The sequence below is a fragment of the Leucoraja erinacea genome, unplaced genomic scaffold (assembly GCF_028641065.1).
Source record: "Leucoraja erinacea ecotype New England unplaced genomic scaffold, Leri_hhj_1 Leri_1091S, whole genome shotgun sequence".
NCBI classification, from domain to species: Eukaryota; Metazoa; Chordata; class Chondrichthyes; order Rajiformes; family Rajidae; genus Leucoraja; species Leucoraja erinaceus.
The window spans coordinates 1-53793 of NW_026575332.1; the positions used below are offsets into that span (position 1 = coordinate 1).

General features: G+C 51.8%; 1 protein-coding gene across 1 annotated transcript; it reads left to right on the top strand.

The window, feature by feature from the left end:
- Positions 1 to 870: 870 nt before the first annotated feature.
- Positions 871 to 48517, top strand: LOC129715279 (autophagy-related protein 2 homolog A-like; the record flags this gene model as incomplete). The annotated part of the gene is made up of 15 exons (XM_055665141.1): positions 871 to 1120; positions 19111 to 19273; positions 21734 to 21880; positions 23009 to 23111; positions 26076 to 26262; positions 28695 to 28874; positions 31897 to 31993; positions 35206 to 35367; positions 36163 to 36314; positions 38780 to 38864; positions 39559 to 39907; positions 42312 to 42459; positions 44727 to 44825; positions 46995 to 47336; positions 48243 to 48517. Coding segments are annotated over exons 1-15 (2657 nt in total), but the record flags the coding sequence as incomplete, so codon positions are not given.
- Positions 48518 to 53793: the final 5276 nt, after the last annotated feature.

Consider the following 53793-nt stretch of genomic DNA (forward strand, 5'->3'; position numbering starts at 1 on the left):
CTCTTCTCTGTCCATCCACTCCCATTGCCCAATGATCATGAACCCTCCCACCCTGCAGGGGGCGCTCCCCGCCTCTGTCCATCCACTCCCATTGCCCAGCTGCCATGAACCCTCCCGCCCTGCAGGGGGCGCTCCACGCCTCTGTCCATCCACTCCCATTGCCCAATGATCATGAACCCTCCCACCCTGCAGGGGGCGCTCCCCGCCTCTGTCCATCCACTCCCATTGCCCAATGGCCATGGACCCTCCCGCCCTGCAGGGGGCGCTCCCCGCCTCTGTCCATCCACTCCCATTGCCCAATGATCATTGATCCTCCCACCCTGCAGGGGGCGCTCCCCGCCTCTGTCCATCCACTCCCATTGCCCGGCTGCCATGAGCCCTCCCGCCCTGCAGGGGGCGCTCCACGCCTCTGTCCATCCACTCCCATTGCCCAATGGCCATGGACCCTCCCACCCTGCAGGGGGCGCTCCCCGCCTCTGTCCATCCACTCCCATTGCCCAATGATCATGGACCCTCCCGCCCTGCAGGGGGCGCTCTCACCCTCTGTCCATCCACTCCCATTAACCTGCTGCCATTGATCCTCCCACCCTGCAGGGGGCGCTCCACGCCTCTGTCCATTGACCTGTGGCCATTGATCCTCCCGCCCTGCAGGGGGCGCTCTAACACTCTGTCCATCCACTCCCATTGCCCTGCTGCCATGAACCCTCCCCCCCGCCAGGGGGGGGCGGGGCTGTCCTCCGGTCCGCGCATGCGCTGTGGGCTGACCCGCCGTCCCGACCCTGATGGGGGGCGCGCTCCGCTTGTTTACTCTCTGACCGCCCCCCTCATCATTGATCCTCCCACCCTGCAGGGGGCCTCTCCCCTCTCCTCTCTCCCCCCCCCTGGCCCGGGGGCAGGGCGCTTGGTGGCCCCTCTCCCCCCACCGGCCGCGCTGGGCGATGCTGGGGATAAGATGTCATGGCTGTTCCCCTGGTCGAGCTCCATCAAGAAGCGGGCCTGCCGCTACCTGCTGCAGCACTACCTGGGGCACTTCCTGGAGGAGAGACTCACCCTCCAGCAGCTCAGCCTCGACCTGTACAACGGCAGCGGCCGCCTCCGCGACGTGCAGCTCGACGTGTGGGTAAGAGGCCAGTCACTGTGCAATGGGTAACACCACTCTGTTGGGACAGGGAGCTGATGTAACATGGGGACAGGGAGCTGATGGAACATGGGGACAGGGTGCAGAGAAGAACCCTCAAAGCATTGTGCAATGATTAACCCTACTCTGCTGGGACAGGGAGCTGATGTAACATGGGGACAGGGTGCAAAGAAGAACCCTCAAAGCAATGTGGCATTGTGCAATGATTAACCCTACTCTGCTGGGGCAGGGTGCAGATCTAACATGGACAGGGTGTAGATGTAACATGAGCAGGGTTTATATCTAACATGGACAGGGAGCTGATGTAACATGGGGACAGGGTGCAGAGAAGAACCCTCAAAGCATTGTGCAATGATTAACCCTACTCTGCTGGGGCAGGGTGCAGATCTAACATGGGGACAGGGTGTTGATGTAACATGGACAGGGTGCAGATCTAACATGGGCAGGGTGTATATCTAACATGGGGACAGGGTGCAGGTCTAACATGGACAGGGTGCAGACCTAACATGGGGACAGGGTGTTGATGTAACATGGGCAGGGTGTATATCTAACATGGACAGGGTGTATATCTAACATGGGGACAGGGTGCAGGTCTAACATGGACAGGGTGCAGATCTAACATGGGCAGGGTGTATATCTAACATGGACAGAGTGCAGATCCAACATGGGCAGGGTATATATCTAACATGGGGATAGGGTGTAGATGTAACATGAGCAGGGTGTATATCTAACATGGGGACAGGGTGCAGGTCTAACATGGACAGGGTGCAGATCTAACATGGGCAGGGTGTATATCTAACATGGGCAGGGTGTATATCTAACATGGGTACAGGGTGCAGATCTAACATGGGCAGGGTGTATATCTAACATGGACAGGGTGCAGATCTAACATGGGCAGGGTGTATATCTAACATGGGCAGGGTGTATATCTAACATGGGCAGGGTGCAGATCTAACATGGACAGGGTGTATATCTAACATGGGCAGGGTGCAGATCTAACATGGACAGGGTGCAGATCTAACATGGGGGCAGGGTGTATATCTAACAATGGGACAGGGTGTACCCTCAAAGCAATGTGGCATCGTGCAATGATCAACCCTACTCTGCTGGGACAGGGTGCAGTTCTAACATGGGAACAGGGTGCACAGAAGGCGCCTCAAAGCAATGTGGCATTGTGCAATGTGTAACACCACGCTGCTGAGACAGGGTGCAGATTTAACATGGATAGGGTGTAGATCTAACATGGACAGTGTGTAGAGAAGAACCCTCAAAGCAATGTGGCAGTGTGCAATGATCAACCCTACTTAAGGATAAAGGGGAAATCCTTTAAAACCGAGATGAGAAGAACTTTTTTTCACACAGAGAGTGGTGAAGGCTGAACCTCAAAGCCACAGAGGGTAGTTGAGGCCATTCATTGGCTATATTTAAGAGGGAGTTAGAATGTGGCCCTTGTGGCTAAAGGGATCAGGGGGTGTGGAGAGAAGGCAGGTACGGGATACTGAGTGGGATGATCAGCCATGGTCATATTGAATGGCGGTGCAGGCTCAAAGGGCCGAATGGCCTACTCCTCAAAGCAATGTGGCATGTTGCTATGTTTCACCCAACTCTGCTGGGGCAGGGCGCAGTCCTAACATGGGGACAGGGTGCAGAGAAGGTTTAAGATGGAAAGGGTGTAAGAGAATATTTAAGTTGGAGAGGGTGCAGGTCTGAGCTGGAAAAGGTGTAGAGAATGCCCCTGTGGCACTGTGCAATGGGTAACACCAATCTGCTGGACTGGGTGCAGAGAAGGTCTATACTGGAAAGGGTGCAGAAAAGTTTAAGATGGAAAGGGTACAGAGAAATTTTAAACTACAAATGGTGCAGAGAATACACAGAAGGTGATGTGACACTGCAATGGGTAACAGGAAATAGACAATAGGTGCAGGAGTAGGCCTTTCCGCCATTCAATGTGATCATGGCTGATCATCCCCAATCTGTACCCCGTTCCTGCCTTCTCCCCCATATCCCCTGACTCCACTATCTTTAAGAGCCCTATCTATCTCTTTCTTGAAAGTATCCCGAGAACCGGCCTCCACCGCCCTCTGAGGCAGAGAATTCCACAGACTCACCACTCTCTATGTGAAAAAGATCTAAACTGGAAAGGGTGTGAAGAAGATTTGAGATGTAAAGGGTCATAAGATCATAAGTGGTAGGAGCAGAATTAGGCCATTCAGCCCATCAAGTCTGCTCTGCCATTCATTCATGGCTGATCTATCTCTCCCTCCTAACCCTATTCTCCCGCCTTCTCCCCATAACGCCTGACACCTGCACTAATCAAGAATCTATCTATCTCTACTTAAATTTGACTTGGCCTCCAGAGACATCTGTGGCAAAGAATTCCACAGAATCACCACTGTAAAGTAAATCAATTCCTCCTCATCTCCTTCCTAAAGGAACGTCCTTTAGTTCTGTGGCTGTGACCTCTTGTCCTAGACTCTCCTAATAGAGGAAATATCCTCTCCACATCCACTCTATCCAAACTTTTCACGATTGGGTATGTTTACATAGAAACATAGAAATTAGGTGCAGGAGTAGGCCATTCGGCCCTTCGAGCCTGCACCGCCATTCAATATGATCATGGCTGATCATCCAACTCAGTATCCCGTACCTGCCTTCTCTCCATACCCCCTGATCCCCTTAGCCACAAGGGCCACATCTAACTCCCTCTTAAATATAGTCAATGAACTGGCCTCAACTACCCTCTGTGGCAGAGAGTTCCAGAGATTCACCACTCTCTGCGTGAAAAAAGTTCTTCTCATCTCGGTTTTAAAGGATTTCCCCTTTATCCTTAAGCTGTGACCCCTTGTCCTGGACTTCCCTAACATCGGGAACAATCTTCCTGCATCTAGCCTGTCCAACCCCTTCAGAATTTTGTAAGTTTCTATAAGATCCCCTCTCAATCTTCTAAATTCTAGAGAGTATAAACCAAGTCTATCCAGTTTCAATGAGTTTTCCTCCCATCCTTCTAAACTCCAATGAGTACAGGCCCAGTGCCATCAGACGCTCATCAGAAATTAACCCACTCATTTCTGGTAGACAAAAATGCTGGAGAAACTCAACGGGTGAGGTAGCATCTATGGAGCGAACGAAATTGGTGATGTTTCTCAACCCGAAACGTCACCCATTCCTTTGCTCCATAGATGCTGCCTCACCCGCTGAGTTTCTCCAGCATTCTTGTCTACCTTCGATTGTTCCAGCATCTGCAGTTCCTGCTTAAACACTCATTTCTGGGATCGTTCTTGTAAAGAGGACAGAAAGAATATCAAAGCAGCAAAAGTGTCAGAGAATGTTTATGCTGAATAAAGCTGTGGTACCTCGAGCGATGTGTTGGTAAGAGGACAGAGAAGAACTAGGATGGAAAGAGTGCAGAGAAGATTGAAGCTGGAAAGGGTGTAGAGAATATCTAAACTGGAAAGGATCCAGAGAAGATTTAATGTGGAAAGGACGCAGAGAAGATTTAATTTGGAAGGAGTGTAGAGAATATTTAAGATAGGTAGATAGTTGGATTGGTTTAAGGTGAGGGGGGAAAGATTTAATACACAAAGGGTGGTAGGTAAATGAAACGAGTCGTCAGAAAAGGTAGTAGAGGCGGGTAGGATAAGTTTAGAGGGAGCAAAATGTGTAAGAAAGAACTGCAATAGACAATAGGTGCAGGAGCAGGCCATTCGGCCCTTCCAGCCAGAACCGCTATTTAATGAGATCATGGCTGTTCATCCCCAATCAGTACCCCGTTCCTGCCTTTTCCCCATATCCCCTGGCTCCGATATCTTTAAGAGCCCTATCTAGCTCTCTCTTGAAAGCATCCAGCGGAGTCGGGGGGGATATGGGGAGAAGGCAGGAACGGGGTACTGATTGGGGATGATCAGTCATAATCACATTGAATGGCGGTGCTGGCTCGAAGGGCCGAATGGCCTACTCCTGCACCTATTGTCTATTCATTAATATTTGTTATTATATTATATTAATAATGTCTGAGGAAGGGCCTCGACCCGAAACGTTGCCCCACCTCAGCGTTTTTTATCTACCTTCGATTTTTCCAGCATCTGCAATCCTTTCCTAAACAAATCTTACTCATTGCAATTTTCCAACCAACAGAACTACAATGCCTGTCAGCTAAAGATTTGAACACTCTAGCTTTTTTCAAAATCCACACGAGTTTGTAAGGGAAAATAAAACTTTGGTTGTGGAGAAGAAAAAAAAAATCCGTGCCTGGTGTGGTCACACACGTGACCAGCCCCATTTTGACCTCTGAACCAAAACAAACGTTGTCAGCATAACATAACATAACAATTTTCCTTGATGTATATCATATATGCAGTTCACCAAACAATATACTTGTAATGCTTTCAGAATTAGAAGAGGTGCATTCCACAATTTCTGGTCACACACGTGACTAGGAATGGACCTATTGGGGATATTGGGGCAGGGCCCCCAGTTATTGGGGATATTAGGGGAGGGCACCAGTAAATGGGGAACTAGGAGAAGCACTAGTCAGCGATAGTTGTTTATCATCACCACTCATCTAGTGTAGGAGGTCAAAAACCTTCCGCATGGTGGCACAGCGGTAGAGTTGCTGCCTCGCGGCATTTACAACCGCAGAGACCCGGGTTCGATCCCGACCACGGGTGCTGTCCTGTCCGTACGGACTTTCTACGTTCAAAGACGTGCAGATTTGTGTCTTGGTAGAAGTGTAAATTGTCCCTAGTGTGTGTAGGATAGTGTTAGTGTGTGGGGGGGGATCACTGGTCAGCGCGGTCTCGGTGGGCCGAAGGGCCTGTTTCCGTGCTGTATCTGTAAACTAAACTAAACTATCCATGTTCCCCGGAGATGCTGCCTGACCCGCTGAGTTACTCCAGCATTTTGTACCTGTCCATGTTCTCCAGAGATGCTGCCTGATCCCCTGAGTTACTCCAGCACTTTGTACCTGTCCATATTCTCCATAGAGATGCTGCCTGACCCGCTGAGTTACTCCAGCGTTTAAGAAGGAACTGCAGATGCTGGATAATCGAAGGTACACAAAAATGCTGGAGCAACTCAGTGGGTGCAGCAGCATCTATGGAGCGAAGGAAAGTTACTCCAGAACTTTGTACCTGTCCATATTCTCCATAGTGGTCTGCCTGACCCACTGAGTTACTCCAGAATTTTGTACCTGTCCATGTTCTCCAGAGATGCTGCCTGACCCGCTGAGTTACTCCAGCACACTTCGCCGTTTTTTGTAAACCAGCATATACACGTCCGTGTCCATATAGCTGACTCCAGATCACGTGATTTGGATGCTTTCATGAGTTACTGGAAACACTTGTTGTTTGGCCCTTGTAAAAAACAGAGAAGCAATATAGAACAAAAGGCTTTTGAAACAAAAACAAGAGCTCTTTTATTTAGCACTACTGCCCGAACTGATCCACTGACTCCAGAGTCATAGAGACATACAGCATGGAAACAGGCCCTTCAGCCAAACCTGCTCAAAGCAACAACTGGCCGGTGTGGGCAAGTTGGGCCGAAGGGCCTGTTTCCACGCTGTGTCACTATATTCTGCTGCGGTGCTGCAAATAAGGATTTCATGGGATATACGACAATTTAAAAAGATAGAAAATATAGAAACATATAAAATAAGGGATTGGACAGGCTAGATGCAGGAACAATGTTGCCGTTGTTGGGGGGAGTCCAGAACCAGGGGTCACACAGGGTAAGAATAAGGGGGTCGGCCATTTAGGACTGAGATGAGGAAAAACATTTTCTCCCAGAGAGTTGTGAATCTGTGGAATTCTCTGCCACAGAGGCCGATTCACTGGATGTTTTCAAGGGAGAGCTGCAGGCCTGTCCCACTTAGGCGACTCTTTAGACGACTAGTTTTAATGGAACTCACCTACGACACCTGCCGACAACCTACGACAGCACCTACGTCAACCTACGATATGGGGGAGAAGGCAGGAACGGGGCACCGATTGGGGATGATCAGCCATGATCACAATGAATGGCAGTGCTGGCTCGAAGGGCCGAATGGCCTCCTCCTGCGCCTATTGTCTATTGACAGCAAAAATTGTCGCCACTGTCTCCGACAATGTCTCAACATGTTGAAAATTTTGCAGCAGTTGCCTGTAGTCGCCCAAAAAATTGTCTAAGTGGGACAGGCCCATTAGAAAAAACTCTTGGAAGTAACGGAATCAGGGGATATGAGGAGAAAGCAGGAACGGGGTACTGATTGCGGATGATCAGCCACGATCATATTGAATGGCGGTGCTGGCTCGAAGGGCCGAATGGCCTACTCCTCCACCTCCACCTCCACCTCCACCTATTTTCTATGTTTGTTAAAACACTCTCGATTCTTGAACGAGGCCGGTGATCTGTCGAGGAAACTTTGAACTCGGACAGAAACCACGTCACAGCAGACTTGCTCAACAGCTGTGGAGAGGGTTTGTTTGTGACAAGAGAGAGCAGCCTCTGGCCCTTCTCACGCAACGGGCTTGCCACACACACACACACACACACACAAGTCTTGAGCAAGTGGGACGTGAAGGAACCGCCCAGTGTCCTCCCTGCCCCCCCCATCCCCCCCCCACCGCCCTGCTAATAACACATCGGCTGGGCCGAGCCGTCATCATCACTTCAACAACTGTTGAAGCAGGAAGCTGGCAACAGGAAGGCAGATAGATCGTTCGTTGGGGGAGGGGAGGGGAGAGAGAGTCTATTATCGTCACGTACAGAGGCACAGTGAAGATGTCGTTCAGGGGCTGTGCAATTAAATCAGTTCCTGCCGCACAAATACAGTCAAATTACCCGAAGTTTCTCTGCCTCAGAGGGTGGAGGCCGGTTCTCTGGATGCTTTCAAGAGAGAGCTGGATAGGGCTCTTAAAGATAGCGGAGTCAGGGGATATTCTTAAGGGGTTGGACAGGCTAGATGCAGGAAGATTGTTCCCGATGTTGGGGAAGTCCAGGACAAGGGGTCACAGCTTAAGGATAAGGGGGAAATCCTTTAAAACCGAGATGAGAAGAACTTTTTTCACACAGAGAGTGGTGAATCTCTGGAACTCTCTGCCACAGAGGGTAGTTGAGGCCACAGTTTATTGGCTATATTTAAGAGGGAGTTAGATGTGGCCCTTGTGGCTAAGGGGATCAGGGGGTATGGAGAGAAGGCAGGTACGGGATACTGAGTTGGATGATCAGCCATGATCATATTGAATGGCGGTGCAGGCTCGAAGGGCCGAATGGCCTACTCCTGCACCTAGTTTCTATGTTTCTATGGGGAGAAGGCAGGAACGTGGAACTGATTGGGGATGACCAGCCATGATCACATTGAATGGCGGTGCTGGCTCGAAGGGCCGAATGGCCTCTACTCCTGCACCTATTGTCTATTGTTTAAGAAGGAACTGTGCAGATGCTGGAAAATCGAAGGCAGACAAAAATGCTGGAGAAACTCAGCGAGTTCCGGAGTTTCTCCAGTGCGTGTGGCGTTTGTCTACCTTCAAATGACCTGAACCTCACCGATGACAGACTCAAAATGGGAGGGGGGGATCCCGGGTTGGAATGGCTTATGGAGGTCTCAGGGGTGGTAGAGGGTCCCAGAGGGGGATTGTGTTTGTGACATGGGATTGGGGAGGGTCCCGAGATGGAATATGGAGCAGGGGTAATAAGTGAGGGAGGGGGAATCCAGAGAGGGAATTGAAGGGGCAGATAGACAAAAAATGCTGGAGTAACTCAGCGGGGCAGGCAGCATCGAATGGGTGACATTTCAGACTGAAGAAGGGTCTCGACCCGAAACGTCACCCATTCCTCCTTCTCTATCCGATGCTGCCTGACCCGCTGAGTTACTCCAGCATTTTGTGTTTGACAGGTCGGGGGGAGTTCCCCCCCACCGCTGCCACGGGTACCATGTAATCCCGTGCTACCTGCTCCATGGTCAGATAGTCGGCGACTAAACTATCTCCCCCCCTCACTAATCTGAAGAAAGGTCTCGACCCGAAACATCACCCGTTCCCTCTCTCCAGAGATGCTGCCTGTCCTGCTGAGCTCTCGACCTAAAACGTTGATTTCTCTCATTTCAAGTAACCCCTGCATTCCCTCTGCTCCCCCCACCCTCCCCCCCCCAGGGCATCCTACATTCCACTATTCGTATCCTTGTATCCCTTTGTTATCGTCTCTTCCCCAGCCAGCAATGAACCATTGTGGGCTCCACCCTTCCTTGGTCATCCGTTGCCCGCCCTGCTTTGTTCAGGCCTTTCCCTAACTCCAGTTTCCCCCTCCCCCTACTGTCGGTCTGAAGAAAGGTCCCGACCCCGAGACGTCACCCTACCTTTTTCTCCAGAGACGCTGACTGGTCTGCTGAGTTACGCCAGCGTTTTGTGTCGAAACTTGGCGAGGTGACGTTCAGTGTGTGCAGGAAGGAACTGCAGATGCTGGTTTAAACCGAAGATAGAAACAAAATGCTGGAGTAACTGGGTGGGACAGGTGCATCTCTGGAGAGAAGGACTGGGTGACTGAATCAAGGGTCTCGACCCAAAACGTCGCCTATTTCTTTTCTCCAGGAAATGCTGCTGGTCCTGCTGAGCCACTACAGCTTTTTGTGTCTATCCTTGATTATGCTGGTATTGCCTCAGAGGGCGGTGGAGGCCGGTTCTCTGGATACTTTCAAGAGGGAGCTAGATAGGGCTCTTAAAGATAGCGGAGTCAGGGGATATGGGGAGAAGGCAGGAACGGGGTACTGATTGAGGATGATCAGCCATGATCACATGGAATGGCGGTGCTGGCTCGAAGGGCCGAATGGCCTACTCCTGCGCCTATTGTCAATTGAGGCAGCGTGAAGTGTAGATGGAGTCAGTAGAAGGGAGGTTGGTTTGTGTAGGAAGGAACTGCAGATGCTGGTTTACACTGAAGGTAGACACAAAATCTCAGCATCTCCGGGTCAGACAGCATCTCTGGGGAGAAGGAATGGGTCGAGACCCTTCTTCAGACTCGGACATCAGACCTGCCATCTACCTCATTGGATCCATGATTGGATTTTGCTGGCTTTACCTTGCACTAAACGTTATTCCCTTATCATGTATCTGTACACTGTAAACGCCCAGTTGTAATCATGTCTTGTCTTTCTGCTGACTGGTTAGCACGCCAGAAAAAAAGCTTTTCACTGTACCTCGGCACACGTGGCAATAACAATAAACGGGACTAGATAAACACAGGAGAAAATGGAAAAGAGGAAGGAGGGAGAGTCTGGAAGGAGAGAGAGAGAGAGTGACGAGAATCTCTGTTTAAGAAGGAACTGCAGATGCTGGAAAATCGAAGGTAGACAAAAGTGCTGGAGTAACTCAGCGGGACAGGCAGCAGCTCTGGAGAGAAGGAATGGGTGACGTTTCAGGTCGAGACCCTTCTTCAGACTGGGAGTCAGGGGCGAGGGGAAACTAGAGATATGGAAGGGTAAGGTGTAACGTACACTTCTATACTCAATGCCCTGACTGATGAAGGCCAAACCTTATCCACCTGCGACTCTTAGACCATCCATGCACCTGCACTCCTAGATCCCTCTGCTCCACGCTGCCATTTATTGTGTAGGTCCTGCTTTGATCCGCCATCTTCACACCTCACCCTTCCTTATCTCTGTGTCTCCCTCTTCACGCGACTACCAGACTGAAGAAGGGTCTCCACCCGAAACGTCACCCATTCCTTCACTCCAGAGATGCTGGTCGTCCCGCTGAGTTACTCCGCTATTTTATGTCCACCTTAAACTTAAAAACTAGTTACTCCGGCTTTCTGTGTCTATCTTCTGTGTAAACCAGCATCTGCAGTTCCTTCCTACCCAATAATTAGGAGGAGAGTTGGATTGTTTTCTCCGGAACGTCGGAAGCTGAGAGGGTGGGGGATTTTATTGAATTAATAGCGGTCTAGCTTGCTTAAGAAGGAACTGCAGATGCTGGAAAATGGAAGGTAGACAAAAAAAGCTGGAGAAACTCAGCGGGTGCGGCAGCATCTATGGAGCGAAGGAAATAGGCAACGTTTCGGGTCGGATCTGATGAAGGGTCTCGACCTGAAACGTTGCCTATTTCCTTCGCTCCATAGATGCTGCCTCACCCGTTGAGTTTCTCCGGCATTTTTGTCTACCTTCGTATCCCTGTATGCTTTGTTTAAGAAAGAACTGCAGATGCTGGAACACTCGAAGGTAGACAAAAAATGCTGGAGGAACTCAGCGGGTGAGGCAGCATCTATGGAGCGAGGGAATCAGCCTGAAGAAGGGTCTCGACCCGAAACGTCACCTATTCCTTCGCTCCATAGATGCTGCCTCACCCCACTGAGTTCTTACACTTCCTTATCTCTGTGTCTCCCTCTCCCCTGACTAACTGTCTGAAGAAGGGTCTCGACCCGAAACATCAGCCGTTCCTTCTCTCCAGGGATGCTGCCTGACCCCCTGTGTTACTCCAGCATTTGGTTCGGTTTGTGCGACGGTCTGAGCATAGTCCGTGACTCCCTGCTTTGGGGCGAATTGAAGTGGTGAGAGGGAATGGTATAACTAAGTTACAGAGATAGGTTGAATAAGTTAGGTCTTTATTCTCTGGAGCGCAGAAGGTTAAGGGGGGACCTGATAGAGGTCTTTAAAATGATGAGAGGGATAGACAGAGTTGATGTGGACAAGCTTTTCCCTTTGAGAATAGGGAAGATTCAAACAAGAGGACATGACTTCAGAATTAAGGGACAGAAGTTTAGGGGTAACATGAGGGGGAACTTCTTTACTCAGAGAGTGGTAGCGGTGTGGAATGAGCTTCCAGTGGAAGTGGTGGAGGCAGGTTCATTGGTATCATTTAAAAATAAATTGGATAGGCATATGGATGAGAAGGGAATGGAGGGTTATGGTATGAGTGCAGGCAGGTGGGACTAAGGGGAAAAAAAAATTGTTCGGCACGGACTTGTAGGGCCGAGATGGCCTGTTTCCGTGCTGTAATTGTTATATGGTTATATGGTTATATGAGTGGAAACATTCATGGATGTTTTCAAGAGAGAGTTAGATTTAGTTCTTAGGGCTAACGGAATCAAGGGATATGGGGAGAAAGCAGGAACGGGGAACTTATTCCGGATCATTTCTTCATTAGAACAGGCCCTGTGGCCGGCCTATCATGACTGGATAAACTCGGCTTGTACTCGCTAGAAAGACTGGATAGACTCGGCTTGTACTCGCTAGAATTTAGAAGATTGAGGGGGGATCTTCTAGAAACTTACAAAATTCTTAAGGGGTTGGACAGGCTAGATGCAGGAAGATTGTTCCCGATGTTGGGGAAGTCCAGAACAAGGGGTCACAGTTTAAGGATAAGGGTGGAGTTCTTTTAGGGCCGAGATGAGGAAATGTTTTTTCACACAGAGAGTGGTGAATCTGTGGAACTCTCTCCCACAGAAGGTAGTTGAGGCCAGTTCATTGGCTATATTTAAGAGGGGGTTAGATGTGGCCCTTGTGGCTAAAGGGATCAGAGGGTATGGAGAGAAGGCAGGTACGGGATACTGAGTTGGATGATCAGCCATGATCATATTGAATGGCGGTGCAGGCTCGAAGGGCTAAATGGCCTACTCCTGCACCTATTTTCTATGTTTCTATGACTAAGCTTATATTCATTGTAATTTAGAAGGATGAGAGGGAATCTTGTAGAAACATATAAAATTCTTGAGGAATTGGACAGGTTAGATGCAGGAAAAATGTTCCTGATGTTGGGGGGAGTCCAGAATTTAAGAATAAGGGGTCGGCCACTTAGGACTGAGATGAGGAAATTTTGTTTCACCCAGAGAGTTGTGAATCTGTGGAATTCTCTGCCACAGACGGCAGTGGAGGCCGATTCACTGGATGTTTTCAGAAGAGAGTTAGATTTAGTTCTTGGGGCTATCGGAACCAAGGGATATGGGGAGAAAGCAGGAACGGGGGGGTACAAATTCTGGGTGATCGGCCATCTTCATATTGAATGGCGGTGCTGGCTGGAAGGGATGAATGGCCTACTCCTATTTTCTATGTTTCCATTAGCGGCTGTGTGGGTCTTGGAGTGGATGGCTGGGTGACATTGCCTTGTTTTGCTGCGCAGGCTGTTTTGGACAAGGGTTCCAGAACAAGGGGTCACACAGTTTAAGGATAAGGGGGAAATCTTTTAGGACCGAGATGAGGAAAACCTTTTTCACACACAGAGTGGTGAATCTGTGGAATTCTCTGCCGCAGAAAGTAGTTGAGGCCACAGTCCATTGGCTATATTTAAGAGGGAGTTAGATGTGGCCCTTGTGGCTAACGGGATCAGGGGGTATGGAGAGAAGGCAGGTACGGGATACTGAGTTGGATGATCAGCCATGATCATATTGAATGGCGGTGCAGGCTCGAAGGGATGAATGGCCTCTACTCCTGCACCTATTTTCTATGTTTCTATGTCTCTATTAGCGGCTGTGTGGGTCTTGGAGTGGGTGGCTGGGTGACGTTGCCTTGTTTTGCTGCTCAGGCTGTTTTGGACACTTGTGCTCGGCATTCCTTTGGCTCTCGTGTAGTTGACCACGTGGTGTTTGTCTTAGCTTTGTGTGTGTGTGTTTTTTGTGGAGGCTGGGGTGGGGGTGGGGGGGGGGGGGGAGTTGAGACGATTACTTGGCACTGACCACTGTTGTTTATACACATTCCCGAATCCTGAGCTGTCGGACGCACGGGTTTTCACGACTTGTACACTCGGGAGAAGCTGGGGGCCGGTGCAAAGATGCGGGGGGCTCTGCAATGGGGTGGAGAGGAAGTTTACCAGAAGGATGCAGGAAGGAACTGCGGATGCTGCTTTAAACCAAAGTCAGACACAAAATGCTGGAGCAACTCAGCGGGACAGGCAGCGTCTCTGGAGAGAAGGAATGGGACGAGACCGTCCCTCAGTCTGAAACATTGCCCATTCCTTCTCTCCAGAGAAATGCTGCCCGTCCCGCTGAGTCACTCCGGCCTTGTGTGTGCCAGAATTATGTCTGCATTAGACTGCATTAGCTCTAGAGCAGTGGTTCCCACAGGGGGGCAATTTGATTTTTTACAGGGTCTTGGTGAGACCACACCTGGAGTATTGTGTACAGTTTTGGTCTCCAAATCTGAGGAAGGACATTATTGCCATAGAGGGAGTGCAGAGACGGTTCACCAGACTGATTCCTGGGATGTCAGGACTGTCTTATGAAGAAGACTGGATAGACTTGGTTTATACTCTCTAGAATTTAGAAGATTGAGAGGGGATCTTATAGAAACTTACAAAATTCTTAAGGGGGGTTGGACAGGCTAGATGCAGGAAGATTGTTCCCGATGTTAGGGAAGTCCAGGACAAGGGGTCACAGCTTAAGGATAAGGGGGAAATCCTTTAAAACCGAGATGAGAAGAACTTTTTTCACACAGAGAGTGGTGAATCTCTGGAACTCTCTGCCACAGAGGGTAGTTGAGGCCAGTTCATTGGCTATATTTAAAGAGGGAGTTAGATGTGGCCCTTGTGGCTAAGGGGATCAGGGGGTATGGAGAGAAGGCAGGTACGGGATACTGAGTTGGATGATCAGCCATGATCATATTGAATGGCGGTGCAGGCTCGAAGGGCCGAATGGCCTACTCCTGCACCTAATTTCTATGTTTCTATGTTTCTAAGGGGGGCAATTGAGCACGACTGAGGAGGTCTGGGTCCAAATTTTCGATTTTTATTTTTTAGGATTTTCCATCAGGTAAACATATGTAGTTTATGTTTCAGATGTTATTTTTAGTATATAATTTTTTTGGGGTAAAAAAGGTCTTTATTGTGTAGTTATTAGAACCAAGGTATTGGCGTTTTAAGCTTCTTCAGCTGAAACGGAGTTCACTTTTTAAATGATAAGAATTATATATCACCACATGGGGGGGGGGGGGGGCATCAGGATTTTAGAGGTAATTAGGTGGGGCATGGCCAAAAAAAAGGTTGGGAACCACTGCTTTAGAGCGAGAGATGCATTTCGTTGTCTCTGTACTGTACACTGACAATGACAATTAAAATTGAATCTGAATCTAATACATTTCGTTGTCTCTGTACTGTACACTTACAATGACAATTAAAATTGACAATTAAAATTGAATCTGAATCTGAATCTGAGAGTTGGATTGTTTTCTCTGGAAGGAACTGCAGATGCTGGTTTAAACCAAAGTTAGACACAAAATGCCGGAGTAACTCAGCGGGACAGGCAGCGTCTCTGGCGAGAAGGAATGAGTGACGTTTTGGGTCGGGGCCCGTCTTCAGACTGAGGAAGGGTCTCCACCCAAAATGTCCACTGTTCCTTTTCTCCGGAGATGCCGCCTGTCCCGCTGAGTTACTCCAGCATGTTGTGTCTAACTAACGGGATTGTTTTCCCGCCAAAGCTGACCCTCCCCCGCACACCGACCGCCCGCGGGCCCCGGCCAACGACCCCGCCGATCCTCACATCAACTCACCCGGATTCCAGGCCCAGTTCCGTCTCGACCCTAAACGTCACCCACCCATCTATGCTCTCCAGAGAACATGATCCATATCAGTGGGTATATCTGAAGAAGGGTCAGTCTGAATGCAGATATATCTTGACAGATATTCAGTCTGAAGAAGGGTTTCAACCCAAAACATGGCCTATTCCTTCGCTCCATAGATGCTGCCTCACCCGCTGAGTTTTTCTCCAGCATTTTTATCTACCCCCAGTATAAGGTGCAGGAAGGAACTGCAGATGCTGGTTTAAATTGAAGATAGACACAGACTGCTGGAGTAACTCAGCGGGACAGGCAGCATCTCTGGAGGGAAGGAATGGGTGATGTTTCTCCGATGGTAGGTTGGCTGTTATTACATGGATTCAATTACAGGATTGTAGATGTCATGCTGTCATATGCAGGGCTTGATCAGGCCATTGATGAAGGATTGTGTAGATGGGTCATCTTATCTCAAAACATGACATTCACCAAAGATTCTGGATTGGATTGCTGCGATCAGTCTGAAGAAGAGTCTCGACCCGAATCGTCACCCATTTCTTATCTCCAGAGATGCTGCCTGTCCCACTGAGTTACTCCAGCATTTTGTGTCTACCTCCAGTGTTATGTGCAGGCAAGAACTGCAGTTGCTGGTTCACTACAAAGACAGACACAAAATGCTGCAGTAACTCGGTGGGTCAGGCAGCATCTGTGGAGGGCTTCAACCCTTTCATCTGTGGAGACCATCCGCTGCTCTACATCGGGGAGAACAAGCGTAGGCTTGGCGATCGCTTCGCCCAACACCTCCGCTCGGTCCGCAATAACCAACCTGATCTCCCGGTGGCTCAGCACTTCAACTCCCCCTCCCATTCCCAATCCGACCTCTCTGTCCTGGGCCTCCTCCATGGCCAGAGTGAGGCCCACCGCAAATTGGAGGAGCAACACCTCATATTTCGCTTGGGTAGTTTACACCCCAGCGGTATGAACATTGACTTCTCCAATTTCAGGTAGTCCCTGCTTTCTCCCTCCTTCCCCTCTCCCTCGGCCCACTGGCTCCACCTCTTCCTTTCTTCTTCTTCCCCCCCCCCCCCCCCCCCCCACCCTCACATCAGTCTGAAGAAGGGTCTCGACCCGAAACGTTGCCTATTTCCTTTGCTCCATAGATGCTGCCTCACCCATATAACATAACCATATAACAATTACAGCACGGAAACAGGCCATCTCGGCCCTACAAGTCCATGCCGAACTAATTTTTTTTTTTTTTTTTCCCCCCTTAGTCCCACCTGCCTGCACTCGTACCATAACCCTCCATTCCCTTCTCATCCATATGCCTATCCAATTTATTTTTAAATGATACCAATGAACCTGCCTCCACCACTTCCACTGGAAGCTCATTCCACACCACTACCACTCTCTGAGTAAAGAAGTTCCCCCTCATATTACCCCTAAACTTCTGTCCCTTAATTCTGAAGTCATGTCCTCTTGTTTGAATCTTCCCTATTCTCAAAGGAAAAGGTTGTCCACATCAACTCTGTCTGTCCCTCTCATCATTTTAAAGACCTCTATCAGGTCCCCCCTTAACCTTCTGCGCTCCAGAGAATAAAGACCCACTGAGTTTCTCCAGCATTTTTGTCTAGCATCTGTGGAGATTGGCTTGAATGACCCTTCTTTAGACATCCCCCCCTCCCCGTATGAAGGGGCTGGAGCTCTCATTCCCCCCTCGATCAGCCAGCATCGTCAGGGACCCGCACCACCCTGGCCACTCTCTCATTTCACCCCTGCCATTGGGAAGAAGGTACAGGAGCCTGAAAACTGTGACCTCCAGGATCAGGAGCAGATTCTTCCCTGCAGCCATCAGACTGTTAAACACAATAACCTCCAAATAAGCTCTGTACTACAACAGACTATTTTTATTATTATTGCGCAATTATCGGGGTTTTTTTTTGACACTTAACTTTTTTTTCTCCCTCGTTTGTATTCACTGGAGTTTAGAAGGATGAGAGGGGGGATCTTATAGAAACATATAAAATTATAAAAGGACTGGACAAGCTAGATGCAGGAAAAATGTTCCCAATGTTGGGCGAGTCCAGAACCAGGGGCCACACACACAGTCTTAAACCCCTGTCCCACGGTACGAGTTCATTCCAAGAGCTCTCCCCGAGTTTGCCCCGATTCGAACTCGGAGATTTACGGTAACGGCCACTCGTCGGTACTCGGGGCTCTCGTGGACATTTTTCAACATGTTGAAAAATCTTCACGAGTCTTCCCGTGCTTACCCGCCGTTAGCGAGTCTTCCCGAGTTCCTGCCGTTAGCGCTATGAGACGTCCACGAGCTCTGACGTACCCGCTACGTTCATTCTCCGTGCTTACCAGGAGTTTGATTTTTTTATTAAACTCGGGAGAGCTCTTGGAACGAACTCGTACCGTGGGACAGGGCCATTAGAATAAAGGGGAGGCCATTTAAGACTGAGGTGAGAAAAACCTTTTTAACCCAGAGAGTTGTGTGAATTTGTGGAATTCTCTGCCACAGAGGGCAGTGGAGGCCAAGTCACTGGATGGATTTAAGAGAGAGTTAGATGGAGCTTCAGGGGCTGGTGGAATCGAGGGATATGGGGAGAAGGCAGGCACGGGTTATTGATTGGGGACGATCAGCCATGATCGCAATGAATGGTGGTGCGGGCTCGAATGGCCATGTATCTCTCTTTATTCTCTGTCTAGGCATAAGCTCAGGGGCGACCGTGCCTTTGCGGTTGCAGCTCCTAGACTGTAGAACAGCATCCCTCTTCCCATCAGAACCGCCCCCTCCATCGACTCCTTTAAGTCGAGACTTAAAGCTCATCTCTACTCCCAAGCCTTTCTTGACGTCCTCTGAGCGAGGGCTATATGTATGTAGTGATGTTTGTATTTAATCTATGAACCACTGTTGTATAACGTTAGTACCTCCACCACGTAGCCTTTCACTTCCTGGTTGCAAGGCGTACGAACCACCAACTAGACTAGGAAAGTGATCCTCCCTTTCCCATGGACATAGAACCACAGAGCCCCCATCCAAGACCCCTTTCAATATACTCCATCCTGACTGGGAAAGCTCATCTCTAGCTGCAAAACCAGCCCTTTCTTGAAACGTCCCCCTGAGTATCGCGCACCAACCAACCAACCTGGACACACTGCAGCAGAGCCACTGTTGTGCCGCTGCCGATCGGAACGCCTGTTGAATGTTTAGTAGAGTGTTAAATTTGTTCATGATATATGTATTTTTATTTCTATTTATTTTTAATGCACACTGAATGGACACTGGTTGAGCAACGTTTTTTTGTTTCCTCTGGGTATGTGAATACTCAGGAAATGACAATAAAGATATACAATACAATACAATGTAAAGTACTTTGGCCAACGAGAGTTGTTTTTTAAATGTGCTGTAGAAATACAAGTGACTTGACTTGACTAATCATATTGTTCACACTATGTTTACATATTCTGTTGTGTCAGAATGTCATTGTCTTGACCCTTGACCCTTGGCGTTTTGCAGTCGCTGAATGAGTTGCTAGACTCGCTGGGGGCTCCGCTGGAGATCACGGACGGTTTCATCGGCAGCATCTTGGTGACCATCCCCTGGTCCGCCCTCATCACCGACAACTGCACCGTGGAGGTCACTGGCCTGCAGCTGACATGCCGACCCAAGTACTGCTTCGGTGAGTCCGCTCTGGGCAAAGTTGGGCCTGTGTTCATCACGCACCTCCGTACCAAGTGAGGGGCGGCAGCGATAGGCTGGAGTAACTCAGCGGGGCCAGGCAGCAGCGTCTCTGGAGAGAAGGAGACAGTCTCTGGAGACGTTTCGGCACGAGACCCTTGTTCGGACCAAGTTATTTGGACTTGCTCCTTATTTCCCCCTCAATTGCCGCTGCCTGACCGACTGAGTATTTCAAGCTTTTACGGATTTTATTTCATACTGGACTAAGTGGGACCCGTTGGGTCTCAGCTTCCCACAGGAGGGCCGGTCCCCCAACGCAATATTCCACCTCTCCACCAATTCCAATATTGCTGGCCAGTGGTGGGTGGGGGCTCTCTGGAGCGCTAGCATGGTGTTGTGGGCCGAAGGGACTGGTTTGGACATTGTGGGCTGAATGGATTCTTGGGCTGGTAGCTCAGTCACTGAGACCACACACACACACACACAAGATTTTTTTAAACACTCATAACTTTTTTATTTTTCCTCGATGGGAAAAATCCTCGGGGCCTGCTCAGTGGAGGAGGACTGTGAGTCAGATAGCCAAAAATCATAGATAGCCAAAAATCATCGACTATGCTAAAATCAATATACACGCAGGCAGGAAGTGGTCAAGATGAGACTTTTAATTATACAGATATCTGACACCTGACCCACTCTGCTCCCCCCCCCCGCCCCCCCCCCCCCCCCGTCTGCGCGCTCTATGACTCTATATCACTAAAAGTTTTGTTTAGTTTAGTTTAGAGTTGCAGCGACTGCCCATTAAGACTATCCCACATTAAGGACAATTTTTTACATTTGTACTGTCAATTAACCTACAAACCCTAACGCCTTTCAAGTGCGGGAGGAAACCGAAGTACTCGGGGGGGGAACCCACGCAGGTCACGGGGAGAAGGTACGAACTCCGTACAGGCAGCGCCCGTAGTCGGGATCGAACCCGGGTCTCAACACTGTCGGCGCTGTGAGGCAGCGACTCTACCGCTGCGCCTCCGTGCCGCCCAAAAGGCCTTTCAGGTTCCCCCAAAAAGGCCAGAACGGATGGGGATTCCCATACAGTGTACGGGGATCACTGGTCGGCGCGGGCTGAAGGGCTTGTGTCCACGGTGAATAATCTCTACCATGAATGAGCGGATGAATGAATAGACAGTATCGTCACGTGCGACAAGTCAGGGTGAGATTCTTTGCGTGCGTACACACAGTATGCAAACGGTGGCCACATAAAGGACGACGGCAGTGTTACAGAGTATCCCGCTCCAGGTCCACCGTTGGTCCCCCCCCCATGCCAAGTTCCTCCTCCCCATCCCTCACAGCTAAACGGAACATTACTTTGCGCTGGAGGTTGTGTGGCCCCTTCTTTTTTAATTAAAAAAAAAATGAAGATCAAAAAATGTATTCAAGTATTAAAAATAATATTTACATTACAATAAAACAAGCCAGAAAATAAAATGGCCCCCCACACCACCATAATACAATACAGACATATATCCGTAACACAAAAAAGCTGGAGAAACTCCGCGGGTGCAGCAGCATCTATGGAGTGAAGGAACTAGGCAATGTTTCGGGCCGAAACCCTTCTTCAGACTTCAAGATATATCCGTAACAAACTACTAGAGAACTGTTACAATCCTTATTGAGGATACATTCAACACCCTGCCTCCTCCTGCAGTGTCTAACCCTCTCTCTCTTTCTCTCCCCTCTCTCTCTCACTTTCTCTCCCTCCCTCTTCCCTCTCTCTCTCTCTTCCCCTCCCTTCCTCTCCCCTCCCCTCCCTCTCTTTCACTCTTCTCTCCCTGTCTCTCTCCCCATTCTCCCTCTCTCAGTCCCACTTTCTCTCTCTCTCCCCTTCTCTCCCTCCCTCTTTCTCCCTGTACCCTTCCCTCTCTCCCCCTCTCTCTCCCTCTCCCCCTCTCTCCCTCTCCCTCCCTCTCTCTCTCCCCCCTCCCTCTCTCCCCTCTCTCTCCCTCTCTCCTCCCTCTCTCTCCCCTCTCTCCCTCCCCCTCCCCCCCCCCCTCTCCCCCCTCTCCCCTCTCTCTCCCCCCCCCCTCTCTCTCCCCCCTCTCTCTCCCCCCCTCTCTCTCTCCCTCTCTCTCTCTCTCCCTCTCCCCTCTCTCTCTCCCTCTCTCCCTCTCCCTCCTCTCTCTCCCCTCTCCCTCTCTCTCCCTTCTCTCCCCTCCCCCCTCTCCCTCTCCCCCCTCTCTCTCCCCCTCTCCCCCCCTCTCTCCCCCTCTCCCCCTCTCCCTCTCCCCTCTCTCACTCCCTCCCCCCCTCCCTTCTCTCTCTCCCCTCTCTCACTCCCTATCTCCTCTCTCTCTCTCTCTCCCCTCTCTCTCTCTCTCCCCTCTCCTCTCTCTCTCTCTCTCCCCCCCTCTCTCTCTCCACCCCCTCTCCCCCCCCCCCCCCCCCCCCCCCCCCCTCTGCCTGACAGCCCCAGGGACCGAGTCTCCCAGCTGGTCCTCCTGCATGACCACCAGCATGCAGCTCGCCAAGGAATGTCTGAAGGAGTCGGAGGAGCCCGAGGAGCCCACCCAGCCCCTGGAGGGTCTCGAGATGTTTGCTCAGACCATAGAGACAGGTACGTGTGGTCAGTTAGACCACCCACTGGACAGCAGAGGTGTCGGGAGGAACTGGAGATGCTGGCTACAACCGATGGTAGATACAAAGTGCTGGAGGAACTCAGCGGGTGCAGCAGCATCTATGGAACGAAAGGAAATAGGCAACGTTTCGGGCCGAAACCCTGAAGGGTTTCGGCCCGAAACGTTGCCTATTTCCTGCCGGTCCGGTCTCGCTGAGTTACCCCAGCGTCGTGGTGGTGTTCTTCGGTGGTACCTATAGGAGCAGGGAGGTTCTACTGCAGTTGTACAGGGTCTTGGTGAGACCACACCTGGAGTATTGTGTACAGTTTTGGTCTCCAAATCTGAGGAAAGACATTATTGCCATAGAGGGAGCGCAGAGACGGTTCACCAGACTGATTCCTGGGATGTCAGGACTGTCTTATGAAGAAAGACTGGATAGACTTGGTTTATACTCTCTAGAATTTAGGAGATTGAGAGGGGGTCTTATAGAAACTTACAAAATTCTTAAGGGGTTGGACAGGCTAGATGCAGGAAGATTGTTCCCGATGTTGGGGAAGTCCAGGACAAGGGGTCACAGCTTAAGGATAAGGGGGAAATCCGTTAAAACCGAGATGAGAAGAACTTTTTTCACACAGAGAGTGGTGAATCTCTGGAACTCTCTGCCACAGAGGGCAGTTGAGGCCACACAGTTCATTGGCTATATTTAAGAGGGAGTTAGATGTGGCCCTTGTGGCTAAAGGGGATCAGGGGGTATGGCGAGAAGGCAGGGATGGGATACTGAGTTGGATGATCAGCCATGATCATATTGAATGGCGGTGCAGGCTCGAAGGGCCGAACGGCCTACTCCTGCACCTAATTTCTATGTTTCTATGTTTCATCATACATCAGTCTCGCCATCCCGGGAATTAACCTGGTGAACCTACGCTGCACTCCCTCAATAGCAAGAATGTCCTTCCTCAAATTAGGGGACCAAAACTGCACACAATACTCCAGGTGTGATCTCACCAGGGCCCTGTACAACTGCACTTTGCTCCCATACTCAACTCCTCTGGTTATGAAGGCCTGTTTACCTGCTTCAGGTCAAAGTGGTCAAAGCCCCTCAGTCAATTTTGCCTTTGTCCCGACAGTGCTGAGGAGGATAAAGGTGACGTTCCTGGACACCATTGTGCGGGTGGAACACACGGCCGATGGCTCTGGTCCTGGTGTGGCCCTGGAGGTGCACATCAAGAGGTCAGTGGCGGCCATCTTCACACGTGGCAACACCGTGGCGCAGCGGGTAGAGTCACCGCCTCACAGCGCCGGAGACCCCGGGTTCCATCCCGACTACGGGCGCTGTCTGTACGGAGTTTGCACGTTCTCCCCGTGACCTGCTTGGGTTTCCCCCGAGATCTTCGGTTTCCTCCCACACCCGCAGGTTTGAAGGTTAATTGGCTTCGGTGCAAACGTATAAATTGTCCCTAGTGTGTGTAGGATAGTGTTAATGTGCGGAGATCGCTGGTCGGCATGGACTCGGTGGGCCGAAGGGCCTGTTTCAGATTCAGATTCAGATTCAATTTTAATTGTCATTGTCAGTGTACAGTACAGAGACAACGAAATGCATTTAGCATCTCCCTGGAATAACGACATAGCAAATGATTTGAATAAATTATAATAAGTGTCCGCGGGGGGGGGGGGGGGTGGTGATTGGCAGTCACCGAGGTACGTTGTTGAGTAGAGTGACAGCCGCCGGGAAGAAGCTGTTCCTGGACCTGCTGGTTCGGCAACGGAGAGACCTGTAGCGCCTCCTGGATGGTAGGAGGGTAAACAGTCCATGGTTGGGGTGAGAGCAGTCCTTGGCGATGCTGAGCGCCCTCCGCAGACAGCGCTTGCTTTGGACAGACTCAATGGAGGGGAGCGAGGAACCGGTGATGCGTTGGGCAGTTTTCACCACCCTCTGCAATGCCTTCCGGTCGGAGACAGAGCAGTTGCCATACCATACTGTGATGCAGTTGGTAAGGATGCTCTCGATGGTGCAGCGGTAGAAGTTCACCAGGATCTGAGGAGACAGATGGACCTTCTTCAGTCTCCTCAGGAAGAAGAGACGCTGGTGAGCCTTCTTGATCAGAGTTGAGGTATTGTGGGTCCAAGAGAGGTCATCAGAGATGTTGACTCCCAGGAACCTGAAGCTAGAAACACGTTCCACCTCCGTCCCGTTAATGTGTGCCTCTGGACCTCCTGAAGTCTACAATGAGCTCCTTGGTCTTCTTGGAGTTAAGGGCCAGGTTGTTGTCAGCGCACCATGCTGCTAAGTGCTGGACCTCCTCCCTGTAGGCCAGCTCATCGTTGTTGCTGATGAGGCCAATCACCGTTGTATCATCTGCATACTTGATGATGGTGTTAGTACCATGTACAGGTGTGCAGTCATAGGTGAAGAGGGAGTAGAGGAGGGGGCTCAGCACACAGCCCTGTGGAACGCCGATGTTCAGGGTGAGGGTTGAAGAGGTGTGCTTGTCTAACCTCACAGACTGGGGTCTGTTGGTTAGAAAGTCCAGTATCCAGTTGCAGAGGGAGGGGTCGATGCCCAGGTCACCGAGTTTGGTGATCAGTTTTGATGGTATAATGGTGTTGAATGCTGAGCTGTAATCGATGAACAGCATTCTTACGTAAGTGTCTCTGTTGTCGAGGTGTGAGAGGGCGGAGTGAAGTGCCGTTGAGATGGCATCCTCCGTACTCCTGTTCTTGCGGTAGGCAAACTGATAGGGATCCAGTGTGGGGGGTAGGCAGCTTTTGAGGTGTGCCAGGACCAGCCTCTCGAAGCACTTGGTGATGATGGGGGTAAGTGCAAGTGGGCGGAAGTCGTTGAGGCTTGCCGCAGTGGAGTGTTTTGGCACTGGCACGATGGAGGTGGTTTTAAGGCAAGTGGGGACAACTGCTTGGGCAAGTGACAGGTTGAAGATGTCAGTCCAGACGTCTGTCAGCTGCGCAGCACAGGCCCTGAGTCCGTTAATGTGAATGGGGGTGTGCGTGCCGCCCCTGGACTTCCTGAAGTCTGCAATGAGCTCCTTGGTCTTCTTGGATGTATCTTTCCATGCTGTATCTCTAAACTAAATTAAACTAAAAAATGGCGGCTCAACTAGCAGCGGCCTGGGCAGCTGTACCGCACAAGTGGTATATAGTAGGTATCTTGTGTTTTTATGTACCTGAATCGTCATTTTATGTTGCCCTCAGCCATGTGTCGGCGGGTTTGGGTGCTGTTTGGAGGGGGGGGGTTTAAAACGCGATTTTTCCTAGGCTGTAGAATCGCAGATGTTCAGCCTAGTCGGGCCTTAACGAAAAATCGCCGCAAGACCCGGCCTCAAAAGGTATTATTAGTTTTATAGGCCTCGATAATGCCGTTATAATAGTTTTAAAATTACTGGCTTATTCCGCAACGGTGGAGCAGCCCCAGGGTTTTGCTGATGCAAACAATTAAAGGTATGTACCTGCTTTTTACATTAAATGGGGCATATATATAACCCGGCGCCGGGAGCAAGTTATCTATAGCGAGTAGCGCATTTTGGGCTTTTTATATCCCGCAGATTTTTCCCAGGGCTCGGCATTTGAGGGCACTAAGAGCTCAGCGCAATGTCAACGTTCTAAACCAGCGCGTTCCACATGAACCCACTAGAAAGCCGATTTAAATGGGCATTTATTTACAGCAATTGAACACTAAATTCCTTCCATTTGGCCTATAAATTAATGTAAATTAGATATAAAAATCATGTTATATTGGGAATTATTTGACTTTAACTCTGGACACGGGGGGGGGGGGAAAAATGTTAGTCTTTCCTTAAGAAAAGGCTTTTTTGATTATCCAAGATCACAGCTTTTTTGTAATGTCCATTGAAAATCAATAGGGAACAAGATGCTAATTTCCGAGTATGAAAATGGTCATAACTTTTTTAATACTTGAGATATGAAAGTGAATTTGGTGTCAAATTAAACTTATTGTTATGCTTTATCTGATGGGATAAATTGCAGACTTGATTTTTTAAATCTCAAAATTTTGTAACATATAGGATCTTTGGTCGTTGGTACTCAAGTAGGTCGGGGCGTTTTTTCTCACCTGATGAAAAATGTCGACGAGTAAAAAAGGTTGTGAAATTGTATCTCCTCCTTGTATGCTCTCACTGTGTTCCCCTCCCCTCTCCCCGTGGTCTTTCTCCACCCCGCCAGGCTGGATTACTGTGACGAGGCGGTGAAGGACTCGGTCGGCAGCTCCAGGAAGGAGCCCATCCCCATTGACATCCACCAGCCGCCGGCCTTCGTGCACAAGGTGCTGCAACTGTCCGGGGTGCTCCTACACTACGAGGATGTCCCAGAGCAGCGTGTGGACCCCCCAGCCTCGTCCCCCGTACCACAGGTAAGGACCTTCACACCCCAGGGGCGAGTGGACGGTCACGGCGGCGCAGCGGTAGAGTTGCCGCCTTGCAGCGCGTACAGCGCCGGAGAACCCGCCCACGGGCGCTGTCAATAGAAACATAGAAAACAGGTGCAGGAGTAGAGGCCATTCAGCCCTTCGAGCCCGCACCGCCATTCAATATGTCGACGATTCAATGCCAAGACCCGGGGCGCGGCCTTAATGGACGCGGGACTTACCATCGCCCGACATCGGGAAAAGAATGGGGAGACGGGACTTTGCCTTCCATCGCAGTGAGGAGGAGATTCACTGCGATGGATGTTTGTGTCAATTGTGTTGGTGTGTAAATTTGTCTCGGTTCTGTTCTTGTTGTATGACTTGTATGTCGTTTGAACTTCATTTGAGGTTTGAATGACAATAAACGGTATTGTTTCGGGTCGAGACCATTCTTCAGAAGAAGGAATAGGTGACGTTTCGGGTCGAGACCCTTCGGGTCTCGGCCCGAAACGTCACCTATTCCTTCGCCCCACAAATGCTGCCTCACCCGCTGAGTTTCTCCAGCATTTTTGTCTGCCCACTGCATAGAAACATAGACAATAGGTGCAGGAGTAGAGGCCATTCGGCCCTTCGAGCCTGCACCACCATTCAATATGATCATGGCTGATCATCCAACTCGGTATCCCGTACCTGCCTTCCCTCCATACCCCCTGATCCCTTTAGCCACAAGGGCCACATCTAACTCCCTCTTAAATATAGCCAATGAACTGTGTGGCCTCAACTACCTTCTGTGGCGGAGAATTCCACAGATTCACCACTCTCTGTGTGTAAAATGATTTTCTCATCTCGGTCCTAAAAGATTTCCCCCTTATCCTTAAACTGTGTGACCCCTTGTTCTGGACTCCCCCAACATCGGGAATAATCTTCCTGCATCTAGCCTGTCCAACCCCTTAAGAATTTTGTAAGTTTCTATAAGATCCCCCCCCTCAATCTTCTAAATTCTAGCGAGTACAAACCGAGTCATGGCTGATCATCCAACTCAGTATCCTGTAATAGACAATAGACAGTAGGTGCAGGAGTAGGCCATTTGGCCCTTCGAGGCAGCACCGCCATTCAATGTGATCCTGGCTGATCATCCCCAATCAGTACCCTGTTCCTGCCTTCTCCCCATACTCCGCTATCTTTAAGAGCCCTATCTAGCTCTCTCTTGAAAGCATCCAGAGCACCGGCCTCCACCGCCCTCTGAGGCAGAGAATTCCACTGTCTGTTTGTCCGTTCTCCCCGTGACCTGCGTGGGATTTCCCCGAGATCTTCTGTTTCCTCCCACACACCAAAGACCCACAGGTTTGCACGTTAATTGGCTTGGTGTAAATCGTAAAATGTCCCGTGTGTGTGTGTGTGTGTGTGTGTGTGTGTGTGTGTGTGTGTGTGTGTGTGTGTGTGTGTTGTGTGTGTGTGTGTGTGTGTGTGTGTGTGTGTGTGTGTGTGTGTGTGTGTGTGTGTGTGTGTGTGTGTGTGTAGGATAGTGTTAGCATGCGGGGATCGCTGGTCGGCACGGACTCGGTGGGCCGAAGGGCCTGTTTCCGCGCTGCATCAGAGTGAGGCCCAGCGCAAATTGGAGGAACGGCACCTCATATTTCGCTTGGGCAGCTCCCACCCCAGCGGGATGAACATTGACTTCTCTAACTTCAAGTAGCCCTTGCTTTCCCTCTCTCTCCATCCCCTCCCCCTTCCCAGTTCTCCCACCAGTCTGACTGTCTCCGACTACATTTTATCTCTGTTTGTCATCTTTGTTGTCACCTTCCCCCAGCTAACAATGATCTATTCCACATTTTTCTTAAAGAATAGGAGTATAATTAGGCCATTCGGCCCATCAAGTCCATTCCGACATTCAATCATGGCTGATCTATCTCTCCCTCCTAACCCCATTCTCCTGCCTTCTCCCCATAACCCCTGACACCCGCACTAATCAAGAATCTGGCTATCTCTGCCTTAAAAATATCCATTGATGGCCTACACAGCCCTCTGCGGCAAATAATTCCACAGATTCACCGCCCTCTGACTATAGAAATGTCTCCTCATCTCCGTCCTAAAAGAACGCCCTTTAATTCTGATCTCCATCCCCTTTGTCCTGTTTTCACACCTTACACTTCCTTATCTCTGTATCTCCCGCTCCCTCTGACTCTCAGTCTGAAGATAGACCCAAAATGCTGGAGTAACTCAGCAGGACGGGCGGCAGCATCTCCGGAGAGAAGGGACAGGTGACGTTTCCGGTCGAGAAATCTGAAGAAGGGTCTCGACCCGAAACGTTCTCTCCGGGGATGTTGCCGCCCGTCCCGCTGAGTTGCCCCGGCGTTTTTTTGTGTCGCCGTCCTCCGCGCAAAAACGAAATAACGGCGACGAGGGAAACTGAAGCGGCGATCGATCTCTCTCCGCAGCAGACGGAGGAGAGCGCCGGCTCCGGCGAGGAATCGGACCGTGCCCCCGGAGCGAGCAGCGGGACTGCGAAGGGCCGAGCGGCCACCGTGCCTCCGCACCTGGTGCAGATCGGCAGCTGCACCGGCTGCCTGGAGATGACGGTGAAACTCAAGCAGAATGACGCGCTACCGGGACCCAAGGTAAGAAATGCTATCAGAACATACTACAAACCTTACCACAATTTCTTGATTACAGTCTAATAACTGCGAAAAAATTAATACTGAAATTTTGGGGAAAAAACAGCGATTAAAATGTGGATTAAGTAAGTAAGTAAGTTTATTGGCCAAGTATTCACATACAAGGAATTTGCCTCATCCCTCATCTTCCTGCGCTCCAGGGTTAGCTTTCATAGCAAAAGGATTGGAGTATAGGAGCAGGGAGGTTCTACTGCAGTTGTACAGGGTCTTGGTGAGACCACACCTGGAGTATTACGTACAGTTTTGGTCTCCAAACCTGAGGAAGGACATTATTGCCATAGAGGGAGTGCAGAGACGGTTCACCAGACTGATTCCTGGGATGTCAGGCCTGTCTTATGAAGAAAGACTGGATAGACTTGGTTTATACTCTCTAGAATTTAGGAGATTGAGTCAGAGTCAGAGTCAATTTAATTGTCATTTGGACCCCTGGAGGTCCAAACGAAATCCCGTTTCTGCAGCCATTCCATACACACATATATACCCCAAATACTACTGAATTACGTTTAACATAAACAGCCATCACATAGCTTTGGTGGAAGGCCAAATAAACTGCACTCCCCCCCCCCCCCAGAGGGGATCTTATAGAAACTTACAAAATTCTTAAGGGGTTGGACAGGCTAGATGCAGGAAGATTGTTCCCGATGTTGGGGAAGTCCAGGACAAGGGGTCACAGCTTAAGGATAAGGGGGAAATCCTTTAAAACCGAGGTGAGGAGAACTTTTTTCACACAGAGAGTGGTGAATCTCTGGAACTCTCTGCCACAGAGGGTAGTCGAGGCCAGTTCATTGACTATATTTAAGAGGGAGTTAGATGTGGCCCTTGTGGCCAAGTGGGATCAGAGGGTATGGAGAGTAGGCAGGTACGGGATACTGAGTTGGATGATCAGCCATGATCATATTGAATGGCGGTGCAGGCTCGAAGGGCCGAATGGCCTACTCCTGCACCTAATTTCTATGTTTCTAAGTATTCTAAGTATTCACATACAAGGAATTTGCCTTGGTGCTCCGCCCACAAGTAACAACATGACATACAGTGACAGTTACGAATGACTCAAAAAACACTAAACATTAATTATAATGAAACATTAATGATAAAACACCATTGATCAAGCATGTGAACCAACAAAATACCACAGCAAGGGGAGGCTACAGATTTCTGGCTGTTGAGTAGAGCTACAACTCGTGGATAAAAACTGTGTTTATGTCTGTGGCTGTGGCAGCTTTGACAGTCCGGAGTCGCCTTCCAGAGGGAAGTGATTCAAAGAGTTTGTGGCCAGGGTGGGAGAGGTCAGAGATGATCTTGCCCGCTCGTTTCCTGGCCCTTGCAGTGTACAGTTCCATCAAGGACTGTCTTATGAAGAAAGACCTGGATAGACTGATTTATACTCTCTAGAATTTAGGAGATTGAGAGGGGATCTTATAGAAACTTACAAAATTCTTAAGGGGTTGGACAGGCTAGATGCAGGAAGATTGTTCCCGATGTTGGGGAAGTCCAGGACAAGGGGTCACAGCTTAAGGATAAGGGGGAAATCCTTTACAACCGAGATGAGGAGAACTTTTTTCACACAGAGAGTGGTGAATCTCTGGAACTCTCTGCCACAGAGGGTAGTCCAGGCCAGTTCATTGGCTATATTTAAGAGGGAGTTAGATGTGGCCCTTGTGGCCAAGGGGATCGGAGGGTATGGAGAGAAGGCAGGTACGGGATACTGAGTTGGATGATCAGCCATGATCATATTGAATGGCGGTGCAGGCTCGAAGGGCCGAATGGCCTACTCCTGCACCTAATTTCTATGTTTCTATGTCTATGTTTCTAAGTATTCACATACAAGGAATTTGCCTTGGTGCTCCGCCCACAAGTAACAACATGACACTCAGTGACAGTTACGAATGACTCAAAAAACACTAAACATTAATTATAATGAAACATTAATGATAAAACACCATTGATCAAGCATGTGAACCAACAAAATACCAGATCAAAGGGAGGCTACAGATTTTTGGCTGTTGAGTAGAGCTACAACTCGTGGATAAAAACTGTGTGTATGTCTGGCTGTGGCAGCTTTGACAGTCCGGAGTCGCCTTCCAGAGGGAAGTGATTCAAAGAGTTTGTGGCCAGGGTGAGAGGGGTCAGAGATGATCTTGCCCGCTCGCTTCCTGGCCCTTGCAGTGTACAGTTCATCAATGGAGGGAAGGTTGCAGCCAATAACCTTCTCTGCTGATCGGACGATTCGCTGCAGCCTCCAGGTGTCGTGCTTGGTGGCTGAGCCAAACCAGACCATGATGGAGAAGGTGAGAACGGAAGGTTTATTACGGAAATGACTGAGGCCTTGCCCTTGGAAAAAATAAGATTTGTCTTAATTGACAAACCAGAATATTTTTGTTAGAATATGGTCTCCATTTATTGAATTTTTGAAAAAGTAAATTGGTTTAACACAAAATCAAACCTGGGTTTGGGATAGGATGAATAGTTATGCCCCTGTCATAGAAACATAGAAAAAAGGTGCAGGAGTAGGCCATTCGGCCCTTCGAGCCTGCACCGCCATTCAATATGATCATGGCTGATCATCCAACTCAGTATCCCATCCCTGCCTTCTCTCCATACCCTCTGATCCCTTTAGCCACAAGGGCCACATCTAACTCCCTCTTAAATATAGCCAATGAACTGTGTGGCCGCAACTACCTTCTGTGGCAGAGAATTCCACAGATTCACCACTCTCTTCACCACTCATGTTTTCCTCATCTCGGTCCTAAAAGACTTCCCTCTTATCCTTAAACTGTGTGACCCCTTGTCACCAGTGTGTGTAGAAGGGGAGGAGAAAGCAAGGACTGAAATTCAACTGGCCCGCAGCTAACAATGGCAGCTCTCCCTCAGCCCACTGCCTCCCCCTCTTCCTTTCTTCTTCCCGCCCCTTGACTCGCTGGTCTTTGCTCGACATGTTCTGACTGTTGTCGCTTCCTCCTTGCAGTTGGAAGTGGACGGGAAGATGGGATCCCTGCACTTGTTCCTCAGCCCCCACCACATCTCCAACCTGGTCGATTTTCTCAGCGCCATCAATCTCTCGGGTAAGTGGCTCCATTTTCCCCGTGGAGGCGCTCCCCGCTTTACGACGCTTCGACTTGCGATCTGTCGTCTTTGCGACCGGCAAACGCTGGGCGGAGTCAGCGAAGGCGCACGTCACTGACCGCCACGTGGCCGCGATGCATTAACTGCGTTGTCGACTTGCGATATTTTCGACTGGCGATATTTTCGGTTTATCGGAACGTAATCCCATCGTCGGTCGAGGAGCAGCTGGATCCACGTTTCAAAAAGAATGTCAATGCTGCATGGAAATCTCTGCGTAAAGCCCCCGTCCCACATTCCCGAGTTACTCACGAATTCTCCCGAGTTTTCCCTTTGATTCAAACTGGGAGAATGTCCGTAGTGGAGTCCGTAGGTATATCGTAGTGGCTCGTAATGCCAGCCGTAGGTACCCGGGGCATCAGGTAAGTCGGGACGTTTTGTCAATGTTGCAAAATATCCGCGAGTGAAAACAAATAGCCCCGAGTACCGACGGCTGGCATCTCCGAGTTTGAATCGAGGGGAAAACTCGGGAGAATCGTGAGCAACTCGGGAAAGTGGGACGGGCCTTAACAGCAGTCCATGAAAGTGCCATCAAATCCGACAGCCCTTTTAATCCGTGCCGGTACGGTGGCGCAGCGATACAGCTGCTGCCTCACAGCGCCGGAGACCCCGGGTTCGATCCCGACGACGGGTGCCGTCTGTACGGAGTTCGCATGTTCTCCCCGTGACCTCTTGGTGGCTCCAGGTTCCTCCCACGTTCCAAGGACGTCCACCTTTGTGGGCGTGTTTGTAGTCTGACAAAGAGTCTCGATCCAACCACGTCAACTGTTCCTTCTCTCCAGAGATGCTGCCCGTCCCGCTGAGTTACTCCAGAGTTTTGTGTCTATCTTCGGTGTAAACCAGCATCCCACAGGTTAAATGGCTTTGATAAGCCCCCTATTGTACTCCCTGTACACACATGACTGTGTGGCTAGGTTCAGCTCCAATTCAATAATTAAGTTTGCTGATGACACTGTGGTGGTGGGCCTGATCTCAGACAACGATGAGAAGGCCTACCGGGAGGAGGTGGCTGATCTAGCACTCTGGTGCCAGGATAACAGCCTCCTCTTGAACATCAAAAAAACGAAGGAGCTGATCGTGGTCTTTAGGAGGGCACATCATCCGAGGACGTACACTCCATTGAGGATAAATGGGGATCCTGTGGATAGGGTGAACTGTTTTAAATATCTGGGAGTCCACATCTCTGAGGGTATGACATGGGCATCACCCGCCTCAGCACTCGTGAGTAAGGCAAGGCAGCGCCTTTACCACCTCAGGCAATTGAGGAAATTCAGAGTGTGTCTCCGAGGATCCTCCAGTGCTTCTACGCAGCGGCGGTGGGCTAGCATCTTGTCCGGGAACATTACCATCTGGTTTGGGAATTGCTCTGCCAAGGACAAGAAGGCTCTGCAGAGAGTAGTGCGTTCGGCCGAACGCACTATGGGAACTTCACTCGCCCCCCTGCAGGAACTATACAACAGGAGGTGCAACTCCAGAGCAAATCAATCATGGGAGACCCCTTCCACCCCTGCAACGGGACTGTTCCAGCTGCTACGGTCAGGCAAAACGCCTCCGTTGCCATGCGGTGAGACACGGAGAGCACTTGAGAAGGAGTTTCTTCCCAGAGGCAATTTGGACTGTAAACGCCTATCTCACCAGGGACTAACTCTACAGAACATATTTCCTTCCATTATTTATTATGTAAAAGAATATGTGTGTTATGATTGTGTTTATAATTTGTTTGGTTGTTTTGTTGTTTGTCTTTTGCACAAAAGTCCGCGAGAGCATTGCCACTTTCATTTCACTGCACACCTCGTATGTGTATGTGACAAATAAACTTGACTTGACTTGATAAAATTGTAAATTGTCCCTAATGTGTGGAGGGTCGCTGGCCGGTGTGGACTCGATGGGCCGAAGGGCCTGTTTCCGCTCTGTATCTCAAAAGACTATTGTGAAGACCCTTGAGCACCCTTCAATGCTGATCGTCAATCTCCCCGCACTCCCATCCTCCAGATTCCAGCACGCACAAGCACGCTGGGGGCCATTTTAACTCGCCCATCCCATACATGCCCTTTAGACTTTAGAGATACAGCGCACTAACAGGCCCTTCGTCCCACCGAGACCGCCCCGACCAGCGATCCCCGCACGCTAGCACAAACCCACACACACCGGGGACAAGTTAACATTCTTACCAAGCTAATTAACCTACAAAGCCACACGTGTGGGAGGAAACCGGAGCACCCGGAGAAAAGTCACAGGGAGAACATGCAAACTCCGTACAGACAGCACCCGCGGTCGGGATCGAACCCGTGGGGCGGCAACTCTACCGCTGCGCCGCACTCTGCTACTCTGAGCCACCCGCTGGTGCCACTGTGCCTCTCACCGCACGTCTGTGTTGCCCTCCTGCGACATTGTGCTGCCTTCTGCCCCTCTGTGCCACCCTCTGTGCCGCCCTCCAGAGCCATCGCGCCTCTCACTGCCCCTCTGTGTCACCCTCTGCTCCAAGCCACCGTGCCTGCCTGTGCCAACCTCTGCCTCTGTGCCACCCTCTGCCCCTCTGTGCCACCCTCTGCCCCTCTGTGCCACCCTCCAGAGCCATCGTGCCTCTCACTGCCTCTCTGCCACCCTCTGCCCCTCTGTGCCACCCTCTGCCCCTCTGTGCCACCCTCTGCCCCTCTGTGCCACCCTCCAGAGCCATCGCGCCTCTCACTGCCCCTCTGTGTCACCCTCTGCCCCAAGCCACCCTGCCTGCCTGTGCCACCCTCTGTCCCTCTGTGCCACTCTCCAGAGCCATCGCGCCTCTCACTGCCCCTCTGTGTCACCCTCTGCCCCAAGCCACCCTGCCTGCCTGTGCCACCCTCTGCCCCTCTGTGCCACCCTCCAGAGCCATCATGCCTCTCACTGCCTCTCTGCCACTCTCTGTCCCTCTGCCACCCTCTGTTCCCAGCCACCCAGCCTCTCTGTCCCCCCCTCCAGAGCCACCACGCCACCCTCTGCCTCTCTGCCACCCTCTGCCCCTCTCTGCCACCCTCTGCTCCAAACCACCCTGCTCCGCTTGTCCCACCCTCCCGCCCCACCGCGCCACCCTCAAGCTCTCCGTCCGGGAGAACTCTCAGCGGTTGTGTACGGATGGTGTTGCCGCCACTCACTGTGTCCCCCCCCTCTCTTGTGGCAGAGGTGAGCGGGCTGAGGGAGAAGCTGAGCAAGAGCCGGCCCCTGGACCCCGAGGACTTCAAGCTGATCGAGCAGGACCTCAACAAGCAGCTGCACTCAGGCCGCAGCCTGGCGCGGGCCAAGGCGGAGGAGCTGGACTCACTCGTGGGCCCCGAGACTGCAGGTGAGGGGCGTCTGGGGACCACCACCGGGCTGTGGGTCGCTCGGCAAAAGCACCAGGGGGGGGGTTGCCAAGTTTTCCCGACCTATCCCGCCAAATCCGATCGCTGATTCCATGGCACCTTACTGCCGGATGTACGGAGGTTACAGTGACATCTATTTCCATTTACACCTCAGTACAAGACTCACTGTACATAAGCACGGATTCATAGGATCAGAGTTCAGCCATTCGGCCCATCAAGTCTACTCCGCCATTCAATCATGGCTGATCTATCTCTCCCCCCTAACCCCATTCTCCTGCCTTCTCCCCACAACCCCTGACACCCGCACTAATCAAGAATCTATCTATCTATCTCCGTCGTATATATATCCACTGACTTGTGGCCTCCACAACCTTCTGAGGCAATTAATGCCACAGATTCACCACCCTCTGACTAAAGAAATTCCTCTCCCTCTCCTTTGTGAGGGACGTCCTTTAATTCTGAGGCTGTGTCCTCTAGTCCTAGACTCTCCCACCAGTGGCAAACATCCTCTCCACATCCACTCTATCCAGGCCTTTCACTATTCGGTGCGTTTCTTTGAGGACCTTGTAAACCTACGCTGCACTCCCTCAAGCAAGAATGTCCTTCCTCAAATTAGGGGACCAAATTAGGGGTGGTTTAGTTTATTGTCCCGTGTACCGAGGTACAATGAAAAGCTTTTTTGTTGCGTGCCTTCCAGTCAGCGGAGAGACCAGCTCTCTGGCGCTGTGAGGCAGCAAGGGTCTTCCCCTTATGGTCCACTGTGTTCCTCTCCCCAGCCCCCTCCGACATGTTCTTCTCCATGGCCCCCATGACCAGCAGCGTCACCTCCGTGCAGTCGGGCAGCGAGCTCTCCGACGTGGATCTGGACGGCTCCATGTGCAGCGATCGCAGTGCCTCCCCGCTACAGCCCCCCTCAATGGGCACAGGGGTGAGTAGACCGCGGGGGGGGGGGGGGAGGGGGGGGGGGAGGGGGAGGGAGGGGGAGGGGGGGGGGGGGGAGAGGGGGGGGGGGGGGGAGAGGGTGGAGGGGGGGAGAGAGGGAGGAGGGAGCGGAGGGGTCACAAGGAGAGGGGGGGAGTGGGGGAGCGGTGAGAGGGAGAGGGGTGAGGGTCAGATGGGTGGAAGGGAGAGGGGGGGGGGAGTGCGGGGGAGGAGGGAGGGGGAGGGGGGAGAGTCAGGGAGGGGGGAAGGGGGGAGGGGGGGGGGGAGGGGGGGGAGATGGAGAGGGGGGAGAGTCAGGGAGCGAGAGAAGGGGGGGCGAGGGGGAGAAGGGGGGAGCGGGGGGGGAGGGGGGGGAGAGGGAGGAGGGAGGAGAGGGGAGAGGAGAGAGGGGAGGGAGCGGGGGGGAGGGGCGAGCGGGGGGGGGGAGAGGGAGGGGGGGGAGAGGAGGGAGGGGGAGAGAAAGGGGTGAGATGGAGAGGTGGGGGAGAGTCAGGGGAACGGGCGAGATAAAGGGGGGCGGAGAGAAGGGGGGGAAGCGGGGGAGGGGGGAGATGGAGAGGGGGGTGGGGGGGGGAGGGCTGGAGATGGAGAGGGGGCGGCAGTGGGGGGGGGAGCGGGGGGAAGGGGGGAGAGCGGAGCGGGGAGGGGTGATGGAGAGGGGGGAGCGGGAGAGAGGGAGGGTGGGGAGCGTAGAAATCATCTTATCAGGGTGAGTCACAGCACGTGTAGGAAAGAACCGGCAGATGCTGGTTTAAATATAGAAACATATACAATTCTTAAAGGATTGGACAGGCTAGATGCAGGAAAATTGTTCCCCATGTTGGGGGAGTCCAGAACCAGGGGTCACACACAGTTTAAGAATAAGGGGTCGGACATTTAGGACTGAGATGAGGAAAAACCTTTTTCACCCAGAGAGTTGTGAATCTGTGGAATTCTCTGCCACAGAAGGCAGTGGAGGCCGATTCACTGGATGTTTTCAAGAGAGAGTTAGATTTAGCTCTTTAGGCTAACGGAATCAAGGGATATGGGGAGAGAGCAGGAACGGGGTACTGATTGTGGATGATCAGCCGTGATCATATGGAATGGCGGTGCTGGCTCGAAGGGCCGAATGGCCTACTCCTGCACCTATTTTTCTATGTATCTAAATCGAAGATAGACACGAAATGTTGGAGTAACTCAGCGGGACAGGCAGCAACTCTGGAGAGAAGGAATGGGTGATGTTTCGGGTTGAGCACAGCCTGAGACGCTGCCTGTCCCGCTGAGTTACTCCAGCATTTTGTGTCTATTTGTGTCGCAGCACGGTTCGGGAACAGCTCCGTCCAAGAACGCAAGGAATTACAGCAAATTGTGGACAGTTGCAGCCCGGACCATCACACACACACACAAACCAACCTCCCTTCCATTGACTCCATCTACACCTCACGCTGCCTCGGCAAGGCCAGCAGCATCATCAAGGACCAGTCTCACCCCCGGTCACTCCCTCTTCTCCCCTCTCCCATCGGGCAAGAGGTACAGAAGTGTGAAAACGAACACACACACACACACACACCTCCAGATTCAGGGACAGTTTCTTCCCAGCTGTTATCAGGCAACTGAACCATCCTACCACAACCAGAGAGCGGTCCTGAACTACTATCTACCTCATTGGTGACCCTCGGACTATCCTTGATCGGACTTTGCTGGCTTTACCTTGCACTAAACGTTATTCCCTTATCCATGTATCTATACACTGTAAATGGCGCGATTGTAATCATGTATTGTCCTTCTGCTGACTGGTTAGCATGCAACAAAAGATTTCCACTGCCTCAGTACACGTGACGGTAAACTACACTGAACTGAGTGAGGGGGAGCAGGGTGGAACCTCTGAGATTCTCTCTCCCCCCTATCCCACTCCTCACTGCCCATTGGTTTGTTGTGGTCCGGGCGGCACGGTGGTGCAGCGGGTAGAGCTGCTGCCTCACGGCGCCAGAGACCCGGGTTCCACCCCGACTACGGGTGCTGTCAGTACAGAGTTTGCACGTTCTCCCCGTGACCTGCGTGGGTCTTCTCCAAGATCTTCGGGTTTCCTCCCACACTCCAAAGATGTACAGGTTTGAAGGTGAATTGGCTTGGTGTAAGTGTAAATTGTCCTTAGTGTGTGTAGGATAGTGTTAGTGTGCGAGGATCGCTGGTCGGGACGGACTTGGTGGGCCTGTGTCTGCACTGTTATCTCTAAACTACACTACACCTCTGTAAGATCACCCCTCATCCTCCTGCGCTCCAAGGAATAGAGTCCCAGCCTGCTCAACCTCCCCCTGTAGATCACACCCTCGAGTCCCGGCAACAGTGTCAGTGTTGGCCAGACGCAAGGAGGAGGTTATGACACTGTGGCGGGAAGGTCTCTAGAGAGAGAGGGTTGGTCGTGTGCTGTTCCCCGGGGGCCGACACTCTAACGGGCTTCTCTTCTCACAGCTTGCGATGGGCTCCCCCCGCCAGTATGGCAGCTCCTTCTTCCCCCCCACCCTCCCCAACCTGCAGGGCATCAACAGGCAGCAAGGTGAGTGCGTACGGCCAAGGGGGGGGGGGGGGGGGGGGGGGGGGGGAGGGGAGGGGGGGGGGGGGGAGGGGAGGGGTGGGGGGGGAGGGGGGGGGAGGAGAGGGGGGGAGAGGGGAGGAGAGAGGAGGAGAGGCGAGGAGAGGCGAGGAGAGGGGAGGGGAGGAGGGGAGGGGGGACAGACGGATTGGAAGGGGGGGGGGAGAGGGGGGGGAGGGGAGGTGGGAATGGGGAGGCTGGGGAGGGGAGGGGGGAGAGAGGGGGGGGGGGAGGGAGGGGAGGGGAGAGGGGAGGGGAGAGGGGGGATATGGAAGGTGGGACGGATTGGAAGGGGAGGGGAGAGGGGGGGAGGGGAGGTGGGAATGGGGGAGGGAGGGATGGGGAGGAGAGAGGGGGGGGGGGGGGGTGGGGGGGGGGGGGGTGTGGGGGGGGGGGGGGGGGGGGGGGGGGGTTGGGGGGGGGGGAGGGGGGGGGGGTGGGGGGGGGGGGGGGGGGGAGGGGAGGGGGGGGGAGGGGGAGGGGAGGGGGGGGGGATGGGGGAGGCTGGGGATGGGGAGGAGAGAGGGTGGGGAGGGGGGAGGGAGGGGGTGGGGAGGGGGGGGGAGGGAGGCGGATGAGGGGAGTAAGGGGAGCGAGCCCCTACCGCTAAATCTGCCCCCCCCCCCCCCACACACCCCCCGTTCCCTCTGCCCCCCAGGCAGGGCGCAGCAGCCCCCCGCCCATGGAGGGGGTGAAGACGGACGTGCTGCTGAAGCTGAGCCTGGGGGGCCTGACCGCCACTGTACTGCACCTGGAGCCGCTGCCGGGGGGCCCCACGGCGGAGCCTGCACCCAGTGGGGCCAACCTCCACGCTGGGGCCAACCTCCACGCTGGGGCCCCCCTCCACGCTGGGGCCCACCTCCACGCTGGGGCCCCCCTCCACCTGGGGCCACGCTGGGGCCCCCCTCCACGCCACAGCCCGGCACTACTACACGGAGCTGGCCTACTTCAAGGACAGCATCTTCACCGACAGAGACTTCAGCCACTTGCGGGCCCACTTCGAGAAGGCCTGCCCACAGAGTAACCTGAGGTACACGAGTCAACTCGCTGTCTCGCGGCTCAGAGTCCAAACCTTCACAAGTTCTCGGAAGCAGGGACTGCAGAAACCGGGTTACACCGAAGATAGACGCAAAAGTTGCGGAGTAACTCAGCGGGACAGGCAGCGTCCGCGGGGAGAAGGAATGGGCGACGTTTTGGGTCGAGTCCTAGACGATATAGATATTTCATAGATTCACCACCTGATCCTAGACTCTCCCACTAGTGGAAACATCCTCTCCACATCCACTCTATCCAGGCCTTTCACTATTTGGTACGTTTCAATGAGATTCCCCCCCTCATTTTTCTAAACTCCAACGAGGACAGGCCCAGTGCCGACAATCGCTCATCATATGTTAACCCACTCATTCCTGGGATCATTCTCAAAATGTCCTCTGCACCCTCTCCAGAGCCAGCACATCCTTCCCTCAGTCGGGTTGCCAACTGTCCCATATTAGCCGGGACTGTCTTATGAAGAAAGACTGGATAGACTTGGTTTATACTCTCTAGAATTTAGGAGATTGAGAGGGGATCTTATAGAAACTTACAAAATTCTTAAGGGGTTGGACAGGCTAGATGCAGGAAGATTGTTCCCGATGTTGGGGAAGTCCAGGACAAGGGGTCACAGCTTAAGGATAAGGGGGAAATCCTTTAAAACCGAGATGAGAAGAATTTTTTTCACACAGAGAGTGGTGAATCTCTGGAACTCTCTGCCACAGGGGGTAGTTGAGGCCAGGCTATATTTAAGAGGGAGTTAGATGTGGCCCTTGTGGCTAAGGGGGATCAGAGGGTATGGAGAGAAGGCAGGTACGGGATACTGAGTTGGATGATCAGCCATGATCATATTGAATGGCGGTGCTGGCTCGAAGGGCCGAATGACCTACTCCTGCACCTAATTTCTATGTTTCTATGTTTCTACATCCCGTATATTTTAATTTAAAAATAGTTTTTAAAAAAAACCCAGAATGAACAGATTTACCCCCTGGGTAGGCGAAATGTACCCCCTGGGGGTTAAATTTGCCCCAGGTTGAGAACCCTTGGTTTCGAGATACAGCGCGAAAACAGGCCCTTCGGCCCACCGTGTCCTCGCAGCTGGGCCAGTATATTTGATCTAGTTTAGTTTAGAGATACAGCACAGAAACAGGCCCTTCAGCCCACCAAGATAGACAATCTTCGGGTCATTCCCACACTATTCGACACACACCAGGGATAATCTACATTCATACAGGAACCAATTAGCCTACAAACTTAGAGTCAAAGAGTGATACAGCACAGAAACAGGCCCTTCAGCCCAACTTGCCCACACCATCCAACATGCCCCAGCTACACTAGTCCCACCTGCCTGTGCTTGGCCCACATCCCTCCAAACCTGTCCTATCCATGTACCTGTCTAAATGTTTCATAAACGTTGGGATAGTCCCGGCCTCAACTATCTCCTCTGGCAGCTCGTTCCATACACCTACCGCCTTCTGTGTGAAAAAAATGACCCCTAGGACCTTTTATCCCTAACCTTAAACCTATGTCCTCTGGTCCTCAATTCCCCCCCACTCTGGGCAAGAGAGTCTGCGAGTCTGTTCCACTCATGAACTTAGACTCAATCCTGGATCTCCGAACCTGCACGTCTTTGGAATGTGGGGAGGAAGTTTTCCAAGTGCAACGATCCCGTCTTCCTGGAAGGAGGAAGGCACAGCAGTCAGAACATATCAAACAAAGGATAGATAGCGTGCAAAACACAGCCCTAGTGAGACCACACCTGGAGTATTGTGTGCAGTTTTGGTCCCCTAATTTGAGGAAGGACATTCTTGCTGTTGAGGGAGTGCAGCGTAGGTTAACAAGGATGACGGGACTGTCATATGTTGAGAGAATGGAGCGGCTGGGATTGTATACGGGGCTTGTACACACTGAAGTTTAGAAGGATGAGAGGGAATCTTATTGAAACATATGATAGTTAACGGCTTGGACATGCTAGAGGCAGGAAATATGTTCCCGATGTTGGGGGAGTCCAGAACCAGGGGCCACAGTTTAAGAATAAGGAGTAAGCCATTTAGAACGGAGACGAGGAAACACTTTTCTCACAGAGAGTTGTGAGTCTGTGGAATTCTCTCCTCAGAGGGCGGTGGAGGCCGGTTCTCTGGATATTTTCAAGAGAGAGCTAGACAGGGCTCTTAAAAATAGCGGAGTCAGGGGATATGGGGAGAAGGCAGGAACGGGGTACTGATTGGGGATGATCAACCATGATCACATTGAATGGCGGTGCTGGCTCGAAGGGCCGAATGGCCTACTCCTGCACCGATTGTCTATTGTCTAAAACTAAACGTGTTTCACCGCACGGTGGTACAGACGGCGCTAACAACGGTGAACTTGCCCCCCCCCCAGGGTGATCGGCAGTGCGGTGCAGCTGGTGTATGAGCAGAAGGTGGGCCGAGGCGTGCAGATGGTGTGTGTGGACGCCTGCTTCGGTGCGCTGGAGATCCTGGAGTGCCTGCGGTCCCAGCCGGGGCCCACGGACCCTCAATACACTGAGGTGAGCGGGGGGGGGTCTCACTCCCCTGGCAGCGGTCTGATCTGAAGAAAGGTCTCGACCCCGGAACGTCACCCCTTCCTTCTCTCCAGACATGCTGCCTGTCCCGCTGAGTTACTCCAGCTTTTTGTGTCTATCTTCGAGGGGGGGGGGAGGGGGGGAGGGGAGGGAGAGGGGAGGGAGGGGGGGAGGGAGGGGGGGAGGGAGAGGGAGGGAGGGAGGGAGGGAGGGGGGGGAGGGAGGGAGGGAGGGAGGGAGGAGGGAGGGAGGGAGGGAGGGAGGGAGGGAGGGAGGGAGTTAGTTAGTTAGTTGGTTGGTTAGTAGTAGTCGGTTAGTTAATTAGTCAGTTAGTTAGTTAGTTAGTTAGTTAGTTAGTTAGTTGTCATATGTCCCAGATAGGACAATGACATTCGTGCTTTGCTTCAGAACATAGTAGGCATTCATACAGAACAGATCAGTGTGTCCATATACCATAATATAAATTGTTTGTTAGTTGGTTGGTTAGTTAGTTAGTTAGTTAGTTAGTTGTCATATGTCCCAGATAGGACAATGACATTCTTGCTTTGCTTCAGAACATAGTAGGCATTCATACAGAACAGATCAGTGTGTCCATATACCATAATATAAATTGTTTGTTGGTTGGTTAGTTAGTTAGTTAGTTAGTTAGTTAGTTAGTTAGTTAGTTAGTTAGTTGTCATATGTCCCAGATTAGGACAATGACATTCTTGCTTTGCTTCAGCACAACAGAACATAGTAGGCATGAATACAGAACAGATCAGTGTGTCCATATACCATAATATAAATATATACACACATGAATAAATAAATAAACAGATAAAGTGCAAATAACAGGTAATGGGCTATTAATGTTTCAGAGTTTTGTTTGAGTTGAGTTTAACAGCCTGATGGCTGTGGGGAAGTAGCTATTCCTGAACCTGGACGTTGCAGTCTTCAGGCTCCTGTACCTTCTACCTGAAGGTAGCGGGGAGATGAGTGCGAGAGAGAGAGAGAGAGAGAGTGCTAGTTCTGGAGTTTAAGATGAAGATAAGACACAAAAATGCTGGAGTGACTCAGCGGGTCAGGCAGCATCTCTGGAGAACAGGGACGGGTGACGTTTCGGGTTGAAAGCCTGAGGAAAGGGAAACGAGAGATATATAGAGCAATATATATGCAAATGAATGAGAGATATGGAAAGAAAAGTAACAGCGATTAAGGAAACGGGCCATTGTTAGCTGTGGGGCGTAGGTGAAAACCAGTTACAGACAACGAGACTCAACAAGCCCACCTTGAAACCAGTACAACAACTCCTATTCCCGCTCAGTCACACCAGAATCTCAAGTGGGATCTCGTGATTTTGTCAGGATGGAAGGAGGTGCAGGATCACCATTTACTGAAAAATTGGTGGTGGGCCTGAATATCTGATCGAGTTTAGAGCATCCTGGACAGCACAGCAGCCCCCCCCCCCCCACCCCCCCCCCTCCCCATCCCCCCTCTGTGACACACACTGGTCAACCTGAGGAGCACCTTCAGCAACAGACTGGTTCCACCAAGATGCAGCACAGAACGCCACAGGAGATCCTTCTTCCCCCCTGTGGCTATCAAACTGTACAACCCCACCCCTCTGTCGTGGGGTAGACTGAGACTGAATCCCCTCCCCTGAGACCACACCTGGACTATTGTGTGCAGTTTTGGTCCCCTAATTTGAGGAAGGGACATTCTTGCTATTGAGGGAGCCCAGCGTAGGTTCACCAGGTTAATTCCCGGGATGGCGGGACTGTCATATGCTGAGAGAATGGAGCGGCTGTGGGCTTGTACACTCTGTGGAGTTTAGAAGGATGAGAGGGGATCCCATTGAAACATATAAGATTGTTAAGGGCTTGGACACGCTAGAGGCAGGAAACATGTTCCCGATGTTGGGGGAGCCCAGAACCAGGGGCCACACACACAGTTTAAGAATAAGGTGTAAGCCATTTAGAACGGAGACGAGGAAACACTTTTTCTCACAGAGAGTGGTGAATTTTTGGAATTCTCTGCCTCAGAGGCCGGTTCTCTGGATGTTTTCAAGATAGAGCTAGACAGGGCTCTTAAAGATAGTGGAGTCAGGGGAACGGGGTACTGATTGGGGATGATCAGCCATGATCACATTGAATGGCGGCGCTGGCTCGAAGGGCCGAATGGCCTCTACTCCTGCACCTGTTGTCTATTGTATCGTATCAAACTGTGTGCAACTCTTCTTCACGTCCTCATACCCCCTCCTCCTTCCTCCGCAGCTGCTGGTGTTCAAGAAGACCCCCGCGGGGCCCTGTGAGTCTGGTGCCTGCCCCTGTGCACAGATCCATTACCGCCAGACCCTGCGGACCGAGACCCGGGTAAGACCACCGCAAACGGGGAGGGGGGAGGGGGAGGGCTCACTCACCTGCCCAACGGAGCCACCCTCTCACCTTAAGGTCAGAAGGTCATACGATCATGTGTTATACCAGCTGAATGAGGCCATTCGGCCCATCAGGTCTACTCCCCCATTCAACCATGGCCTCCTAACCCCATCTCTCCCTCCTCACCTCACACCCCATTCCCCTGTCTCCACCCCCCTCCCCCCCCCCACAATCCCGACATCCGCACTAATCAAGATTCTATCAATTCAGTTATGGCTATCATCATAAGTGATAGGAGCAGAATCAGGCCATTCGGCCCATCAAATCTACTCCACCATTTAATCGTGGCTGATCTATAGAAACATAGAAATTAGGTGCAGGAGTAGAGGCCATTCGGCCCTTCGAGCCTGCGCCGCCATTCAATATGATCATGGCTGATCATCCAACACATCCTATCTTCCTCCTAACCCTATTCTCCTGCCTTCTCCCCGTAACTCCTGACACCCGCACTAATCAAGAATCTATCTGTCTCCCCCTTAAAAATATCCACTGACTTGTGGCCTCCACAGCCGTCTGTGGCAAAGAATTCCACCCTCTGACTAAAGAAATTCCTCCTCATTTCCTTCCTAAAAGAACCTCTTTTAATTCTGAGGCTGCGACCTCTAGTCCTGGACTCTCCCACCAGTGGAAACATCCTCTCCACATCCACTCTATCCAGGCCTTTCACTATTCGGAAAGGTTTAATAAGTCCTCCTGCCTCCTCCCCAATAACCTCTGACACCCGTACTAATCAAGAATGGTTTAATAAGATAGATACATAGAAAATAGGTGCAGGAGTAGGCCATTCGGCCCTTGGAGCCTGCACTGCCATTCAATATGATCATGGCTGATCATCCAAATCAATATCCCATCCCTGCCTTCTCTCCATACCCCCTGATCCCTTTAGCCACAAGGGCCACATCTAACTCCCTCTTAAATATAGCCAATGAACTGTGTGGCCTCAACTACCTTCTGTGGCAGAGAATTCCACAGATTCACCACTCTCTGTGTGAAAAATGATTTTTCTCATCTCAGTCCTAAAAGAATTCCCCTTTATCCTTAGAATGTGTGTGGCCCCTTGTTCTGGACTTCCCCAACATCGGGAACAATCTTCCTGCATCTAGCCTGTCCAACCCCTTAAGAATTTTGTAAGTTTCTATAAGATCCCCCCTGTATCTTCTAAATTCTAGCGAGTACAAGCCGAGTGTATCCAGTCTATCCATGATCCTGCCCATGTTAGATTTTCCAGAATGCAGCACCTCACATTAACTGCTCTGTATTAAACTGCCATTGCTCAGCCCGCCTTGTCCAACCGATCAAGATCCTGCTGCAATATTTGACAACCATCTTCACTGTCCACAATGCCACCCATGTTTGTGTCATTGGACAGGGGCTGTTGCCGCTGAGTTGCTCCACCACTTTGTGTCTTTCTTTGTCTCTTCTCATGGTCCTTTGGTTTAGTTTCGAGACATAGCGCCCAAAACAGGCCCTTTGGCCCACCGAGTCCGTGCCGACCAGCGATCCCCGCACACTAACACCATCCTACACACAACACACACACTAGGGACAATTTACAATCCAATTATCCTACAAAACCCGCACGTCTTTGGGGTGTTTGGGGGAAACCGGAGCGCCCGGGGAAAACCCGCGCAGGTCACGGGGAGAAACATAGAAACATAGAAATTAGGTGCAGGAGTAGGCCATTTGGCCCTTCGAGCCTGCACCGCCATTCAATATGATCATGGCTGATCATCCAACTCAGTATCCCGTACCTGCCTTCTCTCCATACCCTCTGATCCCTTAGCCACAAGGGCCACGTCTAACTCCCTCTTAAATATAGCCAATGAACTGTGGCCTCGACTACCCTCTGTGGCAGAGAGTTCCAGAGATTCACCACTCTCTGTGTGAAAAAAGTTCTTCTCATCTCGGTTTTAAAGGATTTCCCCCTTATCCTTAAGCTGTGACCCCTTGTCCTGGACTTCCCCAACATCGGGAACAATCTTCCTGCATCTAGCCTGTCCAACCCCTTAAGAATGAGAACGTGCGAACTCCGTACCGACAGCACCCGTGATCAGGATGGAACACTGGTCTCTGGTGCTGAACTCTACCCGCTGCTCCACCGTGAAGCGCTGGTCTCTCGGCGTCTCCCATGGCGTACACCGTGCCTCCATCTTGGCCGGCGGCGTAAGTCGGCGGCTCCACCGCTGCCGGCCGCGCGCGGTTGTCCCGGCGCCCCTTCGTCTCGTCTCGCGGTGGCTGACGGCGGCGCTGGGCCGTGTGTCCCGTCAGCAGGGAGGCCGCAGGAGGTCGGGCACGAGGCGCAGCGCCGAGCTGGTGGTGGAGCTCCAGGAAGCACAGGCCGACCTCGACGTGGGATTCCTGGACAGGGCCGACCTGCTGCTCCGGCTCTGGCTGTCGGGAGAGCGGGAATTCCAGTCGGAGCAGGGAAACCTGTCGGAGCCGACGTTGGTGAGTGGACTGTAGAGATACAGCGCGGGGACAGGCCCTTCGGCCCGCCGAGTCCATGCTGGCCGGTGATCATCACCCTGTACATTAGTTTACACTCTAGACTGCAGAGATACTGTGTGGGGACAGGCCCTTACGGTCCACTGAGTCCGTGCCGAGAGAGGGAGAGGGACAAAGGGAGAGAGGAGTGAGGGATGGAGGGGGGGGGGGGGCGGTGAGGCATGAGAGAGGGCGGTTGAGGGGGATGAGGCCCTCGCTCGCCCCGCTGGTGTTGGACAGATTTCTGGTCTGTCCACCCTGTGAACTGAGCCCCTGCCCACTGAGGGAGGGAGGGAGAAGCGTGTGGGAGAAGGTAGGGTGGGAGAGAGGGAGAGGGGAGGGAGGTAGGAGGAGATCGGGATGGAGGTAGGTGGGAGGGAGAGAGGGGGAGGGAGGGAGAGAGAGAGAGAGAGAGAAAGGGAGAGAGAAGAGGGAGGGAGAGAGAGAGGGGGGAGGGAGAGAGAGGGGGGACGAGAGGGGAGGGAGGGAGGTAGGAGGGAGATCGGGAGGGAGGTAGGTGGGAGGGAGAGAGGGGGAGGGAGGGAGAGGATAGGGAGGGAGGAAGAGGGGAGGGAGGGAGAGGAGAGGGAGGGGGGGGAGGAAGAGAGAGGGGGAAAGGGAGGGAGAGGAGAGGGAGGGAGAGGGGAGCAAGGAAGGGAGAGGGGAGCAGGGAAGGGAGAGGGGAGGGGGGGAGAGGGGAGGGAGGGAAAGGAAAGGGAGGGGAGGGACCAAGGGAGGGAGGGAGGGGAGGGAGGGAGGGAGAGGGGAGGGAGAGGGAGGGAGAGGGGAGGGAGGGAGAGGGACTGTGGGACACTAGGCCTGAGGGCTGATCGAGTACCCTCTCTAACCCCCTGCCCGCTGGTGTTACAGATGTCCGGCCTGTCGGGCCTGCGGTGTGAGTCTGTGCCGGCCGCTGGCCATCTGACGGCGGTGAGAGTCACAGCGCCCAGGGCCCAGCTGCGGCTGCAGTTCCCGGTGCCCGACCTGAGGCCTGAGGGCGAGCGCAGGCCCCGGGGCCCACAAGGCCGTGCGCAGGGAGTGCCTGAGGCTGGAGTGCACGGACCTGGCCTTCCACACCGAGCTGGGGGCGGCCTTGCCCCGGACACAGCCCTGCACCTACACGCTCAGCTTCAGCGACCTGCATGGTGAGTCACAGGCCCTTCAGCCCCACTCCTCCCTGCTAACCCAGTTACAGAGTCAGAGAGTGTTGAACCAGGCCCTTCAGCCCATCTCCTCCCTGCTAACCCAGTTACAGAGTCAGAGAGTGTTGAACCAGGCCCTTCAGCCCCACTCCTCCCTGCTAACCCAGTTACATATATAACATATAACAATTACAGCACGGAAAGTTACAGAGTCAGAGAGTGTTGAACCAGGCCCTTCAGCCCCAATCCTCCCTGCTAACCCAGACAGAGCCATAGAGCGCTGAACCAGCCCTTCTGCCCCAATCCTCCCTGCTAACCCAGTTACAGTCAGAGAGTGTTGAACCAGGCCTTTCAGCCTCACTCCTCCCTGCTAACCCAGACAGAGCCATAGAGCGCTGAACCAGCCCTTCTGCCCCAATACTCCCTGCTAACCCAGTTACAGTCAGAGAGTGTTGAACCAGGCCCTTCAGCCCCACTACTCCCTGCTAACCCAGTTAAAGTCAGAGAGTGTTGAACCAGGCACTTCAGCCCCACTACTCCCTGCTAACCCAGTTACAGTCAGAGAGTATTGAACCAGGCCCTTCTGCCCCAATCCTCCCTGCTAACCCAATTACAGTCAGAGAGCATTGAACCAGGCCCTTCAGCCCCACTACTCCCTGCTAACCCAGTTATTACAGTCAGGGAGTGTTGAACCAGGCCCTTCAGCCCATCTCCTCCCAGCTAACCCAGTTACAGTCAGAGAGCGTTAAACCAGGCCCTTCAGCCCCACTCCTCCCTGCTAACCCAGACACAGAGCCATAGAGCGTTGAACCAGGCCCTTCAGCCCATCTCCTCCCTGCCCACCCAGATATAAAGTCGAGGAATCGTAAACTGTGCAAACTACACAGGCACACGCGTGTACACACAGCTCGTAAGTGATAGGAGCATAATCCGCCATCCAATCATGGCTGATCTATCTCTCCCTCTCCTAACCCCATTCTCCTGCCTTCTCCCCGTAACCCCTGACACCCGCACTAATCAAGAATCTATCTATCTCTGCCTTCAAAATATCCACTGGCTTGTGGCCTCCACAGCCGCCTGTGGCAAAGAATTCCACAGATTCACCGCCCTCTGACTGAAGAAATCCCTCCTAAAGGAACGTCCTTTAATTCTGAGGCTATGACCTCTGGTCCTAGATTCTGCCACTAGTGGAAACATCCTGTCCACATCCACTCTATCCAGGCCTTCCATTATCGGGTGAGTTTTTATGAGGTCCCCCCTCATCTCTTTAAACTCCAGCGAGCACAGGCCGAGTTCCGTCAGACGGGTTCCATCAATGGCCCTAACATGGCGCATCTTGCATCCAGACTGAGTGGGCTGTTCTGTGCTCACTACACACACTGGGGCGACTGTCCTTATGTACGGTGGATAGTCTTGTGGATAGTTATAGAGTGATACATTGAGGAGAGAGGCCCATCTTGCCCACACCGGCCAACATGCCCCAGCTACACTAGTCCCACCTGCCCGCGTTTGGTCCATATCCCTCCAAACCTGTTCTATCCATGTACCTGTCTCTTAAACGTTGGGATAGTCCCAGCCTCAACTACCTCCTCCGGCAGCTCGTTCCATAGACCCACCACCCTCTGTGTGAAAATGTCACCTCTCGGATTCCCTTCACCTTGAACCTGTGTCCTCTGGTCCTCGATTCCCCGACTCTGGGCAAGAGACTCTGTGCATCTACCCGATCTATTCCTCTCATGATTTTGTACACCTCTATAAGATCACCCCTCATCCTCCTGTGCTCCAAGGAATAGAGACCCAGCCTGCTCAACCTCTCCCTATAGCTCACACCCTCGGGTCCTGGCAACATCCTCGTAAAATCAGCATGCCAAAAATGTATTTATAATAACCATATAACTATATAACAATTACAGCACGGAAAACAGGCCATCTCGACCCTTCTAGTCCGTGCCGAAACACATAATCTCCCCTAGTCCCATATACCTGCGCTCAGACCATAACCCTCCATTCCCTTCCATCCATATAACTATCCAATTATATTTTTAAATGATAAAAAACGAACCTGCCTCCACCACCTTCACTGGAAGCTCATTCCACACAGCCACCACTCTCTGAGTAAAGAAGTTCCCCCTCATGTTACCACCTAAACTTCAGTCCCTTAATTCTCAAGTCATGTCCCCTTGTTTGAATCTTCCCTACTCTCAGTGGGAAAAGCTTTTCCACGTCAACTCTGTCTATCCCTCTCATCATTTTAAAAACCTCTATCGTCCCCCCTTAACCTTCTGCGCTCCAAAGAATAAAGACCTAACTTGTTCCAAGTTTAGTTTAGTTTAGAGATACAGCGCGGAAACATGCCTGTTCGGCTCACCGAGTCTGCGCCGACCAGCGATCCCCGCACACTAACACTATCCTACACACACACACTAGGGATGATTTACGTTTACATCAAGCCAATTAACCTACAAACCCGCACGGCTTTGGAGTGTGGGAGGAAACCGAAGATCTTGGAGAAAACCCACGGGGAGAACGTGCAAACTCCATACAGACAGCGCCCGTAGTCGGGATGGAACCCGGGTCTCTGGCGCCGTGAGGCAGCAACTCCACCGTGCCGGCCTCGAACCCGGTACACGTGACAATAAAGGGACCATTTAATGGGCAGGGAAGTTGTAATTCAACCATCATCTCAATCTGTGCCTTGACAGGTATCTACGAAGACGGATTGAAACCCGGAATCTCCTGCATCCGAGTCAATAAAGCATCCGATATATTTCCCGGGACAAAGTACACTGTTCCCAAGTAAGTCAGAATCATCTCGGAAAACCCGTCTGGCAAAATAATCTGTATTAAGGAACTGCAGATGCTGGTTTAAACCAAAGATAGACACAAAAAGCTGGAGTAACTCAGCGGGACAGGCAGCATCTCTGGAGAGAAGGAACGGGTGACGTTTCGGGTCAAGACCCTTCTTCAGACGGAGAGGCGGGGGGGAGGGTGGTACTGAGGTTGAATATAATCGGAGACAGTAAGACTGGTGGGAGAACGGGGAAGGGGGAGGGGATAGAAACATATAGAACATAGACAATAGGTGCAGGACTAGGCCATTCGCCCCTTCGAGCCTGCACCGCCATTCAATATCATGGCTGATCATCCAACTCAGTATCCCGTTCCTGCCTTCTCTCCATACCCCCCGATCCCTTTAGCCACAAGGGCCACATCTAACTCCCTCTTAAATATAGCCAATGAACTGTGGCCTCAACTACCTTCTGTGGCAGAGAATTCCAGAGATTCACCACTCTCTGTGTGAAAAATTATTTTCTCATCTTGGTCCTAAAAGACTTCCCTCTTATCCTTAAACTGTGACCCCTTAGTTCTGGACTTCCCCAACATCGGGAACAATCTTCCTGCATCTAGCCTGTCCAACCCCTGAAGAATTGTGTAAGTTTCTATAAGATCCCCCCTCTATCTTCTAAATTCTAGCGAGTACAAGCCGAGTCTATCCAGTCTATCCATGATCCTGCCCATGTTAGACTTTCCAGAATGCAGCACCTCACATTGTTCTGTATTAAATTGCCATCAGCCATTGCTCAGCCCGCCTTGTCCAACCGATCAAGATCCTGCTGCAATCTTTGACAACCATCTTCACTGTCCCACAATGCACCCATGTTTCCAGAGTTGACATCTCTCATCCTTATAAAACTCCTAGGTGCGTAACAAGCCCAGCCCGCTCCATTGGTTGAGACTGATGACTGTGTGCCACGCTATTACTGTGTAATTTAGTTAGTAAGTATTGGGTATTCCCTCCATGTATAAACTCTGGCGATAGAGGTGGCCCGCCATCGCCCTCGCTGATCTGGGTCCGTGGCCCCTATGCAGTGAGTGTGCGACCCAAGACTTAATCGGAAGACAGTTAGCAGAGCGTGGGTCTGTGTGCAGGTGGGGTGGGGAAACGCAACCTGTGTTCTAACGGGATTGCCGTGGGTAGCGTCTTGAGCTTGGCCGTGTGTGTCTCTACAGTAGGGGGGCAGGGCTGGTCTGACGGTGACCCGAGGGTCTCGACCCGCCGCATCAACGTGGGACCTGTTCAATGGAGAAGGCCCGACTCCCTGGAGCTCTCCAGCCGTCGAGAGCCCTTGCGAGTATGAAAAGCAGCCAGAGCCGTCCCTCCTTATCCTCCAAGCACGGAAGGTATGTACTGAAACAGAGGAGGTAGGGCCACATCCCCCCAGCTTGTCCTCAGCGTTCTCCGCACCAGTACTTTTTTCGGTCACGTAATTTACACCACCAAGCCGAGGTTACAAACCTGTAAGTGTTGCTAGTGAAGGAAAAACGTCACCTGGAGAACTGAGCACTTTGTGTCTTTTCCCCCCTCACGTTGACTAGTAGACTATTCTTGTGAATGGTGGCCGATTAGAAAAGGGGGAGATGAAATGGATGTTGCCAACGAGACCTGGGTTGCCATGGTACACCAGTCATTGAAAGTCCACGGACTGCAGGTGCAGCAGGCTCCAGTGAAGACGAAAGAAATGGTATGTCACCATTCATAGAAAAAGGATTGAGTTAGGAGCAGGGACGGTTCTACCTGCCGTTGTACAGGGTCTTGGTGAGACCCACACATGGAGTATTGAGTACAGTTTTGGTCTCTAAAATTTTGGGGGGGGAAGGAAGACATTCTTGCCACCCAGAGGGAGTACAGAGCCGGTTCACCAGGACTGGATTCGGGGATGGCAGGACTTTCCTATGAAGAAAGATGGATAGACTCGCGCTTGTCCTAGACCACTAGATTTAGAAGATTGAAGGGCGGGGGGGAATCTTATAGAAACTTACAAATTTAAAGGGGTTGGGACAGGCTAGATGCAGTGACGAAAAGATTGGTTCACGATGTGGGGAAGTCCAGAATAGGGGCACAGCTTTAAGGATAAATAGAGGGGAAGTCTTTAGGACCCGAGATGATGACAAAAACATTTTTTCGCACGAGAGTGGGAATCTGTGGAATTCTGCTGACACAGAAGGTAGTGAGGCCACAGTTCATTGGCAATATTGAAGAGAGGAGTTAGAGGTGGCCCTTGTGGGAAAGGGATCAGGGGGGTAGGAGAGAAGGCAGGGATGGGATACTGAGGTTGGAGAAAGCCATGATCAATCGTGGCGGTGCAGGCTAGGCAAGGGCGGCCCGAATGGCCTGATCTGCAACCGATCAGGTCCAGGTCCATCGTCTTCTTCCCTTGCTCCATTGTCGTGGCAACAAAAATGCTGGGCGAAATCGCGGGTGAGAGCAGCATTTGGGG